This window comes from Rana temporaria, chromosome 3 (assembly GCF_905171775.1).
Source record: "Rana temporaria chromosome 3, aRanTem1.1, whole genome shotgun sequence".
Lineage (NCBI taxonomy): Eukaryota > Metazoa > Chordata > Amphibia > Anura > Ranidae > Rana > Rana temporaria.
This window is the reverse complement of record NC_053491.1, coordinates 468,111,593-468,183,681: the sequence shown is the minus strand read 5'-3', so window position 1 is coordinate 468,183,681 and position 72,089 is coordinate 468,111,593. Positions and strand designations below refer to the sequence as shown.

The 72,089-nt window shown below is 46.1% G+C and overlaps 1 protein-coding gene across 4 annotated transcripts; it reads left to right on the top strand.

Moving 5' to 3' along the window:
• Positions 1-41,056: 41,056 nt before the first annotated feature.
• LOC120933611 (ceramide-1-phosphate transfer protein-like) lies at positions 41,057-67,220 on the top strand. 4 transcript variants are annotated; one of them, XM_040346910.1, is made up of 4 exons: positions 41,057-41,288; positions 50,022-50,098; positions 63,537-63,727; positions 66,590-67,220. In XM_040346910.1, the coding sequence occupies exons 1-4, from the start codon at positions 41,183-41,185 to the stop codon at positions 67,113-67,115; spliced, it is 900 nt and encodes a 299-aa protein (XP_040202844.1). In that variant the 5' UTR covers positions 41,057-41,182; the 3' UTR covers positions 67,116-67,220. The 4 variants fall into 4 exon arrangements, with proteins under 4 accessions (XP_040202844.1, XP_040202843.1, XP_040202842.1 ...); XM_040346909.1 differs by having other exon boundaries at positions 41,058-41,288; positions 50,019-50,098; XM_040346908.1 differs by having other exon boundaries at positions 41,060-41,288; positions 50,022-50,104.
• Positions 67,221-72,089: the final 4,869 nt, after the last annotated feature.

The following is a 72,089-nucleotide window of genomic DNA, read 5'->3' as shown; positions in this document are numbered from 1 at the left end:
CGGATTGATCCGGTGGTCTGTACAGACTCACCGGATCAATCCGTCCGCTCCTCTCCCTCGCATGTGTCGTAATGATTCGACGCATGCGTGGAAGTCTTTATCTTCCAGCGTCACGCACGTCGCCGCGTCATCATCGCGGCGACGGCGCGACATGTCACCGCGGATGGATTCCGCGCGGATTTCGATCTGATGGTTAGTACAACCATCAGATCAAAATCCGCCAGAGGATTTATCCGCGGGAACGGTCCGGAGGACCGTTTCAAGCGGATAATCCTCTCGTGTGTACGGGGCCTTAGGTGTTGGGGTAGGAGGTCTTATGCCCCGTACACACGATCATTTTTCGGCATGAAAAAAAAACATCGTTTTTTAAAAACATCATTTAAAATGATCGTGTGTGGGCTGCACATCGTTTTTCAGTTTCTGAAAAACGACAAAAAAAATTCGAGCATGCTGCATTTTTTAACGTTGTTTTAAAAATTCTCTTTTTTCGGGTTGTAAAAAATGATCGTGTGTGGGCTAAAACTAAGTTTTAAACCCGCGCATGCTCAGAAGCAAGTTATGAGACGGGAACGCTCGTTCTGGTAAAACTGCCATTCATAATGGAGTAAGCACATTCATCACGCTGTAACAGACACAAAAGCGCAAATCGTCTTTTACTAACACAAAATCAGCTAAAGCAGCCCCAAGGGTGGCGCCATCCGAATGGAACTTTTTGGGGATGTCTCTACCAGCTTTGCACATCTAGAGAGGGACATTTTTGCCCATTCTTCTTTGCAAAATATCTCAAGTTCTGTCAGATTGGATGGAGAGCGTCTTGTGAACAGCAATGATCGTGATACTAATTAACCACTTAGTGGTGCACGTCACGTCCACGTCAGCAGCAGTCAGTCAGCAGTCAGTCAGCAGTCAGTCAGTGTCAGCGGTGGAGTAGGGCGCTCCGGACCTTCCGTTACGAGTCTGCTCTCACCCGAGACCTGACAGTCAGAAGCTAGGCAGGCTCTGTAGGCTCTACATACCTCACGCTGCACCGCAGCTCCCAGGACCAGCTCCTTTCTCCATTTGGAACCCCCTCTTCTCCGCAGGTAAGACCCTGCCTCTCAGGGCCCTTCATCTCGGGCAACCATTGACGGCCCAGTCCTTCTCAGGACAGCCGTCGCACCTGCCCCCTCACTGCGGCTCTCCGCCTCACTGTTTCACCGTGCATCGCCCCACACGGCCACCCACGATTGAAGGCATACCCCCCGCCACCCCACCTGGCCTAATTTTCGGCATTGTTTCGGCGTTTTCACATGCCCGCGCCAGCCTAGGCCATTTCGCGGCCGCCGCGCCTTAGGAAAGTCCGCGGCCTACCGGCGCGCCGTCCATACGCCCTTTAAACGCCACCAAACTGCAGAATTTCTCCGAATTATCCCCCCCTTATCCCTGGAGGACTCCATCATCCCCCGATCAGCAACCCAGCTCAACACAACCAGCTTTTTACCTAGCTGACAGCCCCCCAAGCCTGAGTCCTGTGTCTCGTCTGGCAGCCATCTTGGTACACCCCAGAAGCAGAGACACTGCCCACCCCCCCTTTCCCCCCTCCACAATCCAATAGTGTTTGATCCAGGGATTGTCCGATTGCCTGTCCAGGGATCAGGAAGGAATTTTTTTCCCTGCCGCAGCACAATTGGCCCTGCACGGCCAGGGTTTTTTTTGCCTTCCTCTGGACCAAAAAGCCGAGAGAGAGGATTCAGCGAATCTTCTCTCTATTATCACTCAAACACCGGCACCAACCCCCCCCCCCCCCCCCCCCCAGCGATTGGTGACTATGGCCAATCAGCAATACTCGGCAAAAACTATTTGGGTCTGAGGCGTTTGCCACAGTATTACCAACTGTCACCAAAAAGCCCTAATAACAGAGCAACTTTTGAGAACTGATCGACGATCGACTATCAAAATTCTAACCTGTCATCCCAGCCTAAGCACATATCATGTGCTCTGGTCAACACAAGATCGGCAGTAAAACACCGATTAGAATCCACGTTTCATACTACAAAACGATTTAGACTGCCTTTTTATTACAGAAAGCTGGCTTTTCGGCCGACTGTAACACCATTCTCGGAGAACTGGTGCCAGAAAATTATCGGATTATAACGGAAAACAGAATAGGCAAAGAGGAGGAGGCCTGGCGGTGATCCTCAAGATTCACCTTGCAATCACTAAGCCGGCCCTTCAAAATCCTCTTCCATTCATGGAAACCCTTACGCTTCAACTTCAAACTAACCCCCAGGAGACTGTCCACATTCTTCTCTGCTATAGGCCACCTGGGCCAAAATCGCAGCTCCTACCATCATTGACGGAGTTTATCTCCACTTACACCCTAAACAGCAAACACCTCTTGCTGCTCGGGGACTTCAATCTCTGGGCCAACTCCTCACAGGATCCCGTTGCTGACGCCTGTATTGACCACCTGGAAGGGTTAGGGCTACAGCAACTCATATGCGAGCCAACACATGCTTCAGGTCACACGCTTGACCTAATTTTCAGACATAATCTGAAAATAAGCATTTTGGAAAATGAACCATTGCCATGGACAGATCACCATGCAATTAAATTCACAATTTCCAAAACTTCCCCAGTGATAAAAGCACCCAAACCAGTGACAACACACTGGACTAGATCTCAGAAGAAGCTCCATTCGGAGTTTTTCAAATCTACCTTGGGAAGCAAATCAAAACAATCATCCACATCAAACAGCCTCAGATACACTGGATGCCAATAAATGCAGCCCTACTACAGTCAGCCGACTTAGTAGCACCGAAACGCAAAGCCCGCATCCGGAAAAACAAATCGGCTGGTTCAACAACCAGCTGTCGCTACTGAAGCAAGAGCGCAGAAGGGCGGAAGCCGCCTGGAAAAGAAGCGCTTCAGAGGAAAACCTCTTCATCTACAAGGCAATAACGAGAAAATACCATAAAGAAATCTTCAAAGCCAAGAAACAACATTTTTCTATGGCTATCAACAGCGCCTTAAACCGCCCCCGCGAACTCTTCAAGATGGTCTCCCAGACCATGAGTCCAGGATGTCTTGAAGCCCCCAACTCAGATTCCCAAGAATTCTGCGATGAATTGTCGGATTTCTTCATCAACAAAATTGAGGGAATCCGGGAAAGCATTCGACAGAACAATACCCACTTCAATCAACCATATAACACTAACGAATACTCCACAGTCGACAATGTTCACTCTGGAAACCCATTTCCATCGATGCCACAAAAAACATCATTGGTACTTTGCGAAACAGCACAGCACCTAATGATATTATCCCTACTAAAATGCTGAAGGAATGTGCCGACATCCTGGCACCACCTATCACGCAGCTGATAAATCAGTCATTTAAGGAAGGCATAGTGCCCTCCTTGCTGAAAGAGGGCACAATCCAGCCCATCTTAAAAAAACCTACCCTAGACCCTAAGGACCCAACTCATCGCCGTCCCATAACAGGCCTAAAAACGTTCTCTCCAAGGTAATGGAGAAAGTAGTGGTACAACAGCTGCAACAGCATCTGGATACCCATAATCTACTCGATCCATTTCAATCAGGCTTCCGTCCGGACACGGGACGGAAACAGCATTACTGAAAATATGGGATGACGTACTTGAAGCAGCAGACGAAGGAGAATCCTGTCTCCTGGTTTTACTGGGACCTAAGTGCCGCCTTTTGACACGGTAGACCATAAACTGTTACTGACGCGACTGGCTGAAGTAGCCAGAGTCGCAGAAGGTGATCTACCATGGTTTTCCCTCTTTTCTTGAAACCGATCACAACAGTGAAACTGGGATCTTTCACGTCAGAGAAGCGAACGGTGTCATGTGGAGTCCCCCAAGGGTCCCCCCTGTCACCGGTGCTTTTCAACATCTATCTTCGGCCTCTCTTTAAATCATCAGTAGCCAAGAACTACTTTATCACTCATACGCAGACGACACGCAATTGTATTTTCGCATCTGCAACAAAATGGATCATCATCTCAGGTTAGAGAAATGTCTCTCTTTAATAGAAAACTGGATGACTAAGAGTTATCTTAAACTCAACAGTTCCAAAACAGAACTTCTTATGTTTCACGCCAGCCGCAAGTGTCAACCGGCACCAACCTGGACACCCCCGCCCATTCTGGGCCAAATCATCACCCCTAGCTCCAAAGTCAAAAGTCTCGGGGTCATCTTCGACACCTACATGACAATGGACGCACAAATAGGGTCAGTAGTCAGCGGATCTCACCATCTGTTGCGTCTACTACGCAGACTTATTCCATTTATTCCCAAAGAAGACGTAGCAGTTGTGGTGGGAACAATTGTGAACTCCAGACTGGACTATGCAAACGCCCTTTTCTCTCGGACTCCCAAAGTACCAAATCTCTCGTCTGCAAGTCGTTCAGAATACGGCTGCCAGACTGGTGACTGGGAAAAAACCATGGGAATCAATCTCACCTTCGTTGAGAAACCTTCACTGGTTGCCAGTAAAGGACAGAATTGCATTTAAAGCACTCTGTCTGACGCATAAGTGCATCCATGGGAAGGCTCCGCAATATCTTTGCGACAAGATAGAACCCCATAATTCCAATCGCGTTCTGCGATCTACCGACCAAAATCTGGTCAAGGTACCCAAAGCAAGATACAAGTCCAAAGGAGAAAGAAGGTTTGCTTTCCAGGGTCCTAGACTATGGAACGCTTTACCAACCAGCATTCGGCTGGAGGAAAACCACCTGGCCTTCAGAAGGCAGATCAAAACTCTGCTCTTCTGATGTCAAGAGACAGAAACAATAAGCGCCCAGAGGCGATTCAGTTCGCATGTGCTGCGCTATATAAGTCTTTCATTCATTCATTCATTCAAGTCTTGCCACAGATTCTCAATTGGATTTAGGTCTGGACTTTGACTGGTCCATTCTAACACATGAATATGCTTTGATCTAAACCATTCCATTGTAGCTCTGGCTGTATGTTTAGGGTCGTTGTCCTGCTTGAAGGTGAACCTCCACCCCAGTCTCAAGTCTTTTGCAGACTCTAATGCCTCCTTCACACGATCGCTTCATCCGATGAAAACGGACTGATGGATTTTTTCATCAGATATCCGATAAAGCTGACTTTCATCAGTCTTGCCTACACATCATCAGTTAACCACTTAAGGACCGCCTAACGCCGATATACGTCGGCAAAATGGCACGGCTGGTAACAATCGCGTACCTGTACATGATTGTTAAAAGTTTTTTTATATCTTTTTGTGGGATATTTATTATAGCAAAAGTAAAAATATTGATTTTTTTTTTTTTTTCGCTCTATTTTTGTTTATAGCGCAAAAAATAAAAACCGCAGAGGTGATCAAATACCACCAAAAGAAAGCTATATTTGTGGGAAAAAAAGGACATCAATTTTGTTTGGGAGCCACTTCGCACGACCGCGCAATTGTCAGTTAAAGCGACACAGTGCCGAATCGCAAAAAGGGGCCTGGTCCTTTACCTGCATATTGGTCCGGGGATTAAGTGGTTAAAAAATCCAATCGTGTCCAACGCGGTGACGTAAAACACAACAACGTGCAGAGAAAAATTAAGTTTAATGCATCCGAACATGCGTCGACTTTATTCTGAGCATGCGTGGATTTTTGACCGATGGATTTCCCCACAGACAATCGTTTTTTTCTATCGTTTTTTTTAACCATCAGAAAATGTTAAAACAGGTTCTATTTTTTTTCAACCGATGGGAAAAAAACGATGGGGCCCACACACGATCGGTTTGTCCGATGAAAACGGTCCATCGGACCATTTTCATCAGACGAACCGATCATGTGTACGAGGCATAACAGGTTTTCTTCTAAGATTGTCCTGTATTTGGCTCCATCCATCTTCCCATCAACTCTGACCAGATTCCCTGTCCCTGCTGAAGAAAAGCATCCCCACAATATGATGCTGCCATATGGTGTGTTCAGGGTTATGTGCAGTGTTCGTTTTCCACCACACGTACTGTAGCTTTTGCTTTTAGGCCAAAAAGTTGAATTTTGGTCTCATCTGACCAGAGCACCTTCTTCCACATGTTTCCTGTGTCTCTCACATGGCTTCTTGCAAACTGCAAACGTGACTTCTTATGTCTTTCTTTCACCAATGTCTGTCTTCTTGTCACTCTTCCATAAAGGGCAGATTTGTGGAGAGCACAACTAATGCCGCGTACACACGGTCGTTTTCTGCGATGTAAAAAAACGACGTTTTTAAAAACGTCAATTTAATTGATCGTGTGTGGGAGAAAAACGTCGTTTTATGTCTTCTGAAAAAACGACAAAAAAAATTGAAGCATGCTTCAATTTTATGTGTCGTTTTTCAAAACGTCGTTTTTTACTTCACAGAAAATTGACCGTGTGTAGCAAAAAACGACGTTTCAAACGACGTTTTTGAACCCGCGCATGCCCAGAAGCTAGTTATGAAGCGAGCTTCAATGGAAAAAACGTGGTGAACGTAACCTCGCTTTGCTAGAGCATTGTGAAAAAAACGATGGTGTGTAGGCAACGTCGTTTTTGAAAATTGAAGTTTCAAAAACGTCGTTTTTTACTTCACAGAAAACGTCGTTTTTTTACATCGCAGAAAACGACCGTGTGTACGCAGCATAATAGTTGTCCTGTGGACAGATTCTCCCACCTGAGCTGTGGATCTCTGCAGCTCCTCCAGAGTTACCATGGGCCCCTTGGCTGCTTCTCTGATGCTCTCCTTGCCCGGCCTGTCAGTTTAGTTGGACGGCCATGTCTTGGTAGGTTTGCAGTCTTGCCATACTCTTTCCATTTTCCGATGATGGATTGAACAGAGCTCTGTGAGATGTTCAAAGCTTGGGATTTTTTTTGATAACCCAAACCTTCCACTTCACAATTATGTGCCACTTTGTGTTGGTTTATCACATAAAATCCGAAAAAATATATTTACGTTTTTTGTTGTAACATGACAAAATGTGGAAAAAATGTCAATGGGTGTGAATACTTTTTCAAGGCACTGTATATCATTGTACTGTGATTACTTCATATCTGGGACATGTAGCCTGTGTTTACCTCAGTCAAACCATATCTTGGACTTTATCCCATCATACGCAGCAGTTTTTATGTGTTGTACTTTGTTTGTTGGCTTCATGAGTTAAGCTCATGGCCTGTTGTGTCTAGAGACATTCTAGAAGTTCTGTAGGGAAATTTACAACACATATAGGTCGTGTCAATGAGTCACGTAATTGTACAAGCTCTTGTGTGTCCACATAATGTCTTCCTATAGGTGAATTTATCTTTATATGAAATTTTATAGGACTCAGAAAGGATATACATGAAAAAATATAATAATACATAAACATAAGTATAAATTGTATTCTTGCCTAAAGTTGTTCTTTATCCCCCTTAACTACTTGCCGACCAGCAGCCGCAGTTATACAGCGGCAGGTCGGCTCCCCTGCGCGAGAGCTATAGCTATACGTTGCTCCCTGAAGCTGCCACTAGGGGCACATGCGCGCCGCCCGCTCGTCCCTGATCAATGTATGAACAGCGATCAGTCATTACCCCTAGTGAGTCCACCCCCCCTACAGTTAGAACACACCCAGGGAACATACTTAACCCCTTCCCCGCCCCCTAGTGTTAACGCCTTCACTGCCAGTGGCATTTTTATAGTAATCCAATGCATTTTTATAGCACTGATCGCTATAAAAATGCCAATGGTCCCAAAGATGTGTCAAAAGTGTCCGCCATAAGGTCGCAGTACCGATAAAAAATCGCTGATCGACGCCATTACTAGTAAAAAAAAAATATTAATAAAAATGCCATAAAACTACCCCCTATTTTGTAAACGCTATAACTTTTGCGCAAACCAATCAATAAACGCTTATTGCGATTTTTTTTACAAAAAATATGTAGAAGAATACGTATCGCCTAAACTGAGGAAAACATTTATTTTTTATATATTTTTGGGGGATATTTATTATGGCAAAAAGTAAAAAATATTAATTTTTTTCAAAATTGTCACTCAATTTTTGTTTAAAGCGCAAAAACTAAAAACCGCAGAGGTGATCAAATACCACCAAAAAAAGGCTCTATTTGTGGGGAAAAAAGGACGCCAGTTTTGTTTGGGAGCCACATCGCACGACCGCGCAATTGTCAGTTAAAGCGACGCAGTGCCGAATCGCAAAAAGTGCTCTGGTCTTTGACCAGCAATATGGTCCGGAGGTTAAGTGGTTAAAGGAGTTGTAAAGTGTAGCGCCCCCTTACTTTCAGTATGGGCACTACGCTAAAGTTAGTGGGGAATGGGAGAGTTATTTTGCTCCCATTCGCAATTTGCTAAATTGGGACTTCTGTCACTCCAGAAAGGTCCACTGGGTCAGTCTGTGCTCCAGCGATGCAATACCATCCCTGGCCAGCAGTTGGCACCAGAGGGGTTCTGGCAGAGCAACTTTCCCCAGCAAACAATTAGAGAAGTTCCTCCCTCGCAAGGCATGCTGGGGAGGGGTATATCTGGGACAGGTGTCATGTGCTGGGCAAGTTTCGCAGGGTCCCGGTTCCAGGTGCGGCATCCACCTTCAGGGTGCGTGCATCCATGGACCCCGCCAGCGTGGCCCACCAGGCCAGAATTGCAGGCTACACAAACCCTCATCCGGAGGTGAAAAGGGACTCCAGTGACTTACTGGGTTCCCAGTTCTATTGAGAAGATCCCCAGCTGGGTGCCGTTTGATTGGGTCGGAGGCAGGTTTTCCAACAGGGCTTGAATGAACCAATCGGGGATCTGGTGGCCGGAATGTTGACAGGTACGTTTTGCTGTCATCCGGTGACCTATGCTAAAACCTACTGGGAGGATTCGCTCCATTTATCCATCTAGCTCACCTAAAGTAATTGGCCTGTGGCAGAGGCCCTAGAGCCAGGTCTGTGAGAGAGATCTGTTCCTCCCAGCAATCCAAAGTGACACCTCGGCTGCCAGGCTTGTGAGAGGGGTCTGTCCGGGGGCACTTCACCCACTCCAACTAGAGTGGCGACGAATAATAATTTGGTACTATATTGAGCAAGGACTGCTCAATTGCTATCCGGGCCTGACACTACAAGGTTCTCCCTTTTCTTCATCAACCTGCTCTTCCCATTTGAAATTGATGTTGGCCGTGTTTCGCCTGGAAATAAAGCATTGGAAAAACCTTTATTCACTGTCTGGACCTTCGCTCACTGCTTTGTTCTCCAACTACACCCATACGCCACATTAAGGTAACTCAATATGCCGATCCCAATAACAAATCAGTGGCTCCTGCGGGGGTAGCGCTACAAAAAGGAAAAAAATGTTTTGCCTAAAATGAATGTCTGCAAGGTAGACAGACAGAATAGTGTAATGATTCTGTTAAAAAAACAAGTAAATACCTATTAAATTCCTTCATCTATATCACCTCCGGCGTTCTAGTTTCTGTTCTCTCATTCGCTTCCTGGTTTGCGGCGCTCGTTCATGTAAGAACTACATTTCCCAGTATGCATTGCGGCACGCCCAGTAATTCACACCTCCTTGAAGTCTCTGAGGCCCCCGTACACACGACCGAGTTTCTCAGCAGAATTCAGCCAGAAACTCGATCGGAGCTGGATTCTGCCGAGAAACCCGGTCGTGTGTACACTTTTCACCGAGGAAGCCGAGGAGGAACTTGTCGGGCCAAATAGAGAACATGTTCTCTATTTCCTCTTTGTTCAAAGAGGAAAGTTGGCCCGCCGAGATCCTTGTCGGCTTCAACACAGAACTCGACGAGGAACTCGATGTGTTTGGCACGTCGAGTTCCTCGGACGTGTGTACGGGGCCTAACACGTAGAGAGCGTCCTGCCACACAGATGTAGTTCCCAGGAGGGGGCGAGCACGTCACTGACCACTGCAGTAAAGCCTCCCGTCACGGTGGTGAGTAACAATCAGACAAGCAGGAAGTGAACAGAACAGAGAAGAAATAGAGCAACTTCTGAGCAAAAACGAACAATGAGGAAGTGAAAAGAGTATTGTCTGCAGGTAAAGGATGCTTATTATGAAAGAAAAAAAAATGTCCTTTACAACCCCTTTAATGAACAGAAGTCCTTGAAGCTCAGTTGCCCAGAACAAATTTAGCAGCTTCAGTATGAATCAAAATAAGGTCTGATATATGCCAAGGTGCCACATGCCTGATAACTACATTGAAAAAACAAGGACTGGGATTAAATAAATGAAACACAAATAATAAAACAACCACATTTTTTATCTGGAATTCCAGAAAAATAACTCCCATAAAAACAACAAGGCTGATAGTATACACAGTGCCAATTGGCCCAGTATCCTCTACTACAGTTGTGCTCATAAGTTTACACACCCTGGCAGAATTTATGATTTCTTGGCCATTTTTTAGAGAATATGAATGATAACACAAAAACTTTTCTTTCACTCATGGTTAGTGTTTGGCTGAAGCCATTTCTTATCGATCAACTGTGTTTACTCTTTTTAAATCATAATCACAACAGAAACTACCCAAATGACCCTGATCAAAAGTTTACATACCCTGGTGATTTTGACCTGATAACATGCACACAAGTTGAAACAAAGGGGTTGGAATGGCTATTGAAGGTACCTATCCTCACCTGTGATCTGCTTGCTTGTAATTAGTGTGTGTGTGTATTAGACATGTGCATTCGTTTTCGTCCAAATGCATTTTCATCCGAATTTCAGGTATTTTCGTTATCGTTTTAACAAACGAAAACGAACACGCAAAATCTGAAATCCGAAAGATCCGACATAAAAAAATGCTTTATTTTCGTTTTCGTTGCTACAACATTTCAATATAGATAGGAGATTTGACATGACGCTGACAATAGCAATCTGTGTCTATCAAATCTGCGGTCGAATGAGCCTAACCTCTATTAGTCCAAGATTATTCTACAAAGAGAGGAAAGATTCGACATAGAGAGGAAAGATTCGACATAGAGAGGAAAGATTCCACATAGAGGGGAAAGATTCCACATCATAGAGACAGTGTTGGGGTAGACCATTCGACATGAACGACGAAGATTCGACGAAGCAGCGAAAAACATACAAATGCTGAATCTGTCATTGAAGGCTTATGGTGTCGAAAGTTATAGGAAGATTTGAGGGAGCGGCTAAACTGTATGACGCCAAAATCGTACATTTCCGGTCAAATGCTTCGGCCCATAGGCTATAGAAGAATTCTAATGTTGGTTGACTAGTAATAATAATTTATAAATATAATTATTACTAGTGTCATACAACATTAGAATTCTACTATAGCTTGTAGGTGGAACATTCGATCGGAAATGTACGGTTGCGGCGTCGTACAGTTTTGCCGCTCCGTCGAATCTTCTTAGAACATTCGACAGACACCATAAGCCTTCAATGATAGATTCCACTTTAATTAATTTGGCTTGCATTTTTTAACGAAGCGAAATAAATAAAAACGAATTTCGGGAGTAATTAATTACATTTATTTTTCGGACGAAAACTAAACAAAATATTTCAGTGTGCACATGTCTAGTATGTATAAAGGGTCAATGAGTTTCTGGACTCCTGACAGAACCTTGCATCTTTCATCCAGTGCTTCACTGACGTTTCTGGATTCTGAGTCATGAGGAAAGCAAAATTGTCAAAGGATCTGTGGGAAAAGGTAGTTGAACTGTATAAAAAGGAAAGGCATATAAAAAGATATCCAAGGGATTGAGAATGCCAATCAGCAGTGTTCAAACTCTAATCAAGAAGTGGAAAATGAGGGGTTCTGTTGAAACTGCCAGGAAAATTGTTTGGAATGCAAAGAAAAACCCACAAATAACTTCAGGTGAAATACAGGACTCTCTGAAAACATGTGGTGTGGCTGTTTCAAGATGCACAATAAGGAGGCACTTGAAGAAAGATGGGCTGCATGGTCGAGTCACTATAAGAAAGCCATTACTACGCAAATGTCAAAAAGTATCCCACTTACAATACGCCAAACAGCACAGAGACAAGCCTCAAACCTTCTGCCACAAAGTCATTTGGAGTGATGAGACCAAAATTTAGCTTTTTGGCCACAACCATAAACACTACATTTGGAGAGTCGACAAGGCCTATTATGAAAGGTACAGCATTCCTACTGTGAAACACGCAGTGTTGTAAGTAACGGCGTTTAAATAAACGCTGTTACCTAACGATGCCCCTTTTGAGGGTAACGAGTAATCTACCTGATTACTCTTCCCCTCTCGGCAACACCATTCCCATTACTTGGGCGGCGTTACCGCAATTACATCTTCCCAGTGGCGTATCCGTATCCAAGCTATGGCAGCCAGTGCCATGGGCGCCATGGGGGGGGGGGGGGCGGCAAAAAAAAACACTCACAAAAAAAAATTCCCATCCGTTCTGCGGCCGCATTCTGCACTATATCCCCTGTGTTGGCGGCGGCACGGCAATTCGTTAACAAGTACTGTCTGTTATTATGCATGCTGTTATGCTTGCTGGCATGTAGGAGAGTGGCAGGCGCGGGCCGCGGGCTCCCCCATGCTTTTCTTTAAATGGTTTCGCCCAGATCGTCATTCTGCTAACTTGCAGAATGACTTGCTCCGCCTTAAGCTCCGCCTACCCTCCTCTGTGCAGCATCATCTCCCCGAGCGCGTGCGTGTTGGTGACGTCACCGTCGTCACTTGTGAGGTGAGGGGGAGAAGAAGAACTGTCTAGTCTGACAGAGAGGATTTAGAGGAGACTCTAGTCTCTGCAAACCACAGCCAGGCAGGACGTCACCGTCTTCACTTGTGAGGTGAGGGGGAGAAGAAGAACTGTCTAGTCTGACAGAGAGGACTCAGAGGAGACTCTAGTCTCTGGAAACCACAGCCAGGCAGGACTGCAGCAGTTACGGACGGTAATATATTCCAAACAGTCACACTCACATCACACGTGCTTCACCATGTGTACAGTATAATGATGTGTACCAATCAAATATAGTGCTTAACATATGGAATAAATAATTTAGAATTATGCATAGCCATAGATAAAGTGATTTCTGCAAGTAGTACCTGCACAAATCACTTTATTTATATCTATGGCTATGCATAATTATAATTTATTTAATCCACATTGAGCACTATATTGGATTGGGCTGCATGCTTCTGTTTGAGACTATGCCCAGCACATGATGACTTAGGCTATTTTCACACTGGGGGGCGTTGCGCCATTGGCGGTAAAGCGCCACTATTTTAGCGTCGCTTTACTGTCGTTTTTTTGCGGCGCTATTCAGCCACTAGCAGGGCGCCTCAAAAATGCGGCTGAAAAAAAGTGACAGTTACTTTGCTGAGTAACTAATTACTTTTTTAATGTAGTAACTGAGTCACTAACGCAATTACTTTTTCGGAGAAGTAATTTGTAACTGTAACGAATTACTTTTTTAAAGTAAGATGAGCAACACTGGAAACATGGAGGCGGGTCACTGATGTTTTGGGGATGTGTAAGCTACAAAGGCACAGGAAATTTGGTCAAAATTGATGGCAAGATGAATGCAGAATGTTATCGAAAAATACTGGAGGAACATTTGTATTCATCAGCCAGGAAGCTGCGCATGGGACGTACTTGGACATTCCAACATGACAATGATCCAAAACACAAGGCCAAGTCCTTTTGTCATTGGCTACAGCAGAATAAAGTGAAGGTTCTGGAGTGGCCATCTCAGTCTCCTGATCTCCATATCATTGAGCCACTCTGGGGAGATCTCAAATGTGCCGTTCATACAAGACAGCCCAAGAATATACAGGAACTGGAGGCTTTTTACCAAGAGGAATGGGCAGCTTTACCATCTGAGAAGATAAAGAGCCTCATTCACAAATACAACAAAAGACTTCAAGCTGTCATTGATGTTAAAGGGGGCAATACACGGTATTAAGAACTGGGGTATGTAAACTTTTGATCAGGGTTATTTGGGTAGTTTTTGTTGCCATTATTATTTAAAAAGAGTAAACACAGTTGATTGATAATAAGTGGCTTCAGCCAAACACTAACCATGAGTGAAAGAAAAGTTTTTGTGTTATCATTCATATTCTCTGAAAAATGGCCAAGAAATCATCAATTGGCCAGGGTGGCTTTGGCCAATTATGGCTCAGGGGGGTTTAGTACACGCCCCACACTATAAAAGGCCGCCTGCAGGTCGGCCTTGTGTAGTGTGTTGCGGTGGTTAAGAGAGAACAAAGAGAGTGTCAATTTTTGTAGGTAGATAGAGCAGGCAGGCAGGCTAGTCAGTTAATGTTACAGTGTGTAGAGGATATATATACATCCCAGGTGTTGTACATATATTTATACACTGTATAGTTTAGCTAGATCAGTGCTTCCTAATTTACTGGCAGGCAGGTGATTGTGCTAGCTGCAGTATTCTCACGTGGTGTATTGCCTGTGTCCTCTGTAGTTTGCACCTAAAGCTACTTGGTGTGTACTGCACGTGTCCTCTGTAGTTTGCACATAAAGCTACGTGGTATGTGTACTGTCTGTGTCTGTGCTATTTTTCTCAATGATTTTCATCCATATTGCAGGGACCAGACATTACATTAAAGCCGCAAGCAGTCTTAAATTACTTTTTTCTTATAGTAATCTCATTTTGTGCTGGGACAGTTCTAAACATGTGCCACCTCACAGGCATACTATAGACACCCAGCAGGTACAATATTTAAAGGAATTTTTTTTATTTTTTTTTATTTAAGCATCATTAAAATCACTGCTCCTGATTCAGGAGCAGTGATTTTAATGATGCTTCAATAATTAAAAAAAATGAAAAATTCCTTTAAATATTTTACCTGCTGGGTGTCTATGGTATGCCTGTGACAACATCTTTGAGAACCCGGGTCTTGCCTGAGGGAACATGTATCAATGGAAAAAAGTCCTGAAAAAAACGACCGTTTTTAAAAAAAAGTTTTAAAAATGGTCGTTTTTTTCAGGACTCCTGAAAAAACGACAGTTTTTAAAACTTTTTTTCCATTGATACATGTTCCCTGGGGCAAGACCCGGGTTCTCAAAGACGTTTTACGACATAAACTTGCATATTAGGCTTTAAAAAGAGCACTTTTGAATTAGAACGTTCGAGTCCCATAGACGTCAATGAGGTTCTAAATGTTCGCGCGAACGATCGGTCCGTTCGAAGGTTCTGGTGCGAACCAAACGGCGGGGGGGGTGTTCGGCTCATCCCTAATCCCCAGGTGTAAGATCATTAATAGATGGGCAGCCTCATGGTTGACCTTAAATACAATCAGATCCCTGGACGCACACAGCCTGGATTGGGAGCATGCGTGCACGTTTGCCCCCATGAAACATGGCGTGCTAAGGTACAAAGAGAAGATGGTCTGGTCTTGCCAGTGACACACCTCCGTCCCCAAATTAAATACAACAACGAAGAATAGCACCCATGGGCCTTTAACCACTTCAAAAGCGGGCACTTTCGCCCCTCCTGCCCTGGACAATAATCAGCTTTCAGCGCTGTCGCACTTTGAATGACAATTGCACGGTCATACAACACTGTACTCAAATTACATTTTTATCATTTTCTTCCCACAAATCGAGCTTTCTTTTAGTGGTATTTGGTATTTAGCTGGGGTTTTTATTTTGGAAAAAAAGCAGTTTTTCTTTGTTTCTGCTATAATATTTAGTTTTCTCCTTCATTGACGGGCACCGATGTGGCTACACTGTTGGACATTGATGAGGAGGTACTGATAAGGTGGCACTGATGGGCACTGATGAGGAGGCACTGATATGTAGAATTGATGGGCACTGATATGCAGCACTGATGGGCACCGATAGGCTACACTGATAATCAGCACTGATGGGCACTGATAGGTGGTACTGGTAGATGCCACTGGATAAGCACTGATGAGGAGCTACTGACAGGCATTACTGATTAGCATCTGAAGGGCACTGACAGGCATTACCGCTGGGGCACTGATTGGCACTGTTATGGGCACTGGCTGGTGTATTTAGGGCATAGACTGGCAGCTATTGGGCACTGATTGGCATATCTGATGGGGCTGTGCTGATAATCAATGTGCTGATTATCAACACAGACCCCCCTCTGACATAGGAGAGCGGCCGATTGGCTCTCCCTCTCAGTGCAAACCGAGGAAAAACGTTTACCGGCACTTCCTGGTTCACGCAATGATCAGCTGGTCACGTGGTAAGGAGCCTCCGTCAGAGGCGCCTTCCCACGATCGGAGATGCAGTGCATAAGACTGACACACAGCACCAGCGATCGCCGCGCTTAACGCCACCGCGGGGCGCGCCCCGGCATTTCATCCTGCTGGATGTCACATGACACCCAGTCAGGATAACAGAACCACTTCCTGGCGATCAATCTGCTATAGACCGAGCAGGAAGTGGTTAAATGAGGTGAGCACAAAACGGTCAAAAAGATTATACAATGTAAACATAGGTTTTAAATTTATTAAAAATTTATAACATTCATCGTATATGGGGATGATGCATTAACAAAGGTGCCAAATCACTTGGCAGTGATGGATACAGTATATAAAGCCGCCACATACATATATATTGGAATTGTTGATATACAGTAATACACAGGCATCATAAAACTTGACGTGTTTCACGGGTCACTGCTCGCTTCTTCAGGAGTAGATGTAAATACAGTGGGCCAGATTCAGGTACATTTGCGTATCTTTGCCCGGGCGTAACGTATCCGATTTACGTTACGCCTCTGCAACTTAGACGGGCAAGTGCTGTATTCTCAAAGCACTTGCTCCGTAAGTTGCGGCGGCGTAGCGTAAATCGTCCGGCGTAAGCCCGCCTAATTCAAATTTGGATCAGGGGGGCATGTTTTATGTAAATCTACTGTGACCCGACGTGATTGACGTTTTTCCCGAACGTCGCATGCGCCGTCCGTGGAATTTCCCAGTGTGCATTGCTCCAAAGTACGCCGCAAGGACTTCATTGGTTTTGACGTGAACGTAAATGACGTCCAGCCCCATTCACAGACGACTTACGCAAACGACGTAACTTTTTCAAATTTCGACGCGGGAACGATGGCCATACTTAACATTGTTGCGCCGCACTTATGCCACCATATAGCAGGGGCAACATTACGCCGGGAACAGCCTAACGTAAACGGCGTAAATTTACTGCGTCGGCCGCGCGTACGTTCGGGAATTCGCGTATCTAGCTAATTTACATATTGCGACGCATAAATCAGCTTACACGCCCCTAGCGGCCAGCGGAAAATTGCAGTTACGATCCGACGGCGTAAGAGACTTACGCCTGTCGGGTCTAATGGATATCTATGCGTAACTGATTCTAAGAATCAGGCGCATAGATACGACGGCTCGGATTAGGACTTACGACGGCGTACATGGCGCTGCGCCGTCGTAAGTCCTCTGAGAATCCGGGCCAGTGTATCTACAGAATAAAAATATCAATGAGAAATATTTAACAAAGGTAAATGTCATAAATCAAATATGGGAGTCCTTACACAAAGAGATCCCATACTCACATATGGACGAAGCCAAAGTCTCAAAAGCCAATTAACCCACAGGTGGCGGCAAGGTGTGTCTGTCCCGGGAGCTGAGGAAAGGAACCAGCAAAGACCCCCCCCCTAGGGGACCAATGGAGGGCAAGCATGGCTTGCTAAGGAGACACTCGGAGGAAGAGGGGGAACAGTGTCAAAGGGGGAACACCAAAGAGGAGGTAAGAGACCAGTCTGTACAATATGCAACAAGTATAACTTCTTTTTAATTTAAAGAAAATAAGATCATCTTTAATATCACTTGACGGGAAATCACTACCAATGGGACACAGATAATTAAAAAAAAACAGACAGGTTTTATAAGCCTCCCTTATCTAACATGGAAAAAAAATAAAAGTTTTGTCTTTAGTTCTACTTTAATAAAGGAGTAGAGCAGGGGTGCCCAACCAGTGGCCCGCAGAGCCCTCTGATGTGGCCCGCGACCTCCTGCTCTGGGATGGAATAGAATACTGTTATTAAAGGCCATTTTATTACTAAAATCACAGGGGCAGAGCCACATACAGCTGCGCCGGGCGCAGCGTATCTAAGATACGCTACGCCGCCGTAACTTATCTTTTTTATTTTGAATCCTCAACGAACCTGCGCCGTAAGTTACGGCGGCGTAGTGCATCTCTCGCGGCGTAAGGGCGTGGAATTCAAATGGCTGTGATGGGGGCGTGTTTTATGTTAATACGTCGCGACCCGACGTAAACAACGTTTTTTTTTTAACTGCGCATGCGCCGTCCCTGGGGGTATCCCAGTGCGCATGCTCGAAATTAAACCGGAACCCGCCAATGCTTACGACGATGACGTCATTCTACGCAAATTCTTATTCGCAAACGACTTACGCAAACAACGTAAAAAATTCAAAATTGTACACGGGAAGGACGGCCATACTTAACATTGAGTACGCCTCAGTATAGCAGCTTTAACTATACGCCGGAAAAAGCCGAACGCAAACGACGGAAAAAAATGTGCCGGGCCGACGTACGTTCGTGGATCGCCGTAAATAGCTAATTTGCATACTCGATGCGGATTTCGATGGGAACGCCACCTAGCGGCCGCGGAAAAAATTGCAGCTTAGGCCCCGTACAGACAACCGAACATGTCTGCTGAAACTGGTCCGCGGACCAGTTTCAGCAGACATGTTCAGTCGTGTGTAGGCCCGAGCGGACAGGATTTCAGCGTACATTTGCCCACCGGGCCTTTTTCCAGCGGGCAAATATTTCTGAACATGTTTTAAAACATGCCCGCTGGAATCCTGTCCCTCGGACATGTTCGGTCGTCTGTACAGACCTACCGTACATGTCCGAGCGGCCGCCATCCCTCGCATGCGTCGAATGACCTCGACGCATGCGTGGAAGCATTGACCTTCCTGCGTCGCGCACGTCGCCGCGTCATCGTCGCGGTGACGGCGCGGACATGTCACCGCGCTGTCTGTCTGCGCGGATTGTCTCCAATTTCTTTTTTTTTTTTTATTGTTTATTTAAAGATTTTTAAGTCATACAAAGTAATTACATAATCCAGACAGTTGATTGGTCAAGAATACAGGGAATAAACAATCACATTTTCATCAGGAAACATATAAGTCTGGATGTTTACAGGTTTGTTGTAACAAAAAAAAAAATATGAATTAAGTAGTAAGTTCAACAAGAACAGCTAACCATGGCTCTGCTGAGTAGAAACCTATATCGGCAATCTATTACTTATACTTAGAAAAATAAAAAGAAAACGAGAAAAGAAAGAAAAGGGGTGTTATCCTATATGAGGCAGAGGGGGATGTGGGCAATGGGTAATCAGTTATGGTGGGGTGAGGCTCGGTGTTAAAAATTAGTGTTGAGCAGAATATGCCATATTCGATTTCGCGATATATCTCGAATATATATTCGAATATTCGAGATATATTCGCTAAATTCGAATATTCGTGATATTTTATCGAAATTAATAGAATGCGATTTTTCGCTATTGCGAATGCGAAAATAATTGCGATTTTTTTAATAACTGCGGTAGGAGCGCTCTGATTGGCTTAGAATATTCGTGATATTTTATGGAAATATCGCAACATGCGAATGCGATATTTATTGCGCAATTTCGAGATATGCTGGAGGAGCGCTCTGATTGGCTCAGAATATTCGTGATATTTTATCGAAATATCGCAACATGCGAATGCGATATTTATTGCGCAATTTCGAGATATGCTGGAGGAGCGCTCTGATTGGCTCAGAATATTCGTGATATTTTATGGAAATATCGCAACATGCGAATGCGATATTTATTGCGCAATTTCGAGATATGCTGGAGGAGCGCTCTGATTGGCTCAGAATATTCCTGATATTTTATCGAAATATCGCAACATGCGAATGCGAAATTTATTGCAGATATTTCGAAAACTGCTGTAGCAGCACTCTGAAATCGAATATGTATGATATTTTAACCAAAATACATATTGCGATTGCGATTTTTCGATCGCGCATGCGCAATTGCGCGAACAACACGCGACCATTTCCTGGAGCCTTGCCAGTTTCCCAATATTACAGCAACATGGTGGGAAGCAATTTCTCAAAGTCTGAGGAAAAGTTGCTGATTTGTGTAAGTATTTTGACCACTGTTATTTCATCATCTTCAACTGCATTTAAGTCTAGTTTAAAAGTTAGTATATATGATCAGATATTAGTATTTAACCAAAAATGTGTCTCCTGCTTTTACAAAACTACAAGTCCCAGCATGCCTGGACAGCTGCAGACACCCTGGTTGGCAAATGTGTATTTAGGCACTTTTCCTTGTTATTTAGCATAATGAATTTAAAATTTTTTTGGACATAGGACGTATGCGAACGTCCTGACTTCAGTGTCCTCAAGGCCCAAGGACGTTCGAATACATATTGCCCTTTAGATGTTGCAGAACTACAACTTCCAGCATGCCTGGGAATGCTGGCACTTCTAGTATTGTAAGTTCTGCAGGCCCACATTTTTCAGGCCTTTATGCACGGGTCTCTAAACTGTGGCACCCTAGATGCAGCAAAAGTAAAATTCTTAGCATGCACTGAAAGACCGTGGCTGATGGGAGTAGTAGTTTTGCAACAGCTGGAGGTGGACTGGTCTTGAAACCCAGAGTTAGGTAACAAACCCGTAGTGTTTTGCAACCATTCTGCCTCCAGCTGGTTATTTTCTGTTGAAAAGCCTGTGGCGTGCAAAACACAACCCAAAAACTCCACCCGGTGCAAGGAAAAATTTGCACACACCTAAAGAGTGACATCACAAAAAACTGCGACGGTTGCATACGTCAGTGGTCCTCCGAAAAGGGCCCGTCTCTGACCCCCCGGGGCGTTAGGCTCCTAGGCTCCTGACAGGGAAAAGAGTTACTGTGGTCCATACAGCCGAAGCCATATGGACCCATCTCGGTCCAAGCAGCGCAATCAACACGCGAACAACACGCGACCATTTCCTGGAGCCTTGCCAGTTTCCAACTTATGATCGCAGCGCAATCACACAGCAACATGGTTGGAAGCAATTTCACTAAGTCTGAGGAAAAGTTGCTGATTTGTGTAAGTATTTTGACCACTGTTATTTCATCATCTTCAACTGCATTTAAGTCTAGTTTAAAAGTTAGTATATATGATCAGATATTAGTATTTAACCAAAAATGTGTCTCCTGCTTTTACAAAACTACAAGTCCCAGCCCAGCCCAGCATTTAAGTCTAGTTTAAAAGTTAGTATATATGATCATATATTAGTATTTCACAACAAAAGTGTCTCCTGCTTTTACAAAACTACAAGTCCCAGCATGCCTGGACAGCTGCAGACACTCTGGTTGGCAATTGTGTATTTAGGCACTTTTCCTTGTTATTTAGCATAATGAATTTAAAAAATTTTTGGACATAGGACGTATGCGAACGTCCTGACTTCAGTGTCCTCAAGGCCCAAGGACGTTCGAATACATATTGCCCTTTAGATGTTGCAGAACTACAACTTCCAGCATGCCTGGGAATGCTGGCACTTCTAGTATTGTAAGTTCTGCAGGCCCACATTTTTCAGGCCTTTATGCACGGGTCTCTAAACTGTGGCACCCTAAATGCAGCAAAAGTAAAATTCTTAGCATGCACTGACAGACCGTGGCTGATGGGAGTAGTAGTTTTGCAACAGCTGGAGGTGGACTGGTCTTGAAACCCAGAGTTAAGTAACAAACACGTAGTGTTTTGCAACCATTCTGCCTCCAGCTGTTTTTTTCCTGTTGAAAAGCCTGTGGCGTGCAAAACACAACCCAAAAAACTCCACCCGGATGCACTGAAAAATGTGCACACACCTAAAGAGTGACATCACAAAAAACTGCGACTGGTACATACGTCAGTGGTCCTCCGAAAAAGGTCCCGTCTCTGACCCCCCGGGGCGTTAGGCTCCTGACAGGGAAAAGAGTTAGCAACGCATATCTCCCCTATACGTGTATCCTGTGTTGTTAATAATATATTCATAATTATGCAAATGATAATGGCTGCTATATTTATGCAAAAAAGGTGGCGACCGAAATGGCAGGATATAAAATCTTTCATGTTACCCCTGTCATTGATTAATAAGGCGAGAATGCTTCCAATTGTTGAATAGCATACATTTACGTCATATATCCATAAGGCTGTCAACAGAAGTATTACAATATACTTTGTTCTTCATCTTGCAGAAGTTCCTGGAAACAGGATATGATGACCTGCGGCGGCAGCCACAGAAAAGGGCTGTGGTCAGCGCCCTAATCGCTGACTTTGGCGGCCAACATGACCACAAGGCCATTGTTAAGAAGTGGTCTGACCTCAAGAGGCGCCAAATGGGTAATGTCAGACGTCTTCGGGCTAAATATCATCCAGGTAAGTTATTGTTGACAGTTATGTTTTTTTTTAAAAAAGTGTATTTTGTGCGTGAACTCGAAAGAGAGAGGAGCCGGCCTGCAGGAGTTGGGAGGCCTCCCCCAGAGGCAATCTGCCACCTTTCTCCATGCCCCGGTTGGCAATGGCGGGTGTGAGGGGGTCCTCCCAACCCAACCTCGCATAGCACACCCACCAGTGGCGGGGCTGAGACCACCAAACTCAATTCACAGGTAGCCGAGAGCGGGATCCGAACCCCTAGCTGCAGAGGTGAATCAGTTGTCAGTGCAGTGGCAATCGCGTGGAGCCACCGCAGCTCCTTTGGTGACAGTTATGTAAGGTCATATGTAATTCATGTAAGGTCAGATGTTGTTAACCAAGATGCCATGTTGTGCTAACATATATCACCACCGGCCAAGGTATTCATAGTACTGTTGAAAAAAGACATGGGGCAGCAGACAGGAACACAGAAGTTATGTGGGAACATAATTTTCCCATTGCTTTGCATGGGACTTTAAAGAAAAACCCCGACCATGGCAAGTGGGGGTGGGTAAGGTTTAAACCACCTATCCTATGTTTGTGGCTGACATATAAGTAACCTGTGTGCCAAGTTTCATATAAATATCTTTAGCCGTTTGTACGTGATGCTGGAACATACATACATACATACATACATACATACATTTATGCACACACACACGTTGAGTTTTATATATATAGATTACCACTAAATTCCTGTGTTAGGAGTGGGGTTGTTATAGTAATCCCGTGTGCTCCATCAGGCCCTTTTTTTAACATGAGATGGTCTGAACAAAACAAAGGAGACAAAAACAGCTCATTTTAACATGGTTGCATCCCAGCTCACGCTCAGTCCCCTGTAGTGCCCACAAGACCCTTTAATATAACATTGTCCCATTGGTTAACTGTCTATATAAATCAATTTGTATTCATATACAATACAGCAGAGTACACAGAATTTGCATACGTCATTAGAAAACATTTTTATAATATATGAACATTGTGTTATTATAGAAGCTCCAATGCCAGTTATCCGCGCCAAGCGCAGAAGGCGCCAGGCCGATGAGGAGGAGGAGGAGGATGCGGCAGAGGAGGATGCGGCAGAGGAGGAGATGGATGAAGAGGAGCAGCCAGGGCCCTCCCACTCCCCAACCCCAGCTCCTGCTGAGGAGCAAGCTGAGGAGATTCCCCCCCCCACCACCCCAACTTCTCAAGCGGAAGAGCAGGAGGAAGAGAGCGGTCCTGTGAGCCTCGCTCAGGAAGGTAAATATGTGCACAATGATTAATAACATTTCAACAACAAAATGTAGATATAAAAATGGACAACATATAAAGCGCACCTGTCAGATTGTAGAACCATAATATGGTATTGATGCTAGAAGTATACAGGTAGTGCATAATTATTAGGCAAGTTGTATTTTTTGAGGATTCATTTTATTATTGAACAACAACCATGTTCTCAATGAACCCCAAAAACTCATTAATATCAAAGCTGAATTTTTTTGGAAGTAGTTTTTAGTTTGTTTTTAGTGTTAGTTATTTTCGGGGGATATCTGTGTGTGCAGGTGACTACTATTACTGTGCAGAATTATTAGGCAACTTAACCAAAAAATAAATAGATACCCTTTTCAATGATTTATTTTTAACAGTGAAACCAATATAACATCTCAACATTCACAAATACACATTTCTGACATTTAAAAACAAAACAAAAACAAATCAGTCACCAATATAGCCACCTTTATTTGCAAGGACACTCGAAAGCCTGACATCCATGGATTCTGTCAGTGTTTTGATCTGTTCACCATCAACATTGCGTGCAGCAGCAACCACAGCCTCCCAGACACTGTTCAGAGAGGTGTACTGTTTTCCCTCCTTGTAAATCCCACATTTGATGATGGACCACAGGTTCTCAATGGGGTTCAGATCAGGTGAACAAGGAGGCCATGTCATTACTTTTTTTTATTTAATACCCTTTCTTGCCAGCCACGCTGTGGAGTACTTTGACACGTGTGATGGAGCATTGTCCTGCATGAAAATCATGTTTTTCTTGAAGGATGGTGACTTTTTCCTGTACCACTGCTTGAAGAAGGTCTCTTCCATAATCTGGCAGTAGGACTGGGAGTTCAGCTTGACTCCATCCTCAATCCGAAAAGGCCCCACAAGCTCATCTTTGATGATACCACCCCAAACCAGTACTCCACCACCACCTTGCTGGCGTCTGAGTCGGACTGGAGCTCCCTGCACTTTACCAATCCAGCCACGGGCTCTTCCATCTGGCCCATCAAGACTCACTCTCATTTCAGCAGTCCATAAAACCTTAGAAAAATCTTTCTTGAGATATTTATTGGCACAGTCTTGACGTTGCAGCTTGTGTGTCTTGTTCAGTGGTCATCGTCTTTCAGCCTTTCTTACCTTGGCCATGTCTCTGGGTATTGCACACCTTGTGCTTTTGGGCACCCCAGTGATGTTGCAGCTCTGAAATATGGCCAATCTTGTGGCAAGTGGCATCTTGGCAGCTGCACGCTTAACTTTTCACAGTTCATGGGCAGTTATTTTGCACCTTTGTTTTTCCACACGCTTCTTTTGTTTGATGATCACGCTTCAGAAGCTTTGCAACTTTAAGAGTGCTGCATCCCTCTGCTAGATATCTCTCTATTTTGGACTTTTCAGAGTCTGTCAAATCCTTCTTTTGGCCCATTTTGACAAAGAAAAGGAAATTGACTAATAATTATGCACACCTGATATAGAGTTTTGATGTCATTAGACCACACACCTTCTCATTACAGAGTTGTACATTACCTAATATGCCTAATCTGTAGTAGGCTTTCGAGCCTATACAACTTGGAGTAAGACAACATGCATAAAGAGGATGATGTGGTCCAAATACTCATTTGCCTAATAATTCTGCACTCCCGGGATGTGTTAGACACATAACAAGTGTATACACATGATAATGATTGATTAATAAGCAAAAAAAAAATTTTATTTATTTGGTAACGTTATTTTAAATCCAATTTTTTTTTTTATTATATCCTAACAGTATCAGGAAAGATGAGGAGGCAGACCGCGCTGATAAAGACAACCCACCAGAGGATCCAGGCAAATCAGCGCCAGATCCGCTATCTTATTCAGCAAAATGTGCTGCTGGAGCAGCAGCAATTAAAAAATATTGAGAAGCTGGAGCGCCTTCAGAAGCTCAATCAGAGTTATATCTGAAATTATGTTTTTATTAATAAATATTATTTTTTGGAAATGTTTCATTTCTTTTTGAGATAGATTTGTAGGTTTTTCAACACATCTAACTTAACATCAAACAAATCAACATCAACACATTTAACTTCATAATAAGCAAAAACATTTTATACTATTATTTTATTTAACAGTAACCTAGGACAAACTAAAGCACACGACACAGACACGACGAACACAAAATAAACAGTTGAAAAATGAACATAACAAAAGCAACAATATATATATATATACAAAGAGAGAGAGAGGGAGAGCAAGAAAGAGAGAGAATGCAGATGAGCTCTTGCAGACAGCCCAATGGTTGCAGTATAAATGCCGCAAAACAGTGTTTAACATAAGGTTCATTGTTATAGTTACACTTGCTGTTTAGATCCGGTCTGGTAGCTTGTAGCGGAGGCTGTTGGTGGATCCGCTGTGCCAGAGAGGTCATGAAGCTTTACTCAGCATGGAGGCAGCAGCAGGAGTATTAAAATATAATATAACTAGACAATGCATTTCCTGAGGAAAATGCGAGTGGGAATGCTGAATAGCTTAATTGGTGAGCCCCTTGCCAAAGACATTCACCATAACCACTACACTATCTTTAGGACACACAGCTTCTTTCTCTATCTGCAAAGTATAGCGTATGCTGACTTCCTGGTCGCCCCTCCCCCCTCAATAGGTTTCCCCTCCTCCCCAGGTCAGTGAGGAGGAATATTGCACTGAGGTCAGGAAAGTGATTTATAGAAAGAAATAACATTACAAACGCTTTTAATTCACAGATCTAATACATGATTTAAGCCTCCAAACAAAGCTTAATAAATCCTCAAACGTACATGCAATTGATACAACGACTACACCGTTTGAAATACACGGCCCTTGTAAACGCATCGATATGAAATTTATGTAGATAAACTTAAAAATGTGGCCATGTCTGCGATTTAGAAAAGAGCGTCTTTGTGAGTTCTGCAGCAACATTTTTTAGATAATTTAACATGAGAGTCTATGAGACATAATTTCTGGCTGTTGCTCCAATAACTAAAACTAAAATACGTATCGCAGACTTGATCACATTGCCATAAACCAGACAAGCATAGCTACGTTTTGATCTAAAAATTGTGTATGAAAAGTAGATCTTGTGGGCGTGAGACCAATTTGTTTCCCCTTTTTGTAAAGATATTTTTAATTACAAAGATCTAGAATGTTAAGGTCACATGACAGACTCTAAATCCCCTCCATAGGATTACATTATAACCTATCGCATTTTTGTGAAAAATTCGCAAAACGTAAATTGCGTTTTCACCAAAAAATTGTAAACGCTAACTATCTGAAAAGTCATAGCCGGATAGCTAAATATTTTGTGACCGCTTTACAGTTTTTTCAGTGTCTGTAAGTGAAAGTATGAAGTAGCTGAAACTTTTGGCAGGGCATGTGAATTCAAAGGGGAAAAGGATGTTCTCATTGACTTCAATGTTAAAAAAAGGGTCTTAAAAGCTAAAAATTTATAAAAGTGTAAAAAGTAGGAAAAAACTTGAACAAGTCCCATCATTTGCTGAAAGAGACGAACATTTTTACAGTTGAATGGTCTCAATAGCTGAAAGTATGCCGAAGTTACGCAGAACCAAAAAACGTAAGGAATAATAAGATTACTAAATTTACGTATATCAATACTGGAAATGTTTATTAAAGCATTCACACTAATTAAGATTAATACATTTACGGGTATCCATACTGGGAATGCTTATTAAAGCATTCCCACTAAGTATCACACAGGCATGATTTACAAGCAGTAGTGGTAATAGTAATACATAGCATAAAAACACTTGGGGAATACTGTACAGCATCAGTAGTGGTCATAGTAGTCAATAGTGTACCAAAAAATTGGGACACAGGTGTCTTGACTGAGCTGTAATAGTAGTAGTAGACATTGACAATACAGTGTCAAATCACTCGGGCAAGAGGTGCCATGATGAACAGCAGTCTTAATAAGAGTATATAGGGTGTGAAATAACTGCTGACATAGGTGTATTGACTGGGCAGCAGCAGCAGAAGCAGCAGTAGTATTAACAGTAGTAGTTGATACAGAGTCATATCACATGGGCAGGAGGTGCCATCATGAACAGCAGTAGGAATAGGAGTATATAGAGTGTCAAATAACTGCTGACATAGGTGTATTGACTGGGCAGCAGCAGCAGAAGCAGCAGTAGTATTAACAGTAGAAGTTGATACAGAGTCATATCACATGGGCAGGAGGTGCCATGATGAACAGCAGTAGGAATAGGAGTATATAGAGTGTCAAATAACTGCTGACATAGGTGTCTTGACTGGGCAGCAGCAGCAGCAGAAGCAGCAGCAGTAGTATTAACAGTAGTAGTTGATACAGAGTCATATCACATGGGCAGGAGGTGCCATGATGAACAGCAGTAGGAATAGGAGTATATAGAGTGTCAAATAACTGCTGACATAGGTGTCTTGACTGGGCAGCAGCAGCAGCAGAAGCAGCAGCAGTAGTATTAACAGTAGTAGTTGATACAGAGTCATATCACATGGGCAGGAGGTGCCATCATGAACAGCAGTAGGAATAGGAGTATATAGAGTGTCAAATAACTGCTGACATAGGTGTCTTGACTGGGCAGCAGCAGCAGCAGAAGCAGCAGCAGTAGTATTAACAGTAGTAGTTGATACAGAGTCATATCACATGGGCAGGAGGTGCCATGATGAACAGCAGTAGGAATAGGAGTATATAGAGTGTCAAATAACTGCTGACATAGGTGTCTTGACTGGGCAGCAGCAGCAGAAGCAGCAGTAGTATTAACAGTAGTAGTTGATACAGAGTCATATCACATGGGCAGGAGGTGCCATCATGAACAGCAGTAGGAATAGGAGTATATAGAGTGTCAAATAACTGCTGACATAGGTGTATTGACTGGGCAGCAGCAGCAGAAGCAGCAGTAGTATTAACAGTAGTAGTTGATACAGAGTCATATCACATGGGCAGGAGGTGCCATCATGAACAGCAGTAGGAATAGGAGTATATAGAGTGTCAAATAACTGCTGACATAGGTGTATTGACTGGGCAGCAGCAGCAGAAGCAGCAGTAGTATTAACAGTAGTAGTTGATACAGAGTCATATCACATGGGCAGGAGGTGCCATCATGAACAGCAGTAGGAATAGGAGTATATAGAGTGTCAAATAACTGCTGACATAGGTGTCTTGACTGGGCAGCAGCAGCAGAAGCAGCAGTAGTATTAACAGTAGTAGTTGATACAGAGTCATATCACATGGGCAGGAGGTGCCATGATGAACAGCAGTAGGAATAGGAGTATATAGAGTGTCAAATAACTGCTGACATAGGTGTCTTGACTGGGCAGCAGCAGCAGAAGCAGCAGTAGTATTAACAGTAGTAGTTGATACAGAGTCATATCACATGGGCAGGAGGTGCCATCATGAACAGCAGTAGGAATAGGAGTATATAGAGTGTCAAATAACTGCTGACATAGGTGTATTGACTGGGCAGCAGCAGCAGAAGCAGCAGTAGTATTAACAGTAGTAGTTGATACAGAGTCATATCACATGGGCAGGAGGTGCCATCATGAACAGCAGTAGGAATAGGAGTATATAGAGTGTCAAATAACTGCTGACATAGGTGTCTTGACTGGGCAGCAGCAGCAGAAGCAGCAGTAGTATTAACAGTAGTAGTTGATACAGAGTCATATCACATGGGCAGGAGGTGCCATGATGAACAGCAGTAGGAATAGGAGTATATAGAGTGTCAAATAACTGCTGACATAGGTGTCTTGACTGGGCAGCAGCAGCAGAAGCAGCAGTAGTATTAACAGTAGTAGTTGATACAGAGTCATATCACATGGGCAGGAGGTGCCATCATGAACAGCAGTAGGAATAGGAGTATATAGAGTGTCAAATAACTGCTGACATAGGTGTATTGACTGGGCAGCAGCAGCAGAAGCAGCAGTAGTATTAACAGTAGTAGTTGATACAGAGTCATATCACATGGGCAGGAGGTGCCATCATGAACAGCAGTAGGAATAGGAGTATATAGAGTGTCAAATAACTGCTGACATAGGTGTCTTGACTGGGCAGCAGCAGCAGAAGCAGCAGTAGTATTAACAGTAGTAGTTGATACAGAGTCATATCACATGGGCAGGAGGTGCCATCATGAACAGCAGTAGGAATAGGAGTATATAGAGTGTCAAATAACTGCTGACATAGGTGTCTTGACTGGGCAGCAGCAGCAGCAGAAGCAGTAGTATTAACAGTAGAAGTTGATACAGAGTCATATCACATGGGCAGGAGGTGCCATGATGAACAGCAGTAGGAATAGGAGTATATAGAGTGTCAAATAACTGCTGACATAGGTGTCTTGACTGGGCAGCAGCAGCAGAAGCAGCAGTAGTATTAACAGTAGTAGTTGATACAGAGTCATATCACATGGGCAGGAGGTGCCATGATGAACAGCAGTAGGAATAGGAGTATATAGAGTGTCAAATAACTGCTGACATAGGTGTCTTGACTGGGCAGCAGCAGCAGCAGAAGCAGCAGTAGTAGTATTAACAGTAGTAGTTGATACAGAGTCATATCACATGGGCAGGAGTTGCCATGATGTACAGCAGTCTTAATAAGAGTATATAGGGTGTGAAATAACTGCTGACATAATTGTCTTGACTGATCCAAAGGAGTCATGGGAGAAAATCATGTGGTCAGATGAGACTATAATATAATTTTTTGATCATAATTTCACTAACTGTGTTCGGAGGAAGAATAATGATGAGTACCATGCCAAGAACGCCATCCCTAATGTGAAGCATGGGGGTGGTAGCATCATGCTTTGGTGGTGTTTTTCTGCACATGGGACAGGGTGACTGCACTGTATTAAGGAGAGGATGACCGGGGCCATGTATTGCAAGATTTTGGGCAACAACCTCCTTCCCTGAGTTAGAGCTTTGAAGATGGGTCGAGGCTGGGTCTTCCAACATGAGAATGACCCAAAGCACACAGCCAGGATAACCAAGGATTGGCTCTGTAAGGAGCATATCAAGGTTCTGGCGTGGCCTAGCCAGTCTCCAGACCTAAACCCAATAGAGAATCTTTGGAGGGAGCTCAAACTCCGTGTTTCTCAGCGATAGCCCAGAAACATGACTGATGTAGAGAAGATCTGTGTGGAGGAGTGGGCCAAAATCCCTCCTCCAGTGTGTGCAAAGCTGGTGTAAAACTACAAGAAATTTTTGACCGCTGTAATTGCAAAGAAAGCCTACTGTACCAAATATTAACATTGATTTTCTCTGATGTTGAAATAGTTATATTCAGCACTGTAAATACATCAGGTCCGGGGCTTCATCAGGGAATGCATGGCAAGGGACCCTTCAGCGCCCTGAACCGACGACGGGTGCCAGAAAGTCACCGCCGATCCAGGACTCATTCATCTTTATGAATGTGAGTCTGTCCACGGACTCTGTGGACAGACGGGTCCTCTTGTCCGTGACCACCCCACCTGCCGCGCTGAATGTCCGCTCAGATAGTACGCTGGAGGGGGGGCAAGACAATAACTCCAGCGCATACTGAGCGAGCTCGCGGCAGGTGTCCAATCTGGCAACCCAGTACTCCATGGGGTCGTCGGTGCTCATACTGTCAGAAGCACCGACGGACGCCATGTAGTCTGCCACCATGTGGGCCAGCCGCTGGTGGTGACTGCTGCTGCTGCTGCTGGTGGTGGTACTGGGTCGCTCTGTTTGGAAGAACATCCTCATCTCTTCCATTAGGTCCCCTGCTCGGCTGCAGCTGGGTGCAGCCACCTGCTGGGTGAGATGAGGGGGGACAACTGGAGGCCGGGGAGTTGCCTGCTCCAACCGTCTGACAATGGCTGCCTGCAGTTCCTCCATCCGGTGCTGCCTCCGGCTGGCTGGGATGAACTGCTCCAGTTTCCCCTTGCACCTGGGATCCAAAAGGGTGGCCATCCAGAAATCATCCCTCGTCTTGATGGTCTTAACCCGGGGGTCCCTCCTGAGGCATCTGAGCATGTGGGCAGCCATGGGGAAGAGCACAGCCCGCTGTGACTCCTCAATGCTGGCCAGGTGAATGAGGTGCGACTCTTCTTCCCTGAGGCGCTGCTGGTCAAACTCAGACATGCCCAACCCCCGGACTATCGGTGCCCCCAACACCGGCTCTCCCTCCTGACCAGGCCCTGACTCCGGGACGACACCAGCAACCACCTCCTCCTCCTCTTCATCATCATCCTCCTCCTCCTCCTCCTCCTCCTGGTCCTGGCCCTGGTCTCGGTGGAGCATTGCTGACTCCTCCTGCTCCACCAAGGCACTCTCCCCAGCCTCGAGCAGGCGATCTAGTGTCCTCTCCAGCATGAACAGTATTGGCAGCACGCTATTGAGGCCAATTTGCTCACTGCTGACCATCTTGGTCGCCTGCTCGAAGGAGGACAACACTTGGCAGACCTGGTTTATCTGCCCCCACTGCGCACAGGCGATGAAAGGGAGTTGTGGTGAAGCCCTCTGAGTGCCTAGTTCCATCAGGTACTCCCTCACCGCCCTTTGCTGCTCCCACAACCTCTTCAGCATGTGGAGGGTGGAGTTCCACCGCGTCACACTGTCCACAATCAGCCTGTGAAGGGGCAGATTGTACTTCCGCTGCAATTTGGACAGGGACGCGGTAGCGGTTGGGGAGCGCCTGAAGTGGCTGGCAATCCTACGCGCCTTTGCCACAATGTCACTCAACCCTGGATAAGTGCGCAGGAACTTCTGCACCACCAGGTTGAGGACATGTGCCAGACAGGGCACGTGCGTCAGACTGCCAGCATGGAGGGCGGCGAGTAGGTTGCTGCCGTTATCGCAGACAACCATACCTGGCTGGAGCCTTCGGGGTGTCAGCCACTTCTGGACCTGAGCTTGAAGTGCTTTCAGCACTTCTTCTGCAGTGTGTCTCCGGTCCCCTAAACTAACAAGCTGGAGCACGGCCTGACAGCGCACGTGCCCCACACTTGAGTAGCTACGGGGGCGCTTGCTGGGAGGCTCAGCAGCTGCGGAGACAGTGGCGTGAGGGAGACCAGCAGTTCTCCCCTGGACACCCCGGGGCGGCACCACAAGATCGGTTGCCGACGATCCCTCACCGACGCCTCGGAGGGAAACCCAATGGGCCGTGAAGCTGATGTAGCGTCCCTGCCCATGCCTGCTGGTCCAGCCATCCATTGTCAGATGAACCCTGTCGCTGACAGCGTGATCCAGCGACAGGGTTACATTCTGAACAATGTGCTGGTGTAGGGCAGGGACACCAGTCCTGGCAAAGAAATGGCGGCTGGGGACACGCCATTGGGGTTGGGCCTGCTCCAACATCTGCCTGAAGGGGTTGCTGTCAACTATGTTGAAGGGCAGCAGATGTTGGGCAATAACCCTTGCCAGGAGCCCATTGAGGGAACGCACACGTCGGTCTCCAGGGGGGAAGGGAGTGGTGCGGTCAAAGGCGTCTGAAATCGACGCCTGGCGCCGGACGGCAGTGCGGGACACAGACGTGGAGGGTGCTGTGGAAGTAGAGGTCTGGCTGCCGGTACCAGTACCTCTACTAGAGGGAGCGGGGGGGGCATGACCTGCTGGAAACAGATGAAGATGTGGCAGGGGCTGCTGTACCCTGCTCACTTGTGGTGGTGGCGCTGCTACCACCACCACGCTTCATCTCCTCATACAACGCCCAGTGGTTTATCCTGAGGTGCTGGTTCAGGGCTGTGGTACCCACCCGAGCCAAACACTTCCCTCTCTTCACCCTCACTTTACAAATCCGGCAGATGGCCACGGTAGGGTTGTCTGCCACCAGGGTAAAGAAATTCCAGACAGGTGACTTCAGCACCGCCCTCCTGTCAGATGGGGTGACGCTTACTTGCACCTGCTGGGATTCGGTGCGCACAGGTGGAGCTGCCTGCTGCTGCTGCTGCTGCTGCTGCTCCTCCTCCTGACACCTCCTGCTGCCATCACCAGTGGAGACCCTGACGATGGTCTCCCTGGTGGTGACCTGGCGCACCGTTTCACCAGGGTGCCTACCTTCCCCGTCGTCACTGACGTAGTGAGCCGACGCGTCAGATGGCAACCATGATGGGTCACCCTCTTCGCCCCCAGAGATGTCAGACCAAGGGCTGAGATGTGTTGGTCTGAGGGAACCACGTGACATGGAGCCTCTAGCCTGGCTCCGCTGTCCCCTCACCCACGCCTGGGTCTGACTAGGTGCTGCTGTTTCCTGCACCAAAACAGCAGCACCAGTTTGAAGGGATGTCTCTGGGATACTGCCAGCAGGTATCCCATCCTCCTCATCCATCCCTTCAAAAAGGTCCTGACCATCAGGACAGAGCTGGAGGTCTGCCTGATGCATGGCCTCCCCCAAGAGATCCCTCTCACTGTCGCTGTCGAACAGTAAGATGCTGGACTCTTGGGGGCTGGGGGGGGGTAGTACAGGCAACGGTGTAATGGTGGTACTACTGTGAGTCGGGACCGACGACTCAGTGGCACTGCTGTGCCCCATGTAGTCCACCACTACTTGAGCCTGAGATGGCAATATCGGGCGGCTGCCCGATGGGAAGAACTCCCGGATCAGGCGTACTCCCCTTGCACCCGATCCTCTACCACTAGTAGGGGCACGAGAGGTACCCCGTGCTGGCAGCGATCCAGCACTGGGAGTAACTCCCCTACCCCTACTGCCACGGCCACGGATGCCGCTCATAATTGCTGATATGTGTGTGGGGGGGTTAAACTTTATTGGGGGGGAAAATGTGAACAAAATGTGTTTTTGTGTTTTTTTTACAAGACAGGCACGCAGACAAAGACGTACACAGACAGCTACTAAACTATAAGAAAAGTAGTACACCAGACAAGGACTACAAAATTAAAGAAAAAAAAAAAAAGCACTAAACAAACACTAACTTTTTTTTTTTTTTTTTTTTAAACACAAAACACAAACACTAAACACACACTAAGCTAAGCTAGATGAAATAAATGTACACTAACAGTGTGTACACTTACTACACAAAATTTAACTAAACTGAACACAAAACTTAGCTTTTATAAAAGCTCTTTAGGGAAAACTAAACAAAATTTGAACTGAGATGCCTATCAAATATCACTGAACAGTGAACCTGCAAGATCTGACAGTAACACAAGATGAACAAAACTTAGCTTTTAGAAAAGCTCTTTTATAAAGCTCAGATCAATATGTGTTCTGAAATCTCTTGCAAATATAACTGAACAGGGAGGATTGCAGGATCAAACAGTAACACAAATGAAAAAAACAGCACAAAACAGCACAAAACGTAGCTTTGAAAAAAGCTCTTGGGTCTATTGCTTTGAAAAAAGCAGTTGATATACTGGAAAAGATCCACTGGAATCACTAAATAGCAATGCTGGTGATGATCTAAATCAATCAAGAACAAAGACACAGGAAACCAGGAAACCAGGAACACAGAAACAGCCTCCACACTCTATAGCAAGCTTCTGAATCTGCAATGAAATGGTGCTGGGAGTGAGCTTATATAATGTCCATGCAGGCAGGTTCCTATTGGTTGCTAACCTGTGACGAGTGTGGAAGGAGAACTCTGATTGGCTCTGATGCAAAAGGGCGGAGCAAATAATCGCGCAATATTCCTATTGCCGAATATTCGCATTGCGATTATTCGGCAATATAAAATGATCGCTTCAGCTACTCGGCCCAATGGCTCTAATCATACCAGCAATGCTTTCAGACGTCTATGGAGATCACTAGGATGTGATCTGTTTTAAAAATGAAACTGTAAAAATCGCTCTGATGCGGACGATCGGGGCGAGGAAAATAATCGCGCGATATTGCGTTTGCCGAATAATCGCATTGCGATCTTTCTGGAAAATTCAATGAACGCTTCAGCTACTCGGCCCAGGGTCTCTAATGATACCAGCAATGCTTTTAGACGTCGATGGAGATATCTAGGATGTGATCTGATTCAAAAAAAAAATTGTAAAAAATCGAATATTCGGAATTGCGAATATTCACCGCGAATTTCGAAATATAGCGCGATTTCTCGAATATGCTATATTCGAGTCGAATATTCGCAATGCGAATATTCGTGAGCAACACTATTAAAAATCAGAAGAGTCCCATCTCTCCCAAATAGCTTCAAATCTGGGTAGAGAATCATCTATAACTGCTGTAAGACGCTCCATCCTCCTAATATCAGCAATTGTTGATAAAAATTGTGGAAAGGTGGGAGGGGAGGTATCTCTCCAGCGTTGTGGGATGACACGTTTGGCTGCCAGTAAAAGAAAAGCCACCAGTTTGCAAAGATTTTTGGAGATCCTCGGGAGAGGTAAGCCTAGCAACTAGGGTTGTCCCGCTACCGATACCAGTATCGGTATCGGGACCGATACCGAGCATTTGCGGGAGTACTTGTACTCGCGCAAATACCCCCGATACCTAAATAGAATACTTTCCCCCCCGGCCGCTGCCGCCGCATCGAAAGCCACCGCATCGAAAGCCGCCGCATCGAAAGCCGCCACATGGGTTAAACGGCGTGCGGGAACATCACAGCTTTCATTTGAATAGCTGTAGTGTTCCCGCGCGTATAGACACCCCCCCTTGCTCGGGATTGGATGGGTGATCGTGATCTGTCCAATCCAGAGCAAGGGGGAGTGTCTATACGCGCGGGCAAAACAGCTATTCAAATGAATGCTTCGATTTTCTCCATGCGGCGGCTTTCGGTGGCTTTCGGCGGCAAAGGTATGGGGGAAGGTTTTGGATAGGGTTGTCCAGATACCGATACCAGTATCGGTATCGGGACCGATACCGAGTATTTGCGGGAGTACTCGTACTCGCGCAAATACCCCCGATACCTAAATAGAATACTTTCCCCCCCCTTTCCCCCCCCGCCGCTGCTGCCGCATCGCGCCGCCGCATCAAGGGACATGGCTAGAGGGACATTGCTGCATATGTGAGGGACATGGCTAGAGGGACATGGCTGCATATGTGAGGGACATGGCTGCATATGTGAGGGACATGGCTAGAGGGACATGGCTGCATATGCGAGGGACATGGCTAGAGGGACATGGCTGCATATGTGAGGGACATGGCTAGAGGGACATGGCTGCATATGTGAGGGACATGGCTAGAGGGACATGGCTGCATATGTGAGGGACATGGCTAGAGGGACATGGCTGCATATGTGAGGGACATGGCTAGAGGGACATGGCTGCATATGTGAGGGACATGGCTGCATATGTGAGGGACATGGCTAGAGGGACATGGCTGCATATGTGAGGGACATGGCTAGAGGGACATGGCTGCATATGTGAGGGACATGGCTAGAGGGACATTGCTGCATATGTGAGGGACATGGCTAGAGGGACATTGCTGCATATGTGAGGGACATGGCTAGAGGGACATGGCTAGAGGGACATGGCTGCATATGTGAGGGACATGGCTAGAGGGACATGGCTGCATATGTGAGGGACATGGCTAGAGGGACATGGCTGCATATGTGAGGGACATGGCTAGAGGGACATGGCTGCATATGTGAGGGACATGGCTAGAGGGACATGGCTGCATATGTGAGGGACATGGCTAGAGGGACATGGCTGCATATGTGAGGGACATGGCTGCATATGTGAGGGACATGGCTAGAGGGACATGGCTGCATATGTGAGGGACATGGCTAGAGGGACATTGCTGCATATGTGAGGGACATGGCTAGAGGGACATTGCTGCATATGTGAGGGACATGGCTAGAGGGACATGGCTAGAGGGACATGGCTGCATATGTGAGGGACATGGCTAGAGGGACATGGCTGCATATGTGAGGGACATGGCTAGAGGGACATGGCTGGGGGGACATGGCTGCATTTGGGGACACATTTAAAAAAAGTATCGGTATTCGGTATCGGCGACTACTTGAAAAAAAGTATCGGTACTTGTACTCGGTCCTAAAAAAAGTGGTATCGGGACAACCCTACTAGCAACATATATAAAGGCTGAAAGGGTACGCTGATTTTTAGGACCTTCTCGAGGAGATCATGGACCTGTGACCAGAAGGGAGTAATTAATGGACAATCCCAAAAGATGTGGAGGTGGGTACCCACAGAGGAGCTACATCTCCAACATTGGCTATGCGGGGTCAATCCACGTGCTGCCAGAAATTCTGGGGTTCTGTACCAGAACATAAGTATTTTATATGCAGTTTCTTTCTGGCCCACACATCTAGAGACTCTTGAGGTAGCGTCCCAAATTCGTCTCCGATCTCCCAGTGAGATGGGTTAACATAGTATGTGGGACCATTTCCTCATAAATAAATGGGTGTTTTCAGAGAGGGGAGAAGCTGAGTGTAAGGCCCCATACACACGATAGAATCCATCCGCTGAAAAATCCCAGCGAATGGGTTTCAGCGGATAGATCCTATGGTGTGTACACTCCAGCGGATCTGTTTCCGCGGATATTTCTCCCCTGGGATGGATTCCAGCAGATCGAATATTTGCTGACATGCCAAACAAATCTATCTGCTGGAATCCATCCCAACGGATGGATCCGCTGGTCTGTATAGACTCACCGGATCCATCCGTCCGAAGGGATCCCCCGCATGCGTCGTAATGATTCGACGCATGCGTGGAATTCCTTATATGACAGCGTCGCGCACGTCGCCGCGTCATAATCGCGGCGACGGCGCGACACGTCATCGCCAGAGGATTTCGGTGCGGATTTCAATGCGATGGTGTGTACACTCCATCGCATAGAAATCCGCTGAAATCCTCGAGAGGATTTATCCGCGGAAACGGTCCGCTGGACCGTATTCGCGGATAAATCCTCTCGTGTGTATGGGGCCTAAGATTTTGTAAATAGTGGAGATCTGGTGAAGTTCGTGGGGGCCTCTAGAGCACAGCAATTCGAAGTCAGTAGGGACGCTAAGGGTCAAATGGGGGGACATGGATGCAAAAAAATGTCTAATCTGGAGGAAGGAATAAAAAAGAGATTTTGGAATTTTATGCTTTGACTGTAGGTCCGTGAAAGATAACAATGTACGTGTTATTGGGTGTACTAGGTGCCGTAATTGAAATATGTTTGCTTGGGTCCAGGGCAACATAGAGTCATAGGACAAACTGTCAGGAATTTCTGGGTTAAAGACAATATTTATCAGGGGTGGGCACAGGGACGATAAGGAAAATTTACCAGAACATCGCCTCCATATTAAAAGAGTGAATAGCATCGGGTTTAGACAGACCTTTTTTAAGAGGGCAAACGATTTGTCAGACGAGGGCCATAATAAGGAGCATGGGTGGGCAGGGACTGTTCTTCCCATCTCTATTTCAGACCATCTGTTTGGAGCAAGTCTAGACGTCCAGGAGGTTATGGCTTTTAAGTGAGTCGCATAATAATATTTAAATATATCAGGAGCTCCTAGGCCACCCTGTGAGCGGGGGGCCATGAGGACTGAGCTGGCTATTCTATGGGAGGCGTTGTTCCAGATAAAGTTTAGAAAATTCCTATGTAATGCTTTCAGTTGGTTCATGGGAGTCAATACTGGGAGAGTTTCAAAGAAATACAGTAATTTAGGGAGTATAGACATTTTTAGGACATTTACCCTTCCAATGAGAGATAACGGGAGCTTTGTCCATGACTTCAACAATCTACCTATTTCTATAAATAGAATTGTCTCCAATTTCTGTCTGATGGTGTGTACAACCATCAGACAGAAATCCCCGGGCAGACATGTACGCTGAAAACGGTCCGGCGGACCGTTTTCATCGTACATGTTTGCCCGTGTGTACAAGGCCTTGATCTAGCCGAGATGCCGTAAACAAAGATACGACACAGGAATTTTGAAATTACGCAGGCGTATCAATAGATACGCCGGCGTAATTTCTTTGTGGATCTGCCCCACAGTGTATATATGGGCATATCTCTTCTGCAGGGTTTACTGGACGGTGCGTCCATTAAGGGTGCACGGGAGCCGCCCCCTCTCTCCGGCCACCCCCTCTATGTAGAATGGATAGATTCATGCATTGCATGAATCCATCCATGGCCGCAGCCGCCACCCCCTATTCAGGACGCCGGGCACCCGAATTTCAGCGGTGGGGGTGTTATTTTTAAGCACCTGATTAAAGCCATAGGCTCTAATAGGCTTCAAAAAGGTGGACTCAGGGTGCAGGGCATTGCGCTTGGAGCCCACCTAGGTGTTTTAGAAAAGCAAATTAATATTTGCTTTTCTAACACTGAACCCTCTCTCCTCCAATCAGGTAGCTGCCACCTGATTGGTTGAAAGGACAGGCGCTGCTATTGGACGGCTAGCAGGAAGACGAGACACACAGAGGACACTGCTCGCTGCGGCCTCACCCACCACCAAGATGGGGTAAGTGCCGGTCAGACAACGGACAAGTGGGGGTCACAGTGGCGGCATTTGATGGGCACAGTGGCTGAGTTTGATGGCACAGTGGCTGCATTTGATGAGCACAGTGGCTGCATTTGATGGGCACAGTGGCTGCTTTTGATGGGGCACAGTGGCTGCCATTGATGGGCACAGTGGCTGAGATTGATGGGCACAGTGGATGCGATTGATGGGCACAGTGGATGCGATTGATGGGCACAGTGGATTTGTTTGATGGGCACAGTGGCTGCTTTTGATGGGGCAAAGTTGCTGTGTTTGATGGGCACAGTGGCTGCGTTTGATGGGTACAGTGGATGCGATTCATGGACACAGTGGCTGCTTTTGATGGGCACAGTGGCTGCATCTGATGGCACAGTGGCTGTATCTGATGGGCACAGTGGCTGCGTTTGATGGCACAGTGGCTGTGTTTGATGGACACAGTGGCTGCGTTTGATGGACACAGTGGCTGCAATTGATGGGCATGGTGGTTGCAATTGATGGGCACGGTGGCTGCGTTTGATGTGAACAGTGGCTGCAATTGATGGGCACGGTGACTGCGTTTGATGGGAACAGTGGCTGCAATTGATGGGCACGTGGCTGCATCTGATGGCACAGTGGCTATGTTTGATGGGCACAATGGCTGCGTTTGATGGGCACAATGGCTGCCATTGATGGGCACAGTGGCTGCATTTGATGGCATGGAGGCTGCGCTTGATGGGCACATTTGTTTGTGCCCCCAAAAACTTTGAGCACCAGCTGCCACTGTCTGCCGTTACAGTGCAATTGCAGACAGGCTAAATGTAGTCAAAGTAATATTTTTGCTGGCCTGGCTCTCAGAGGTAAGAGGTTATATTTACCAAGTTGCTTGGTGTGCCCGGCCAGCAGTAGGAGAGTTTTAACTGGAACAAAACATACAGTCTAGGCATGAGTGTGTATATTTGGGAAAAGTGTAAAATCAGAGCTACTTGGAGTACGCAGGTGGCCCCCAATCGAGTGGCAGAGTCCATGGGAAGAGCCAAGATAAGTGATGAGTTGTACTTCACTGAACAAATCAATGTCATTTATATATCTCTTCCCACTAGGGCTGACCCTGCCGATCGGAGGGGTAAAGGTTGAATCCTTATCAGCGTCAACTGCATTGTGAAAGACACAAGTGATTGTCACAGAATCAGGAAACAACGGCTTTCTCGGTATGGAGAACCCATAGCCCTGGAGCTCACCATGTTAAATTCGCCCCCTACACACATGGGTTGCCACAAAATCATTCGCCTCGCCCTCCCGCTGCTGCTGATATTCGTCTTCCTCTACATCAGCATCAACCGGCTTCGTAAGTAACCTTTATTTTATTGTAAGATTCAGGAATGATTCAAAGAACGATTGTCAACATTTTTTTCAAGAAGAAAAACAGCTTTTGGTGACCATCCGATTCAGTAAATATCCACCCTGACCTTAAAAAAAAAAGGCCCGAGTGAATGTTAAAGTGTATGTAGAGGCAAAACATTTTCGTAGCGCTAACCGCCAATAGGGCCGCTGGATTTTTAGGTCCCCCCCCCCCCGCACAGCCAGGCAACAGGAATGTTCACACTCTCTTCACAGGCTCAATAATCAGTCCAGGGTTTGGTTTTGCTTATTTAACCACTTCCTTACTGGGCACTTAAACCCCCTTCCTGCCCAGAGGACTTTTTGCGATTCAGCACTGCGTCGCTTTAACTGACAATTGCGTGGTCGTGCGACGTGGCTCCCAAACAAAATTTACGTCCTTTTTTTCCCACAAATATTTTGTTGCTATAATAAATATTTTTATCCTCAGTCTAGGCCGATACGTATTCTACATATTTTTAGTAAAAAAAAAAAAAAAAAATCGCAATAAGCGACTGGTTTGCGCAAAAGTTATAGCGCCTACAAAATAAGGGACAGAATTGTTATTTTTTATTATTTTTTTTTTTACTAGTAATGGCGGCGATCTGCGATTTTTATTGCGCCTGCGACATTACGGTGGACACATCGGACACTTTTGACACATTTTTGGCACCATTCACATTTATACAGCGATCAGTGCTATAAATATGCACTAATTACTGTATAAATGTGACTGGCAGGGAAGGGGTTAACACTAGGGGGTGAGGAAGGGGTTAAATGTATTCCCTATATAGTGTTCTAACTGTGGGGGGAGGGGGGTGACCGATCTGTGTCTCTATGTACAAGAGACACAGATCGGTCTCCTCTCTCCCTGACAGCACCGCTGTCTGCGAGAGCCGGGAATGAGAGATGATCTCATATGTAAACATATGAGATCATCTCTCATTGGCCACACAGATCGCCTAGCAAACGGCCACTCCGATTGGCCGTTCACGGCGATCTGTGATTGGCTGTGTCCAAGGGACACGGCCAGCACAGAAGTTCCCCGCTGCGCGCTCAGGAACGCTCAGGAACGCGGAAAGGGGCAGACGTGAAAACACGGCGCCCCAGAGAAGTAGAACCACCCTGCGGCCGTATATAGTCGTACGGCCATCGGGAAGTGGTTAAAGGGATGAACTTTGATAGGTAATAGTAATTTGAATACTGTATTTATCGGCGTATACCGCTCACTTTTTCCCCCTTAAAATCAGGGGAAAATCGTGGGTGCGCGATATACGCCGATACTGCTGTTCCCGGGCGCCGCCGAAATAGACCGAGCCAAGCCGAGTGTACTGCGCACTCGGCTAGGCTTGGCCACACTCAGCTCCGCCCGCAGCCACGCGAGAGGAGCTGAGACAAGCCGAGAGGAGCCGAGCGCCGCAGCCTAGAGCCGAGCCGAGTGTACTGCACACCGAGGAAGCCGCAGACGGACACCTGGACGGACCCCGCGCAAGGCAGACGGACACCCACAAGGCTAGACGGACCCCGCGCAAGGAAGCCTCAGACGGACGCCGAACAAGGCCGCCGATGGACAAAAATTTAAGGTTTTTTTTCCCCCTTAAACTACTTTTTTCCCTAAACTACCTTCCTAAGTTTGGGGTGTGCGTTATACGCCGATAAATACGGTATTTGCACTATTTCAAGAGATCAAAAGGCACCCTCATCCCGCGTGGAAATGTAAAAAGATTGGGAAGAATGGGATTTTAATGGTGCCACATGGAGAACAATAATTTGTATAAAATTAGTTTATTATAGAAAAAAAATATTTAAAATCAATTCAAAAGTCTGTTCAGAAGAGCAAACAATGAAACTGAACTTTTCCATGAACTGACAGGAAATGTAACTATTTTGGATGCTGTATGTATCCTAGTTTTTGAACATATGTGGTTATACATATATGGTCAATCAACACTTTTCTGTTTAATTTTGACAGTTATGTAAAATGTTTTATTCATTGTTTTTTTTCTTTTTTTATATATTTCTTCATAGCCAATATATGGCTCATCGCTCCTGAAGAAGCTCTATTGCGAAACATGTTGAGCCTACAGGCATTTACAGTATATAAGCTCTATGTATTTTTTGCAATATTGTTTACTATCATGTGGTAAATTGTGAATATATATCATTGTTTGCTCTTTTGAACAAACTTTGGAATTGATTTTGAATGATTTTTTTCTATAATAAAAAAATATATACCCGTATTTATTGGCGTATATCACGCACAGGCGTATAACACGCACCCTAACTTTAAGAGGGAAGTTTCAGGAAAAAAACTTTCCACAGCCCCCTGCATATAACACGCAGGCACAGTTTACCCTCTATTTTCAGGGTAAAAAAGTGAGTGTTATACGCCAATAAATACAGTAATATATATATATATATATATATATATATATATATACACACAGGGCTCAAAATTTCAAGTCACTAGCCAGGCCCTAATATTTACTCGCCACCAGTTGCCCCACCCAACCCCTCCCCTGCCCTGCCCCTAAACACGCCCTCTTAAATTATTTCATGAAATTACATTGTTAAATGTTTTATGCAGAATGAAGTTCCAAAAATAAATATTAATAACAACTTTAACAATATTAACATAAAGCATATCAGTACCCATCAGTGCAGCCTCGTCAGGGCTCAATAGTGCAAGCCTCACAGTACCCATCAAATGCAGCTTTACAGTGCCCATCATTGCAGCCACACTGTGCCCATCAAATGCAGCCTCACTGTGTCCATCCTTGCAGCCTCACTGTGTCCATCAATGCAGCCTCACTGTGCCCATAAATGTAGCTCACTGTGCCCAAAAATGCAGCTCACTGTGCCCATAAATGTAGCCTCACTGTGCCCATAAATGCAGCTCACTGTGCCCATAAATGTAGCCTCACTGTGCCCATAAATACAGCTCACTGTGCCCATAAATGCAGCTCACTGTGCCCATAAATATAGCCTTACTGTGCCCATAAATGCAGCTCACTGCGCCCATAAATGTAGCTCACTGTGCCCATAAATGTAGCTCACTGTGCCCATAAATGTAGCCACACTGTGCCGATAAATGTAGCCTCACTGTGCCCATAAATACTGCTCACTGTGCCCATAAATACTGCTCACTATACCCATAAATGTAACCTCACTGTGCCCATCATCAATACAGAGCCCGGGTCTGTGTTCGGTGGCACTGTAGCAAGGTCCCGCCCCTCTAGACCGGCTCGTGTGATAGGCAGAACACTGATTTAAGCTACTATCACGCCGGTTTAGGGGGACGGGACCTTGCTACAGCGCCACTGAACACAGACCCAGCTCTGTAAAGCTATGTTCACAGGATCAGTCCAAATTGATAATTGATAATTGGTCTTTTTCTAGTTAGTTGAAGAGCAAGTTGGGGTGTGGGGCTTAGGAATTAGAATACTTGATTCTAATTGGAACAAAGAGATTTACAGTACCATAGCACATGGGATAGTGATTCGCTAGACCAACATAAACTCCAGCACTGGGAGGGGGGTCGGGAGAGATGTAAAGGGTAGAATTTTGATAGAATGGGAAATAGTGCTGCATCATTGTCAGAGGGATATTGTCCCATCATGGATGTCAGTGGAAAGAACGGTGGCCCTAGTGGGGGGGTGGAATAGTGCCCCCTCAGTTGTGTCAGTGGAAGAAATAGTGCCCCAGCATTGGTATTAGTGGGAGGTATGGTGCCCCATCAACCATCAGTCCCTCCCCTCACGCCAGGGTACTCTGTGTATTTCTAGACTCTGACTTGTCATTTTAGCCTCCAGTCCAATCACTGTCAAAAGTTTGTAGACTTCACCTCCGTAACATCTCTAAAATTCACCCCTTTTTATCAAATGAAACCACCAAGCTCCTCATTCACTCCCTTGTTATCTCTCACCTCGACTATTGCAACTCCCTTCTCATTGGCATGTCTCTCCATAGGCTATCCCCTCTTCAATCTATCATGAATGCTGCTGTCAGACTTGTCCACCTTACTAACCGCTCAGTGTCTGCCAACCCTCTCCTCCAATCCCTACACTGGCTCCCGATCGCCCAGCAAATTCAATTCAAAATACTAACCACAACATACAAAGCCATTCGCAACTACATCACCAATCTTGTCTCCAAACATATCCCAAACTGTCCTTTCCGGTCCTCCCAAGACCCACTACTCTCAAGCCTACTCGTCTCCTCCTCCTATGCTCGTCTCCAGGATTTCTCCAGAGCCTCTCCCATCTTCTGAAACTCGCTACCTCAATCTGTCCAGCTATCCCCTACTCTGGCTACCTTCAGGCGATCCCTGAAAACTCATCTCTTCAGGGAAGCCTATCAAGCCTCCAACTAATCTTTTACCACTTCCATCAGCTCATTCCCCACAGTTACTACCTTTTGTGCCACCTTCCCCAATCAATTATATTGTAAGCTCTTCTGAGCAGGGCCCTCTAATCCTCTTGTAATATATTGTATTATAACGGTATTTTCTCCCTTTTTTATATTGTAAAGTACTGCATAAACTGTTGGCGCTATATAAATCCTGAATAACAATAATAATAATAATAATAATGATAATCTTTGATGTCAAACAGACTGATTCCACTATATACATTAGTAGTGAAAGAACATTGAAGCATTACACATAAAAGGACCCTGATACTGAAGCATAACCCAAATATATATTTGTGTAGCGCCTCCCCTACTTTCAGTACGGGCGCTACGCTAAAATTAGTGGGGAATGGGAGGCTTAATCACTCCCATCCACGAATTATGGAAATTTAGGCTGCTGCCAATTCCAGAATCTGTCCTGTAGGTCAGTCTGCGCGCCAGGGGTGCGTTGACACCCCTGGGCGGCAGTTGGCACTAGAGGGGTTCTGGGGGATCCACCTCCTTTCAGCAGCCAATCAGGGGGGTTTTTCCCTTGTTGGGCATGCTGGGAGGGGGGGATATATCTGTGGCGGGTTGTTCTTGCGGGGCCCGAGTTCCAGGTGCGGTACCCACCTTCAGGGTACCCAGAGAGGGACCCCAGCGGCTTGCTGGGTCCCAAACTGTTGCTGAAAGGATCCCAAGCTAGGAGCTGTGCGGTGGGAATTGGATAGGGAGAACCTAAAACCAGAGGTTGTCCGGAAGGCCAAGACAAACCACCGGGGATCCAGTCGCCGCACCGTATGACAGGTATGCTCAAGCTGCCAGTGGGTGACATTGATTGAACTAACTGGGAGGATCTACTCAAACTGACTTTTCTAAATCCTAAATTGTCCAGCCTGTGGCAGAGGCCTGTATCATCCCAGTGATTTTTTGCAAGTGGCGCTCCGGTTGCCAGGCCTGAGATAACTGCCTGTCTGGGGGCACTTTACCCACCCTGATTGGGGTGGTGACGAATTGATCTGCATCATTGCTGAGAGCAGGCTTGCTCTCTCCTAACATCCAAAGGCCTGATACTAAAGTTCCTCTACACTCATTAGCCTTTTTCCTGTCGTGTGCCCTGTTGATGTTGGCCAGTTTGGGCCTTGGAATAAAGCTGGACACTTGCTCTTTATTCACACTCACAGAAGTCACCCCTAGACCAAGTCAAGAAGGTAACCTAGAAAGCCGATCCTGAATCATACGGCACTACCAAATCCCTTGAGGGATGAGCAGTTCCTGCACGGAGATGGAAGCATCATGGTGTTAGGGGTGAGGAGTAAGAGAGGCAATACGAGATGGGTAGGCAAGTAGAGGGAAAAGGGAGTGCATCATTTCACATGGGAGTCCTATATGGGCACCTGAGAAGAAAGTCATATCTGTCCTGTAACATTAATATATGGTAATATATTGGAATTTGGACTATAGGTTCCAAAATTTGTCTCAATTCATGGTGCCCAGATGTCATTGACTTGAGTGTGTTAGCCATAAATAACCTCATTATTGAGTCCATTCCTGGAAAGTTGGTGCAAGTGGTGAGCTCCAAACCCTGAGCACATCTGGTACATGGCAAACCAAGAAAAAGGTGAATCTAACTAGTTTTTTATATGGGAAAGAGGGATGGCCATTTCTTTTTTTTTTTACCTCCATCACATAGTTACATAGTTAGTCCATCCAGTTCAGCCATAAAAAAAAAAAAAAAAATAATAATAATAATCATATCATAAAATCCCATATACCCAATTCTATACCCACAGTTTATCCAGAGGAAGGCAAAAAACCCCAGCAGAGCATGATCCAATTTGCTACAGCAGGGGAAAAAATTCCTTCCTGATCCCCCGAGAGGCAATCGGATTTTCCCCAGGTCAACTTTACCTATAAATGTCAGTACTCAGTTATATTGTGTGCATTTAGGAAAGAATCCAGGCCTTTCTTAACCTCCCTGGCGGTATGATTCTTTCAGATTTTTGGTGCTGAAAGCGGTACCATTATTTTGCATGAAAATTTGGCGTTTTATACTGTAGGCCTGTAATTCTTAGAAATAACTCACTTAAATCTGTCCAAACAAGAGTCTAGCAGACATCTCAGGTATAATAAAATTTGAAACACAAAATCCTAAATTATAATATAATAAATAAATATAAATAATTATAACAAATAATATAATAATAATAAAAATTATTACTTTCAGTGTTTGATGACGAATTTCCCCACAAAACGATATCGCTCAGTTCTTCAAGTGATTCTAATTTATTATCGCTGTTTTCTAGCTGGTCTAACAACGTTTGACATAAAGGGACACTTTTTGGTTGCTATGGACAATCTCCAGTTTCCAGGCAGAAAGAACATTTTTTATAATATAAAACTGCATGCAGGACACTGGGCAGACCTTTAGGGACAAAGGGGGTGTGTATTTATTTCATACAGTACTGTAATCTGTAAGATTACAGTATACTGTATGTGTACTGTGTTTTTATTTTTTTTAATTTGGCGCCGATCTCCGCCCCGTGCGTCGTAACGTTGCAGGGAACGGAGCTCGGCGGCACTCGGCACTGTGTGAATTGAGCGAGGAGACAGCTCGATCACACAGCTCGGAGACATCGCAGGATCCAGGGGACAAGGTAAGTAAACTCCGCCTGAACACTGTGATGCAATCCCAAGTCTGGCTTGGGGATACCGCTTATGGTATTGGATTTCCACCCCGAGCCAGACTCGGGAAAACCGCCAGAGTGGTTAAAGTAATCTACTGATCTGGCCAGAACCAGCTCTGGAGGGAGTCTATTCCACATTTTCACAGCTCTTACTTTGAAGAAACCTTTCCATGTTTGGAGATGAAATCTCTTTTCTTCTAGATGTAAAGAGTGCCCCCATGTTCTTTGTGTTGACTGTAAAGTGAATAACTCAACACCAAGTTCACTATATGGACCCCTTATATATTTGTACATGTTGATCATATCCCCCCTTATTCTCCTCTTCTTAAGCGTGAATACATTTAGTTCTTCTAATCTTTCCTCATATCTTACTAATCTCTTACTAAGGTCTTACTAATGATTTGTACAGGGGGGCAAAATGATCTCGCTCTCTCTCTCTGGAGTCCATACCTCTCTTATACAAGAAAGGACTTTGCTCGCTTTGGAAACCGCAGCTTGGCATTGCATGTTATTATTGAGCTTATGATCAACTAAAACCCCAGATCCTTCTCCACTACGGATTCCCCCCAGTTGTACTCCCCCTAGTATGTATGATGCATATTCTTAGCCCCCAAGTGCATAACTTTACATTTATAAACATTTAGGCCCCATGCACACGAGACGCTATTACAAACGCCTCTAATCTCAGCTTTTCAAAGGCAAAAACCGGCATTTAAAACGCCCGTTTTTGCCGCGAATTGCGCGGCGTTTTGCCGCGATTTGCGGCGTTTTACCCCAATTTGCGGCTGTCAGCGTTTATCCCCAAAACACTGTAGACCCTCCCCAAGCTCAGAATCAAACTATTTGTGCCGTGTTTTGCCGCGATTTGCGTCTAAAACGCAAAAGCTGAAAGCTTCTGAACCCAAAATTTTGGGTTTGGAAAAACGGCCCTAAACCCAACTGCTTTGAAACGCCAAAAAACGTGTTCGTGTGCATGGACACATAGGATAACATTAAATGTGTTCAGGGGCAGTTGAAAAAAATGCCCAAATGCCTCTGAACTCGAGTTTAGCAGCGTCTTGTGTGCATGGGGCCTAAATCTCATCTGCCACATAGTCACCCAATCAGACAGAGCATTGAGGTCGGCTTGTAAATTGGAGACATCCTGCAAGGATGTTATTCCACTGCATAGCTTGGTGTCATCTGCAAAGACAGACATTTTATATAAATATCATTTATAAAGATAGTAAAAAGTAAGGGTCCCAGCACTGAACCTTGGGGTACACCAATGATAACCTTGGACCATTCAGAGTAAGAATCATTAACCACGACTCTCTGAATTCTGTCTTTCAGCCAGTTTTCTATCCATTTACAAACTGATATATCCAATCCTGTAGACCTTACCTTACACATGAGCCAGTATATGAAGTTGAAAACTGTTTCGAAAACAACAAAATGTGCGCAGTTTTGGGCCAGCTTAGACATGGCCATGAACGTTCAGACCAGGTCAAGATTAGGCGCGTATGTCACCATCTGAGCCCCCTATAACCTCACCCAGGGGTCTCAGTATCATTTCCTACACTTTTGCTTTTCAACCAATGGTGCCAACTATTTGTTTGTTTTTTCTTTGTCTTCCTGTACAGCAGATACTCCCCTTTCTGAGTGCAATGAGGATGGGAAACCGTGTGTCAAGGCTGAGAATGACGTCATCGCTATGGAGGAAGTACGGGTGAGCCTCCCTTAGGGTTTACACTCACTACAGTGGAACCTTGGATTACAAGCATAATCCATTCCAGGAGAATCCTCGTAATCCAAAGCACTTGCATATCAAAGCAAGTTTCCCCATAGAAGTCAATGGTATTGAAAATAATTTGTTCCGGATTGACTTCTATGGCATGCAATACCGCATGTGGCCAGAGGTGGGGGGCACCAGAGAGCATCGGAAACACTCAGAGACAGCTCGGCTGAACTCAGAAAACCCTGGAAAGGCTCGTGAACTGAGTATTTCCATGTTTTTCCAAGTATTTCCGAACGGCTCCGATTGGCTCTGATCAGCTCTGCTTGGCTCCAGCGCCCCCGCACCTCTGGCCAAATGAGGTATTGCACACAGCATTGGCTTGAATCCTGCTCGCTTTGCAAGATAACACTCGCAAACCGAGTCAGGATTTTAAAAAAAAAATGCTTGTATTGCGAAACGCTCGTTAACCATGTTACTCGCGATCCGAGGTTTCGCTGTAATTGTTTTTTTCTGCAAAAAAAGAGAAAACAGAAGAAAAGTCTAAGGCTTATATTTACTTTACTATTTATTGAGTATTTGTGCCTTCATTTCCCTTTTAGTCCTCCATTTTTTGGCTGATTTCTTACTGCTAAAATATTAAACGACTAAATACATTTATGTCTTATCTGCCAAATGATAAGTGTTTTTGCCAACCCGGTTCTGAGCTTTACACAGCTCTGCCACACAGCACAGCCCGGTCTGGCAAGGCAGGAGGCCTGATTTTTCTCTGCTGCAATTCAATAACACTTACAGGTCTTGTCCCTCCCCCAACCTGTGACTGGACAGTGAAAGGAGAAGCAGCAGACTGATAAGCTCATCTCTCCGTCACTCTGCTCACCCCTCGTATCAGCATGCACCTTGCTCTGCAGCACAACTGATTGGCTCATTGTGCTGTTCCCAGCCTGCTGAGTTTTGCTGTAAAGGGACTAGGCCCCTGGCATACAGGGCCGCCCATCTGCAATGTGTTCCTCCCAGGGCTTTTTTTCTCTAACAATAGGTGCTGGAACTCAACCACGACCCCCCAAAACCCCTCCCCCTACACACACCCTCCAAATCACATCAACTAGTGGGTGTGGTCAGTCAGATTTCACAAACAGTAGAAGGGTCTTAAAGGGGCATTAAATACCAGGATTGCATTACATACAGAGTGCAGAGTTCAGGAGGGTTACACACAGAGTGCAGAGCTGTCACTTGTAAACACAGAAACCGGACTTCTGTGTTTACAAGTGATTGTGGTGAGCAGGAACCACAGGGTCTGAGCCAGAGGTGGTGGAACTGATTTCCCCCAAGTTCCACCTGAAAAAAGCCCCGGTTCCGCCTGGTGTTTTAGCGTGCCCAAGCATCCTGTCAAAGTCTATGGCAGACTATGAATGGACAGGGTTGAATACTGTACTGCATGAAGCTCTGGAAGGTAAAAACCTGCATGAAAAATTCTGGTACGTCTTGGTACAGCGTTCAGCCCCATCCAGCCATAATCTGTCATAAATAGACTTTGATAGGCTGCCTGTAACATGGCTGAATGCTGCACCTGTCATTCCTGGATGAAAAAAAAATGGCTGGCAGGCAGGGCTGTCTTAATAGCATCATGGGCCCCTGGGCAAAGTAATGCACTGGGGCCCCTTCCAGCTTGCCCCAATATATGCACAAGGGCCCAGATTCACAAAGAGCAAGGCGCACATTACGCCGGCGTAGAGTAACCAATGTACGCTACGCCAACGCAGCGCAGAGAGGCAAGCAGTGAATTCAGCAAGCCAGTGCTCCCAGCGCTGCGCCAGAGTGGCGTGGGTTTCGAAGGCGCACGTCGGCGTAGGTGTAAGTGGGCGTGAACCCATGCAAATGAGGCGTGACCCCATGCAAATGATGGGCCGAGTGCCAGACAGGTACGTATCACGAACTGCACATGGACGCATTCCCATGCGCCTGCTCACAACCACGCCAGCAAAACTGCCTAAGCTACGCCGGATCACTGCGTACCCCTTGAACATAACGTACGCCCAGCCAGACACACGTCCTACGCACAATACGCCAGCTTGTGTTCCCTGGTGCAGACCTGTGCATGACTGTTGCCGGGTTACACCTCCGTTATGGGGAATAACTTTACGCCGGACGTAAAACTTACGCGCATCTCCCGTAGAATGCGCCGGGCACACGCACGTTCGTGAATCGCCGTATTTCCCTCATTTGCATATTTGAATGGCTAATCAATGGATGCGGCACCATGCACCCAGCCTAAATGTGCGCCCACCCTACGCCGGCGTGAGCAAGCTACGTCGGCGGGGTGTAGCCTGGTTTTAGGCGCATGTCTGTTTGTGGGTCTGGCGCACAGATACGACGGCGCACATTTGCACTTACGTCGGCGTAACTTGTTATACGTGGGGGTAAGTGCTTTGTGAATCTGGGCCCTAGTTTCAAGAAATAAAGTATAAAGAGTTGATAGAAATAAACATACAGTAAAACCTTGGTTTGCGAGCATAATTCATTCCAGAAACATGCTTGTAATCCAAAGCACTTGTATATCAAAGCATTTTTTTTACAGGGTATAAAAGAGAAGAGAGGCGCCTCTAAGTGTAGCAATAAGTTGCTAAATGTTGTACCTTCATTAAATGTAACCATATTGCTACACTTAGAGGCTCTTCTCTCTTTTTTATACTCGGTTGTGACATGACGCTACTCTTATATCAAGACATCGCTTGTATATCAAGGCAAAATTTCTTAAAACATTTTGCCTGTCTTGCAAAACGCTCTCAAACCAAGTTACTCTCAAACCAAGGTTTTACTGTATATTCATTGGTACTTTCAATAAAATCGATTTTACAAAAGGAAAACATTCCATAAATCAAAGACTAGTCAACATAAAGGGCACAGTACAGGGGAGGTCAGGAGGGCACATTATAGGTTCTGGGACACTTCCCAAAATACGACCATATCGGGACAGTTTAGTAAAAAAGCATGACTGTCCCAGCAAATCCGGGAGAGTTGGCAAGTATGATATAATGCAAGGTTATTGTGGGGGCCCCCATGTACCTGGGGCCCCTGGGCAGTGCCCAGGAGGGCCCTTGCATTAAGATGGCCCTGCTGGCAGGGACGTTCTGCAGATGGATGGCCCCTTGTGCAAAAGGCCTTAAAGTGTATGTGAACCCAAAATCTATTCTCCAGCATAATTGCCATCCTATCTCATTGTTACCTACCTGACATGCACTGACCTACCTGATGCACACTGACCTACCTGACATACACTGACCTACCTGATGCACACTGACCTGACATACACTGACCTACAGTGTGACTGACCTACCTGACATACACTGACCTACCTGACATACACTGACACACACTGAGTGACCTACCTGACCAAACTTCAGGTGGCGTGACCTCTGAGTCCTCCTGCAGCTCATCCGTAGTGTGCGGTGCGCCCATCAGAGTAGAGTAGACTAGACAGCACTGCATCAGGCACTCCACTGGTGACTCCAGACAGCCAGAGCCATGACAGGAGAGGAGAGCCGCTCGAGCCCCGAGCGGCTGCATTGTAATTCCCGCCCTCTGGAGCCTGTAGCGCCTATGATTGACGTCACACGTCCCGCAGTCCCGGCATTGGCCCAGTGGGACGTCCATCCTGCAGGCTTCAGAAGGCTGGACCTGCTATGTCACTCGGGGGTCAGATTGGTCCTCAGGACTCGTGTGTAGCTGCAGTGCAAGCAAGTGCTTTTCCACCTGCTGTGGCTGTGCGCAGATGCAGTGTGTCTCCCACTTTAGGGGTCCGGGCCGGCCGTGCGTGCCCATAGTGGGGCAAAAGAGTATTTAGTCAGCCACCAATTGTGCAAGTTCTCTGACTTAAACAGATGAGAGATGCCTGTAATTGTCATCATAGGTATACCTTAAATCAGAGGTGTTCTGTCACATTAGCTAGCATGTAAGGTCAGCAGGTTTGCTGCTGCTTTAAAAATGTAACGTAAACAGTCCGTCGGATTTCCAAATACTGTAATTAAGCATATAAGCTCCGTTTGTGTGGAAAATAACTGTGAAATCTAAAACTCCGGTGGGTGTAAGAAGATGTCCGCTTGCCCCCTTCTCACTCTATCATTACTGTGCAATGGTGTGGGGCCAGTGGCGTCTCCAGCTTTCATATTTAGGGGGGGCACATGGGGGGACAGGGACAAAAGTAGGGGGGCCAACTATAAAATGCAATTATATATATATATATATATATATATATATATATATCCTGGGGCCCTTTACTACGATCCCACTATGGGCCCTTTCACATGTTCTGCAGTGAGCTCCCTTCCTACTATACTGGGGCCCCCAGGGTGGCAGAAAACAAGAGATATATGTCACCAGCACACCAAGAAAATATAAGGGTCCAAAGCAGTGGGAGAACTCTCAGGTTTGCAAAGGTTGTCTTGCCACCGGGCCCTGGTGTTCTGCCACAGTGGGGATCCAAAGCTGTCCTGTCCCTGCTATTTACAGAGCTGGTCTGGCGTCTGTCTCCTTGGCAGCGGCGGCAGTCTATTAGGACCTAGTGCTGGTGACATTATGGGTGCATGCATGGGAAGGCTGGCACTATTGGTTATAGAGAGCCGAGCCCCCAGCTGGTCACCTAGCAGCAGTAATGCTGTATAACCTTCTCTGTTGACATGCTGATCGGCATGTGATCCAGGTAATGCTCCCAGTCAGATCTTTTTTTTTTTTTTTTTTCACCTCAGACTCCACCTCATAGAGTGTACATTATATGCTCATGTTCTGCGTGCCAGCCCATTGCATCTCTATGTTGGTTTTGCATCATAAGTGTCGCTTCTTCTTGTGTGAAAATTTTTATTTTTCTTCATTTTTTTTATTATATATATGAATATATATTATTGTTATTTATTAAATGTCACTCCTCATGCTTCAGAGGCACAAAAGGAATACAATTTCATTTTATCCCCCCCTTATCCTTCCCCCCCCATCCCCCCTATCTCACCCTAAACAATCTCCTATATCTCTAGTTCTCTCTAATTTCCTTCTAGTGTATCTTTTAAGTATCTACCCTTAATTTTTCTGCATAACTCCACGATTTCTTGAAAGTCCTCCATTTATCCCATTTCGTGATTTGTAAGATGTTGTTACCCTCTATGCCCTCTTTCAATTCTTCCATTCTGTAAGTTTCTTCAACCACATCTATCCACTCCCAAATTAAGGGGCACTACACTTCTTGCCACCTCCTTGGAATAAGTCTCTTAGCGGCATTGAGTAGATGCGGTACAAGCGTTTTCCTGTAACTTTTTATACCTTCCTCCCCCCCATGGAATAGGATGACCCATGGGTCCATCTTGATCTTTTTTCCAATACCTCTTAACCTTGGTACATCCCCACCAAAGGTGTGCCATATTTCCTGGTGATCCACATCCCCTCCAGCACTCTCCTGTCTGTTCTTCTTTGAATTTTTTTAGCTTGTCCGGGGTCATGTACCATCCGGATATGCATTTAAAACACATCTCCGCCGTACGACTATCTACCGCAGAGGAGTGTGTCAAAGCCAATATTTTATCTATTGTGCCCCTATCCCGTTGTGTTCCCAGTTCCCTTTCCCATTTTTTAATGAATGGAGGTATGTTCTGCTCATCCATCTTCAATAGAATCCTATATAGCTTTGAGGTAATTCCTTTAGCTCTTTCCGTGAAGCATATTTTTTCTAGATCTGTTAACTGGTCTCCCGCTCTCAATGGACCTGGTAGATCCTGGATAAAATGTTTAAGCTGCTGGTACCTCCATTCATTAATTTCCATTAAATTCTTTTTAGCTTTTAACTCGGGTAGTGTTATTATGTGACCCTCCCTCATTATATCCCTTAATTGTGCAGTGTCCTGTTTGATCCAATTCCCCCCGACTTGTGTTTTACCTGGTGCAAAATAATCGTTATTTTTTAGTGCTATGAAGGGTGAATTATATTCCTTCTCAATTTTTTTATAGACATTATCCCATATTTTAAGTGCATTTTTTGTTATTTCATGTGCGTTTTTATCTAGTGTTCTAAATTGGGGAGGATTCCATATTATCTTGTCCAACCTCGTCTGTGCTAACTCATTTTCTAAACTAACCCACCTTTTTTCTTTGTTGGCTCTGGCCCACTCCACCACCCTTGTCATTACCACTGCGTCATAGTATCCTTTAACATCCGGTACCGCTAAGCCTCCCTTTTTTTTGGTTGTTTTAGGGTCTGGAGTGATATCCTATGTTTCTTATTTCTCCATATATAATTCATAATTATTTTTTTTAGTGCGGTAAATAGTGTTCTCGGGAGGGCTATGGGAATCATCTGAAATTTATATAATATTTTAGGTAAGATAACCATTTTGCAATAATTGATTCGTCCTATCCATGATATTGCTCTATTTTCCACTCTTTTTGTTTCTGTCTTAATTTCATTTAATAGGGGAATGAAATTTATCTTATACATTTTTTTTATAGAATTTGCTAACAGTATCCCTAGATATTTGAGTTCTTTGACCCAGGCGAACTGGTACTTCACTTTCAAGAATTGCTCTTCCAATTTACTTATATTTATACTCATAATCTCCGTTTTGGTGAGGTTTATTTTAAAGTTCGAAATTTCCCCGTAGTCTCTACATAGATTTAATAGGCTTGAAATTGATGTTTTGGGTTTGTCCAAATAGAAGAGGACGTCGTCTGCAAAGGCAGAAAGTTTGTATTCCTCCTCTCCTATTTTAACCCCTTTTATTTCTTTGCAGTTACGGATCCTGGCCAACAACGGCTCCAAAGAGAGCACAAACAGGAGTGGCGACAAAGGGCACCCCTGCCTTGTACCGTTTTTCATTGAGAAAGTTTGAGATAGACTGCCATTTATCTTTATTCTGGCCGTGAGAGACAAATAAAGGGCTGCAATCCAGTCTATCATTCTCTGTCCAAACCCCATGCCCCTCAGAGTCAGCAGCATAAGTCCCCAGTCTACTCTGTCGAACGCTTTTTCTGTGTCGATCGACAGAAGTAAACCTGGGGACCCTACTGCCTTCATTCTCTGGAGCAACAAGAGTGTTTTTACTCCATTGTCTCTACCCTCTCGACCCTGAACAAAGCCCGTTTGGTCCGGGTGTACCAGTTTTGTCATTTCCTGTCTAACTCTTCCGGCCAATACCTTTGCGTACAATTTTATATCTGTGTTCAGCAGAGATATCGGCCGGTACCCTGAACAGCTTCCTGTGTCTTTACCTTCCTTTGGAATAACGGTGATGGTTGCCTCTGATGCTTCTTTACTTAATTTATACTCTCTTCCGAGGCCATTAAAGTACTGGCATAATTTTGGGAGAAGGATCTCCTTGTATTTTTTGTAATACATCACTGTGAAGCCGTCCGGGCCCGGGCTTTTTCCTGCATCTGAACTTGTTAATGCTAGTTTAATTTCATTTTCTGTGATAGGCCTATCCATCCCTTCTGCCTCCGTTTGATCAATTTTTGATATTCCTGCTTCTTTTAAAAATGTTGTAATCTTGTTTTCTTTCTCCCCTTTTTGCCAGTTCTTTTGTTCTACCGAATATAGTTTTTCATAGTATATTCTGAATGTTTCTGCAATATCTTTTGTTGTATGTAAGACCTTACCTTTTTCGTTTTTAATTTTGTCTATATAATTCCTAGATTTCTTTTTTTGTACCATCCGAGCAAGGTGTTTGCTTGTTTTATTTCCCCACCTGTATCTTTCCCTTGCTATTGAGTTAAATTCCCTTTTTGTATCTTGATCTAAGAGTTCTTTAAGCTCATTTCGCTTGTTTACTAAGTTTAGATATAAGTCTTGTTGCTTTCCCATTTTCTTATGTTTTTGTTCAAGATTAAAAATCTCCCCTATAAGTTTTTCCCTTTTACTACTCTCTTCTTTCTTCTTCCTTGCTCCTTCAGATATCAAGACCCCTCTAATCACCGCCTTATGGGCGTCCCATAGTATTGCTTTAGAGATTCCATCTATCTCATTTGTTTTAAAGTACTCTTCTAATTCTTTTTTAACCCTCAGGAAACTTTTCTCTTTGATTATTAGCTCCTCATTAAGTCTCCAGTTTTGATAGGGCTTTTGATTCCCAGAGATATTTATGGATATGCTAATGGGAGCGTGATCCGAAATCGTCATGGTTTCTATTCTTGTCTCGACCACCATTTCTAGCATTCTATGGTCTACCAGTATGTGGTCGATCCGAGAATAACTACCATGGACCGGGGAAAAAAACGTATAATCTCGTTGGCTTGGGTTAAAGATCCTCCATGTATCCACTAATTGATTTCTATATAGGCTTTCCTTAACCTTTTTTAGTTGTATGTCTTGGGTATCTGATGTCTGATGAGTTTTATCTACTTTCGGGTCCATACAAAAGTTTAAGTCACCTCCCAATAATAACTTTCCCCCCCTAAAATCTTTTAATTTCCCTAGTATTCCCAACAGATATTTCATCGGGGAGGTATTTGGGGCATATATATTTACAAGAGTGTATTCCTCCTCCTTGAGGGAGGGGGGAGGAGATGGGAAGGAGGGAGGGATGGGTTGGAGGGGGAGGGCGGGAGGGAGGGGAGGGAGGGGAGGGATGGGAATGAGGGAGGGAAGAAACCCTATCTCACCAAAACAATCAGAAGAGAGCATAATTCGAAGAAAGGAAAACAAGGATGCCAGTGATTAAATGTCTGTCCTATAACGTAAAAGGCCTTAATAGTCCAACTAAGAGACATAAGATATTAAAGGAGTTGAAAAGGTATAGGACAGACATTGCCTTTCTACAAGAAACCCATCTTACATTGGGGTCAAACACAAAGATATACTCCCCCGACTTCCCCAGATGGTACTATGGAGATACCATTTAAAAAAGAGCTAGAGGGATAGCAATCGGAATAGCGAAGGGGACACGGTTTGTTCTAACAGATAGAATGACAGACCCGGAAGGGAGATTCCTCTTTTTAAGGGGAAAACTGGAGGAGGAGGAATACACTCCCAGTCAGATCTAATAAACACATTATTTATTAGCATCAAGAGTACAACCACATAAATATAATCAACCGTATGATCAGCAGCCATGTGGGCTCTATGCCTGTAAACTGTGGGCTTTGATCAATAAAATCACTGATATTTATGACTAGGATTTGACTAAGAGCATCACCTGGATTGCATCCCGATCAGCATGTCAGAGAAGGGTCCACTGCTGCTAAGCAACCTGCAGGGAGCTCAACTGTCTACAACCAATAGAGATGGGCTCGGGTGTGTTTAAAATCCCACATGCCCGATCACGCCAGGAAGCCGACACTCCACAGTGCTAATCAGGGCTGGACTGGGGCAAAAATTTGGCCCTGGACTTCATCCAGACTGGCCCACTTTGACAGGTCTCTCCCATGGCGGCCAACAACTCCCGCCCCCCCCCCCCCCCCGGCCATCCAAGCCCCCTCTCCCCTTCACTAGCCACTAGCCGTTCTACTTTATTAGAGTAGAATGGCTGGTACTGGTACTCTTATAGGCAGACCAGTGGGGAAGCTAGACATTATTTCACCCGGGGCAAAGAATCAGTTTGGTGCCCCCCCTTATGGGACAAGATTAGAAAGAAGTGAGAAACTCCCAGGCCATAGCTGTTGAGTCAGCTGTCTGTCCCCTCCCCCATGCTCCTCTGGTCCTCCCCCTGCTTCTTTGTCCCCCCCAGGTGAGCGCTGTGGGGAGGGAGAGGAGGTGAGTGCTGTGGGAAGGGAGAGACAGAGGAGCAGAGGGAGGTGGCGGTCCGCTATCACTGAAGCCGGCCCACTGAGCCATCAGCCCACCGGGAAACTCCCAGTAGTCCCAATGGCCAGTCCATCCCTGGTGCTAATCAATGTATGGGCTGCCTAAGAGCTAAGACCAGCCATAGACAGTTTAAATCTCAGCTGGTTCAGCAGAAACTGGCTGAGATTTGAACCATTAATGAGCAGATTCTCTTATAATTATCACTAGTGGTTGCTGTATAGCCACTGGTGATAATCACTGTTTGTCGGGAGAATATAATTGCTGGGCAGGAGGGATATTCCCGTCACCACTGTCTGTTGATGGGGGAATCATGCAAGTTTCTTTCCTGCAATTTGTGGATGCAGGAAAGAAATTTGCACCGTATATTATCTGCCTAAGTGAAAGTGAAAGTAAATTGTGAATGTTTTGAAAGAACAGGAGAGGGGGAGGGAGACAGATGGGGGGGAGAGAAGGGATGGAGATAATGTAGTTCAGTGATTACAGTGTACTGCAGTCTGCAGTGCACACACTTAAACACGGCCCAGGCTAGAATATCTGGTTGTGTGAGCGCTCGCATTATGCAGTGTCGGCGAGCACAGAGAGGGGGAGGAATCCCCCGCAGAGCTGACTGGGGACGCTCTCCCTCTCGGGGAGCAAAATACAAAAATTGCAAAAAAAAAAAAAAAAAAAATTTTTTTGGGGGGGCACATGGTGGGGCACAGCATGATGTTGGGGGGGTCAGGGCCCCCTCTGGCCCCCCCCTAGGGACGCCTCTGTGTGGGGCGTAGAAAGATGGCGGTGACGAAACGTCACTTCCGGAGCAATCTGTAATGGGGAGCCGAATGTGACAACACACCGGCAATCGCGGGTGCCCGGTGGACATCGCGGCCGCCGGGCACGCGCACCGGGTCGCGAGCGATGCCGCGGGCGGCACGCGCACGCCCCCTAGCGGCCGCAATGCAAAGGACGTCATATGACGTCGACTCTGAGGGAGTGACAGTTCCTGCCGACGTCATATTACTATGGCTCGGTAGGGAACTGGTTAAAGAAGACTATACAGGTAATGAGTGGAGGACAGAGGAGCCTCTTAAAGAAGAAGATACAGGTCTGTGAGGGACAGAAATCTTGCTTGTTTGTAGAGGAGACCAAATACTTATTTTCCACCATAATTTGCAAATAAATTCTTTCCAAATCAGACAATGTGATTGGATTTGTTTCCACATTGTGTCTCTCATAGTTGAGGTATACCTATGGTGACAATTACAGGCCTCTCTCATATTTTTAAGTGGGAGAACTTGCACAATTGGTGGCTGACTAAATACCTTTTTGCCCCACTGTATAATGATGTCACGCGTCCCACTATCCTGGCATTCATTGGACCAGTGTGATGTCCATCATAGGCGCTGCCGGGTCCAGGACATGGCAGCGCCTATGATGGACATCTCACTGTTCCAATGCCGGGATTAATTGCAGGACCGTGTGACGTCCAATAGACTTGGGAGTTAGGCGCCGCCGCCCATGTTTCTGCTTGCTGCTCGGATCGATTCCCCGCACATGCTCAGTGCAGCGCCGCACTCTCTCAGGGGACTCGGGCTAATAATTGTTTTATAAACGGCCGAAACTCTGGGCTTTTCAGGGACCCAATCAGGGCTCCCGCCCCCCCCCCCCCTCCTGATGCCACTGCCCTCCATATTTGGTAGCTTGACCTCTCTAACCTTCCTCATTCTGCCAAAATGTTATGAAATTATACTTCAGACGTTCATTTGACCTGTATTGGACATGCTTTGCCATCTTGTGTTACTTATTCTCCTGGTCTGAGGCCCATCGCTTCACATATTCCCGGCCTAGGGCATGTTACTTGCAATAAAGTATGTCCTGTCCAATAGATTTTTAATGATTTACTGCATCAACTCCGGAACACACAGCAATACATCTTCTTCATGATTTATAATCACAGTGCAGAACACTCTATTAATACACAGTACAATTGCAACCAGCCATCTTTCCAGTTGTTTCCAATCAGTTTCTTAGGTGGTTCCACACACAGGCTATCCCTCCATCCTAGGCCTAAAGGCCATCCTGAACCAAGCCACAGACCTGCTAAGTGAATGCATTGCATTCCCAACAGTGGCGGTGCATTCATTAAGGGCGCAGTAACGCCGCCCCCCTCTCCTGCACCGCTCTAATCACCATAGATAGATAGATTCATGCAATGCATGAATCTATGGTCCCTGCTGACACCCTCTATTCAGGTGCCCGGCCCATTTTCGGGTGCCGGGCATCTGAATTACAATCGGAGGCTCTTTACCAAGATCGGTGTAGCAGGGTGTCAGACTGACACGCTGCACCACCGATCGGCGTAATGCGCACCCCCATGGGCGCGTGGTGGCTGTTATCCTGCTGGACGTCATATGACGTTCAGTCTGGATAACCGAACCCCCGCCCGGCTGTCATTTTGCTATAGGCCGGGGCGTGAAGTGGCTAAATATTTTCGCAAAGGTCTCCAGAGTGAGGAAAGTAAGCTGAGGAGGTTGTTATCTGCTTAGAAAAAAAAATACTTTGGGGTTGATTTACTAAAACTGGAGAGCTCTGCAAAAAAACAATGGCCCAGATTCACAGAGTGTGGGCACACATTACGCCGCCGTAGCGTAACCAATGTACGCTACGCTAACGCAGCGCAGAGAGGCAAGCAATGCATTCAGCAAGCCAGTGCTCCCAACGCTGCTCCAGCGTGGCGTGGGATTCGAAGGCGTACGCCGGCGTAGGTGGAAGTGGGCGTGACCCACGCAAAGGAGGCGTGACCCCATGCAAATGATGGTCCGAGCGCCAGACAGATATGTATCACGAACTGCGCATGTGCCGTGACGTGGACGCATCCCCCTGCGCCTGCTCACAACCACGTCGTAACAACTGCCTAAACTACGCCGGATCACTGCGTACGGCGTGAACGTAACCTACGCCCAGCCAGACACACGTCCAACGTAAAATACGCCGGCTTGTGTTCCATGGTGCAGACCTTTGCATGTCTGCTGCTGGGTTACACCTCCTTTATGGGCAATAACTTTACGCCGACGTACAACTTACGCGCACCTCGCGTAGCCTGCGTCGGGCGCACGCAGGTTCGTGAATCGCCGTATTTCCCTCATTTGCATGTTTGAATGGCTAATCAATGGGAGCGGCACCATGCACCCAGCCTAAATGTGCGCCCACCCTACGCCGGCATAAGCAAGATACGTCGCGGGGGTGTAGCCTGGTTTTAGGCGCATATCTGTTTGTGGGTCTGTCGCGCAGATACGACGGCGCACATTTGCACTCACGTCGGTGTAACTTGTTATACGTCGGCGTAAGTGCTTTGTGAATCTGGGCCAATCAGTTTCCAGGTTTTATTGTCAAAGCTTAATTGAACAAGCTAACATTAGAAGCTGATTGGCTACCATGCACAACTCAGCCAGAAAACCTTACATTTTAGTAAATCGACCCCTGTGTATTCATATTGCTTAGCGCATTGGACCTAACAGTTTTTCTTGGTGTCTCATGTTTCAAAGCAAACTGATAAGATAAAGTTTTACTAAAACGCAGATGAGCTTTTCATGTGGATAATTACAATACGTGAACATTTTGTAATTGTGAGATTACTCAATGGTTGTCACAAATTCTGTCTTCTTACAGGAGCAGGAAAAGGGTGTGGAGTCCTTTAAGGAAGAGTCGTCCTACCTGCGAGTGATAGAACGCTCTAAGAAGAACTGCAAGGGGAAAAATTTCCAGATCGGAAAAATGTTGCAATCCTTTCATGACAGTATGACAACCGACAATGAGATCTTACTGAAACACTACTTAGCGGGATGGAGAGAACTGATCAAGTGAGTTACATATCATTCCTCCTCCTGCAGGGTGATACAGACAGAAGGGGGCTATGAGTCTGTCCTCCTGCAGGGTGATACAGACAGAAGGGAGCTAGGAGTCTGTCCTCCTGCAGGGTAATACAGACAGAAGGGGGCTATGAGTCTGTCCTCCTCCTGCAGGGTGATACAGACAGAAGGGAGCTATGAGTCTGTCCTCCTCCTGCAGGGTGATACAGACAGAAGGGAGCTGTGAGTCTGTTCTCCTCCTGCAGGGTGATACAGACAGAAGGGGGCTAGAAGTCTATCCTCCTCCTGCAGGGTGATACAGACAGAAGGGAGCTATGAGTCTGTCCTCCTCATGCAGGGTGATACAGACAGAAGGGAGCTATGAGTCTGTCCTCCTCCTGCAGGGTGATACAGACAGAAGGGGCTATGAGTCTGTCCTCCTCCTGCAGGGAGATACAGACAGAAGGGAGCTATGAGCCTGTCCTCCTCCTGCGGGGTGATACAGACAGAAGGGAGCTATGAGTCTGTCCTCCTGCAGGGTGATACAGACAGAAGGGGGCTATGAGTCTGTCCTCCTCCTGCAGGGTGATACAGACAGAAGGGGGTATGAGTCTGTCCTCCTCCTGCAGGGTGATACAGACAGAAGGGAGCTATGAGTCTGTCCTCCTCCTGCAGGGTGATACAGACAGAAGGGGGCTATGAGTCTGTCCTCCTCCTGCAGGGTGATACAGACAGAAGGGAGCTATGAGCCTGTCCTCCTCCTGCAGGGTGATACAGACAGAAGGGGGTATGAGTCTGTCCTCCTGCAGGGTGATACAGACAGAAGGGGGCTATGAGTCTGTCCTCCTCCTGCAGGGTGATACAGACAGAAGGGAGCTATGAGCCTGTCCTCCTCCTGCAGGGTGATACAGACAGAAGGGGGCTATGAGTCTGTCCTCCTCCTGCGGGGTGATACAGACAGAAGGGAGCTATGAGTCTGTCCTCCTGCAGGGTGATACAGACAGAAGGGAGCTATGAGTCTGTCCCACCTCCTGCAGGGTGATACAGACAGAACGGGGCTATGAGTCTGTCCTCCTCCTGCAGGGTGATACAGACAGAAGGGAGCTATGAGTCTGTCCTCCTCCTGCAGGGTGATACATACAGAAGGGAGCTATGAGTCTGTCCTCCTCCTGCAGGGTGATACAGATAGAAGGGAGCTATGAGTCTGTCCTCCTCCTGCAGGGTGATACAGACAGAAGGGAGCTATGAGTCTGTCCTCCTCCTGCAGGGTGATACAGACAGAAGGGGGCTATGAGTCTGTCCTCCTCCTGCAGGGTGATACAGACAGAAGGGAGCTATGAGTCTGTCCTCCTCCTGCAGGGTGATACAGAAAGAAGGGGGCTATGAGACTGTCCTCCTCCTGCAGGGTGATACAGACAGAAGAGAGCTATGAGTCTGTCCTCCTGCAGGGTGATACAGACAGAAGGGGGTATGAGTCTGTCCTCCTCCTGCAGGGTGATACAGACAGAAGGGAGCTATGAGTCTGTCCTCCTGCAGGGTGATACAGACAGAAGGGAGCTATGAGTCTGTCCTCCTCCTGCAGGGTGATACAGACAGAAGGGGGCTATGAGTCTGTCCTCCTCCTGCGGGGTGATACAGACAGAAGGGAGCTATGAGTCTGTCCTCCTGCAGGGTGATACAGACAGAAGGGAGCTATGAGTCTGTCCCACCTCCTGCAGGGTGATACAGACAGAAGGGTGCTATGAGTCTGGCCTCCTCCTGCAGGGTGATACATACAGAAGGGGGCTATGAGTCTGGCCTCCTCCTGCAGGGTGATACAGACAGAAGGGAGCTATGAGTCTGTCCTCCTCCTGCAGGGTGATACAGACAGAAGGGGGCTATGAGTCTGTCCTCCTCCTGCAGGGTGATACAGACAGAAGGGAGCTATGAGCCTGTCCTCCTCCTGCAGGGTGATACAGACAGAAGGGGGTATGAGTCTGTCCTCCTGCAGGGTGATACAGACAGAAGGGGGCTATGAGTCTGTCCTCCTCCTGCAGGGTGATACAGACAGAAGGGAGCTATGAGCCTGTCCTCCTCCTGCGGGGTGATACAGACAGAAGGGGGCTATGAGTCTGTCCTCCTCCTGCAGGGTGATACAGACAGAACGGGGCTATGAGTCTGTCCTCCTCCTGCAGGGTGATACAGACAGAAGGGAGCTATGAGTCTGTCCTCCTCCTGCAGGGTGATACATACAGAAGGGAGCTATTAGTCTGTCCTCCTCCTGCAGGGTGATACAGATAGAAGGGAGCTATGAGTCTGTCCTCCTCCTGCAGGGTGATACAGACAGAAGGGAGCTATGAGTCTGTCCTCCTGCAGGGTGATACAGACAGAAGGGGCTATGAGTCTGTCCTCCTCCTGCAGGGTGATACAGACAGAAGGGGGCTATGAGTCTGTCCTCCTCCTGCAGGGTGATACAGACAGAAGGGAGCTATGAGTCTGTCCTCCTCCTGCAGGGTGATACAGACAGAAGGGGGCTATGAGTCTGTCCTCCTCCTGCAGGGTGATACAGACAGAAGGGAGCTATGAGTCTGTCCTCCTCCTGCAGGGTGATACAGACAGAAGGGAGCTATGAGTCTGTCCTCCTCCTGCAGGGTAATACAGACAGAAGGAGCTATGAGTCTGTCCCACCTCCTGCAGGGTGATACAGACAGAAGGGTGCTATGAGTCTGGCCTCCTCCTGCAGGGTGATACAGACAGAAGGGAGCTATGAGTCTGGCCTCCTCCTGCAGAGCGATAAAGACAGAAGGGGGCTATGAGTCTGTCTTCCTCCTGCAGGGTGACAAGGACAGGAGGAGCTATGAGTCTGCGCATTGACATTTACCACTTTTACCATAGGTTCATGGATTCGATGGGTTCTGTATTCTCCTTCATTTCTCATGAAACAACAACCAAAATCAACATCCTCCAGGGGTATCTAGATGGCAAAAATGGGAAAAGCTACAAAACAATCAAGTCCATGATAAAATATGAAATGGAGAACGAGGTGGTGAACTTTAAATATCTGCCTTCCAATCAGGTTCCCTCAGGCTGCCGGACACTCTTGCGCATGCACAGAGCCCTTAAATGGCTGGAAGTCTTTCTTTACAAAGTGGGCACCAGTCCTGACCAGGTCAAGACTTCAGAAATGTGTGCTGATGCCTACCACAAGACCTTGTCCCGATACCACAGCTGGTTCATCCGGCAGATCGCTGAAGTGGCATTTTTGGCCATGCCTCCTCTGGAGGAGATGTACAAATTAGTATGTGTCCAGGACCACAAAGAAGCAAAATTTGTCCTCATGACCACCGTGGATTCCATAGTTAAAGTCTACAACGTCACGCAAGACCTCTATACAATCAATAACATGTTGGACTTACCATGAAATCAACTCTGAAGGACAGATGTTTGGCTTGAGATATTTTTTTTACTTACTATTAGGTAGATTCAGAGAGAAGTGCCTACAGTTACGGCGGCGTAGCTTAGTGTGTTTAGGCTACGCCGCCGTAAGTTAGCTAGGCAAGTGCATGATTCTCAATGTACTTGCCTGCTAAGTTACGACGGCGTAGCCTAAATCGGCGGGCATAAGGGCGCCTAATTCAAATGTGTTGGGGGGCGTGTTTAATGTCAATGAGGCTTGACCTCACGTTTTTTACGTTTTTTTTAAACTGCGCATTGCGTCTAAGTAAGCCGCACGGGCCTATTGATTTTGACGTGGACGTAAACGACGTAAATCCCGATTCGCAGACGACTTACGCAAACAACGTAAAAATTTAGAATTTTGCGGCGGGAACGGCGGCCATACTTAACATTACTATTCCACTAGGGCCTAGCTCTAACTTTACGCGGCCTATCTCTTACGCAAATGGCGTAAAAGTACTGCGTCGGCCGGGCGTACGTTTGAGAATCGGTGTATCCCCTCATTTACATATTCTACGCCGACCGCAATGGAAGCGCCACCTAGCGGCCATCCAAAATATTGCAATCTAAGATAGGACGGCGCAAGCCGTCCTATCTTAGATATGTTTAAGCGTATCTCTGTTTGAGCATACGCTTAAACATAGGTCGGCGTAGATTCTGAGTTAGGTCGACTTATCTACTGATAAGTCGGCCTAACTCTTACTGAATCTACCTATAAATGTCCTCTAGCATGTATAGAACTTGGGTCAGGCTCAGGAGCAACGAGGCAAAAAAAGTGTTCTTTACAATGGGATCAGAAGGCCTCTTTGATCCAATGTGGCTTCCTGGCCAAAAGAAGACAAGATGGGTTGATGCCAACAATGGGTTTTAATGTCAATTAAAGTGAAATTGCCATTGCTGGTAAAGCAAAATATGTTGTGTTACCTGCAAATATCTTCAACCACATTCTTATATTTTTATTCAGAACAAGAAGAATTTTAACCACACACTCGGACAGTGATGGCAAACCATGGCACCCCGGATGTTTTGGAACTACCTTTCCCATGATGCTCAACTATACTGCAGAGTGCATGAGCATCATGGGGAGTGTAGTTCCAAAACATCTGGGGTGCCGTGCCGAGGCTCGCCATCACTGCACTAGGAAGTCTTGGCACATAAAGGGCAGATAATGCTAATTCAAATTTGCTCCTCCATCGGTGGCTTTACCATAGAGCCAGTGCCTAGAGGAAGAGCCCAGATCCTTAACCAGGCTTTATATAGGGGTCTGGGTATTTACCCAAGATAAAGTTGAACACAAAAAGTAAAAGTTGAAATAAAAAAATAAAGATTTGCTTTGTTAAAGGGAATATTTAGACATTTCAGTTGTGCCTAAGCAGTAAAGAAACTGCTAGACTTTAAAAACTTGGAGCCCCGGCCATTGTAAAATGACGGCCACAAGGTGGCTCTCAATTGCCAGGAGGATGTCTATTGATGTCCTCAGCTCCTCCGGCCACTGGGGGGAGCGTGAGCGCCACCGGCGGCGCGTGCGTGCCTGCCACGTCACTGAGGTGCCGATGCGTGTGCCTGGTGGCCGCTATGTCCCCCAGGTACCCGCGATCGGCCGTTACACAGACAAGGACGTGGATCTCTGTGTGTAAACACAGAGATCCACGTTCTGTCAGGGAGAGGAGACCGATGCTGTGTGCCTTGTACATAGCGAAAACAGATCGGTCACCTCCCCCAGTCAGTCCCCTCCCCCCACAGTTAGAATCACTAGTAGGGAACACATTTAACCCCTTCCTTGCCCCCTAGTGTTAACCCCTTCCCTGCCAGTCACAGTCAGTAATCAGTGCATTTTTATAGCACCGATCGCTGTATAAATGTCAGTGGTCCCAAAAATGTGTCAAAAGTGTCCGATGTGCCCGCCATAATGTCACAGTCCCGCGTAAGTGTAAATATGCACCGTTGTATCTGTGCGCCGTGCCCAAAAAACAAGATACGCCTGAAAATAGGCTTCTTCCGACCGACGTAACTTGCCTACGCCGGCGGGGAGTGGGCGCATATTTACGCTGGACGTATTTGCCGCTCCCATTCATTTTCTATTCGTATATGCAAATGAGGGAGATACGCCGATTCACAAACATACTTGCGCCCGGCGCATAATATACGCGGTTTGCGTAAGTCGTACGTCCGGCGTAAAGTTATTCCCCATATATGAGGCGCAACCCATGCAAAGGTATGGACCAGGGAACACAAGCCGTCGTATTTTACGTCATTTACGTTGTACGTGAATATGGCTGGGCGTAGGTTACGTTCACGCCGTAGGCAGTGATTTGACGTATCCCAGGCAGTTGTTTCGACGTGATTCTGAGCATGCGCACTGGGATGCGTCCACGGGACGGCGAATGCGCCGTTTATTATCCGTATCTGTCTGGCGCTCGGCCCATCATTTGCATGGGGTCACGCCTCATTAGCATGGCTCATGCCCACTTCCACCTATGCCGGATTACGCCGAGGAAACCCAGCACAGTTTGGGAGGCAAGTGCTTTGTGAATTCTGTGCTTGCCTCTCTGCGCTGCGTCGGCGTAGCGTATATTAGATGCGCTATGGCGGCATAAATATGCTCCGATGTATGTAAATCCAGGCCATTGTGTTTTTTTCAAAATTGACGCTATTTTTTTGTTTATAGCGCAAAAAATAAAAACCGCAGAGGTGATCAAATACCACCAAAAGAAAGCTCTATTTGTGAGAAAAAAAGGCCGTCAATTTTGTTTGGGAGTCACGTCGCACGACCGCGCAATTGTCAGAAGATGGGGGGCGCCACAGGATTAGCTCACACAGGGCGCCTGAACACCTAAGGCCGGCCCTGTGAGTAGGAGAGTAGTTGCCACAGGTAGCCATAGATTGGTGGGGATGTATTGCAGCCGGTCAATAAAGCGGGGTACCTGAAATAGGAGACAGGTCCTCCGGTAGCGAGGAGGCGGTTTTCTAGCTCCCTCCCTATCGGTCGGTTCCCCCAAAGCATCTGGGAACAAAGCCACGGTATGGATACCTTATTTACAGAGATAGGCTGGACTGGTGGACCGGGCATAGGCTTAGCCTCGTCCTTTCTAAATACAACATTCAACTTGTAAAGTGTGCATAGCTCCCAACTGTCCCTGATATCGAAGGGACTGTCCATGATTTGGAACAAAGTCCCTCTTTACTCCTCATGTGTCCCTTATTTTGGTCTGATCTATATAGATGTATATAAAATTTACTTTTTATCTTTACAAAGTGTTTTCCAGTGCTAAACCTTTCACCCAAATTCACAATTGTTGCATTTGCAAACTTCAAAAGCCAATATAAAGGAATAGTAGTGGTAAATAAAAATAATAATTAAAAAAACAGTTGTGAGTTTTACTTATCTTTTTTGTATAATTCTACTTTAAGGGGCGTGACAAGGGGTGTGTCTTTGCCTACATATTTTTGCTAATGGGTGACCCTCGTTCCTATCTCAAAAAGTTGGAAAGTTTGCGTGTGTAGTGACATGGGATGGGATGCTCCTATAGGAATTCTGTAAATTTCTCAGCAGCACATGAGAGAAGAGAAGAGGAGAGGTACCCCCCGAGCGTGTGTACAGGCAAGAAGGCCCCACCCCCACACATACGTGGAAATAAGGTCCTAGGGCAGGCACACTCCTCCCAGGGAGGGATTATTTTCTCCAGATGTAAGATGGTTGCCAGTCACTTCCTTTTTCATTGGACAGTTTTGGCTGAATACTTAAAGCAGATGTGCCATGGAAAAAAAATATTAAAAGCCAGCAGCTACAAATACTGCAGCTGCTGACTTTTAATATTAGGACACTTACCTGTCCTGGAGTCCAGCGCCGTCCGCAGCAGAGGACGAGCGATCGCTCATCACTCTGCTGCCCCCCCCCCCCCGCCATCCTCGGTGAGGGAACCAGGAAGTGAAGCGCTCTGGCTTCACTACCCGGTTCCCTACGGCGCATGCGCGAGTTGCGCTGCGCCGCTGATTGGCTCCCGCTGTGTACTGGGAGCCGAGTGTTCCCAGAGCACAACGGGGGGAGGATGGGAGGTGACGTCATGCCCGCAGTTTTCCCGAAACTGTGTGGCCGGAAGTGGGTGCAAATACCTGTCTTTAGACAGGTATCTGCACCCCCCTCCCCCCTGAAAGGTGTCAAATGTGACACCGGAGGGGGGGAGGGTTCCGATCAGCGTGAGTTCAACTTTAGGGTGGAGCTCCGCTTTAAAGGATACAGTGTAATGTAAAAAAAATGCACCTAGGGAAAAATTATTTATTGAGAGTGTATAACATTGGGGGTACAGTGTTAGCCATCATTGCAGAGGGAAAAGATTGGGGGTACTTATTTCCGATGATTGCAAAATGAGCAAACAGTGTGACCAGGCAGTGGGAAAAGTGAATAGAATTCTAGGATGCATCACTAGAGGGATCACCAGCAGGAGGAAGGAGGTCCTGATTCCTCTATATAGATCTTTAGTTATCACTAGAGGGATCACCAGCAGGAGGAAGGGGGTCCTGATCCCTCTATATAGATCTTTATATCACTAGAGAGGTCACCAGCAGGAGGAAGGAGGTCCTAATTCCTCTATATAGATTTTTTATATCACTAGAGGGATCACCAGCAGGAGGAAGGAGGTCCTGATTCCTCTATATAGATCTTTATTTATCACTAGAGGGATCACCAGCAGGAGGAAGGAGGTCCTGATTCCTCTATATAGATCTTTATTTATCACTAGAGGGATCACCAGCTGGATGAAGGAGGTCCTAATTCCTCTATGTAGATCTTCATATCACTAGAGAGATCACCAGCAGGAGGAATGAGGTCCTGATTCCTCTATATAGATCTTTATATCACTAGAGGGATCACCCAACAGGGAGAAGGAGGTCCCGATTTCTCTATATAGATCTTTATATTACTGAAGGGATCACCAGCAGG

What these genes read in the sequence shown, in the direction of transcription:
- LOC120933611 (XM_040346907.1), top strand. Translation starts at nt 41,183, where the DNA reads ATGTTAAATTCGCCCCCTACACACATGGGTTGCCACAAAATCATTCGC. An exon ending in CATCAGCATCAACCGGCTTC is followed by an intron (nt 41,289 to 50,018) that starts GTAAGTAACCTT and finishes CTTCCTGTACAG; the next exon opens with CAGATACTCCCCTTTCTGAG. An exon ending in GGATGGAGAGAACTGATCAA is followed by an intron (nt 63,728 to 66,589) that starts GTGAGTTACATA and finishes CTTTTACCATAG; the next exon opens with GTTCATGGATTCGATGGGTT.